Here is a 72,089-nt window from a genome sequence, read left to right on the forward strand (position 1 = left end):
CTAAACAGTAGGTGCTTACTATCTCAGTTTTGCAGACTTCTCCTCTCACATGTGAGGAAAAGAGGAAGATACGCGAGATCACGTAGCTTGCTTACAGGTGGTGGATTTTCACGCTCACCTTGCTGACATGGGTGTCTGCTCCCTTTCTCGTTGCATGGATACACTGGCCTGGCTAGCGAAGGTGCAGAGATGCTGCCGTAGTCTGCCACGTCAGCTGAATCCAGGGGCACACACCGTTCCTGGAGACTCCCCTTCACTCTCCACTGCTCCTCCGTGGGCCGCCTTGCTCCACCTTAGAGCACCGTGGAAGTCCGGAGTTGTAAGGCCCTCAGAGATAAGCTTAACTGGGACTGAAGCTCTGGAGGTGGTTCAAACTGCCCAGTGTCACTCAGCGAATCTGGGGCAGAACAGGACAAGAAGCCTGGTGTCCTGGCTCTCAGGGGTCAGGAGCTCTCTTTGTTATTCCTCAATTGTTCTGACGGTGAGAGGCCAGGCTCAGTCCTCAACACCTAGAGAAAACCCCAAACCAAAGCACAGAATAATTTCCTTCTGCCAAATCCAAGGTGACAGAGCCTTGGGCTGCCATTACTTAACATGGACGACAAAGGAAAACACCTTCATCGTGGCCGATTTCCCCTGCTCCAGTCTGCCTCCTATCCTCTCTCCCCCAAACCTACTATCTATTATTTCGACTGCAATCCCTCAAACAGAGGCTCTGCTTACTCCTCCTCCTGAAAGCTGGCTTTCCACGGCTGTCCCCAACCTCCTGGCCCATGAAATGAACATGCAGACCTTGTACCAAATACATTTGCTTCCTGTGCCTCTTCCTCTGGCCCACCTGTGCCCTGGCTGCTCGTGGTAGAGAGGATCAGGTGAGAAGGTGGGTCTCCGGGTGGGCCAGAAGTCCCCACCTGTCACCCTCCTCTCATGATCAGTTCATCTCACCCCCCATGGAGGCAAGACTAACAGAATGGCGTCTTCTGTTTGGAATATCAGAAATCCAGTAATGACTTGTACTCAGCTGTCCCTATGAATAAGACACATTTGCACATAAACACAAAGCCAGAACAAGATTACCAAGGGTTTTTTGGGGTTTGTTTTTGTTTTTTTTTTTCTTTTCTTTTCTTTCTATCCACAGTGCAATCCTGGAAAGAACAGAATATCTGATTTCCTCTTGTGTAAATTTCGTATCCTATCGCCCATTGTTGTGAGAAATCGACAAGGCTAAATAGCAAAATACACATGAAGCAGAAAGCAGTGTTATGGACACATATTAGATGTCCAGGGGCTGGTACTTCTTTCCCTCCCCTCCAAACTTCCTTCTAGAGGAAGCTCAATGCAGTTGCTTCCCCCAAGCCCTCACCAAGTGCCTTTTTCCACCCCAACCCAAATTATGAAGATGTTTCAATGAAACTCATAATTTCTTTTGACAATGGTCACATTCTGAGTGTCATTATTACTATTCATGGATCTTTAAGTCAGTGGCAGAGATCTTGTCTTATTCCCCTGGCTTGTGGCAGGTGAATGGAGTTGCACTGGATTGAAATGGAGAGGACTTGACATTGCCAACTCTGCCGTGAGCTTGCTGTGTGACCTCTCTTTGCACCTAGACTCACGTCCCTACAATAGAGGAGGGTAGGACTAGAAAAGAGGCTGCTGCCTGAGGATATCGGTCCTCCTCCAATCTGCATCACGGGCATGGCCTGGGAACTTGTTAGAAATGCAAAACTTCAGGCCCAACCCTAGACCTTCTGAAGCAGAAACCCTAGCGGTGGGTCCGAAAAATCTGTGTGTGACTGAGCCCTCCCAGTGATTCTGATGCCTGCTAATTGAAGTTTGAGACCCAATGACCTTGGAGCTTCTGAGGACACCAGAGCTGCATGCAAACTGTGTGTGTGTGTGTGTGTATTTTACACGTGGCGCTTCACGTCCAGACCACCGCAATAAAGTAAATATCGCAATAAAGAAAGTCAAACTTTTTGGTTTCCCAGTGCATATAAAAATTATGTTTACACTATACTATAGTCTCTTAAGTATTCAATAACATTGTGTCTAAAAAAAACCAATGTATATACCTTAATTAAAAAATGCTTTATTGTTAAAAACTTCTAACCATCCTCGGAGCTTTGAGCGACTCATCATCACTGATCACAGATCACCGTAACAACTATAATAATTATGGAGAAGTTGGAAATATTGTGAGAATTACCAAAGTATGACACAGAGACATTACGTGAGCAAATGCTGTTGGAAAAATGGTGCCCGTAGACTGGCTCAAAGCAGCGTTGCCACAAACCAACTAGTAAAAAACACAGTATCCGCCAAGTGCACTAAAGCAAAGTACAATGAGGTATGCTCGTATACTCATACTATGATTATATATTATATCACATGTACTATGTATTATATATTACAGAATAATTACATAAGTATGTATCTATACTTGCATGTCCTTTCCCTCAAGACACTTTGCATAAATTTCCTTGTATTCTCCAAGCTTTTGTGACCTTGAAAGGAGGTGAACATCCCTGAATGAGTCTCACCCTGCAGTTCCTTCCTGATAAGAAATGTCTTGAATCTTACTAGAAAGAAAAAGAACATGTGACAACGAACATAAACACTGCCTAACTCCCATGCTGATGGATTAGCTGAACACAAGGTAAGGGACCGGGGAAATGTGCCAACACAGAGTTCCAAATGGAATAGTATTTTATACACGGCTGCCAACTGCTCTGAAGATGAGTCTCACTCCTCTGTCCCTCCCAACATCCTGGGGCCCGTGCCCCTCCCCTCCCTCAAAAATCATAGCTTCCTAGAGTTAGAAGGGTCATCAGAGTTCATCTGAGCCCCGGTGATAGATTAAGACCTGCTAAGGCATTTTAGAAAGTGCCAGAGGCAGAGCCTACTCCCAGAGACACCTACATAATTGGTCTCTGATGGGGTCTGACCCATCTATTTTTATAGGTTCCCCAAATGATTCTAAGGCATCTAGGGGAGTGTTTCTCAAAAAATTACAATTACATTGGAACAAAACCAGGTCACTTGTATGCATATCAATCACTGACTCCCGCTATCAAATGGTAGGAGGGGGCAGCAGAGGCTCAGAGAGCAGGGCTGGAAATGAAGACTTGGAATTAGAATTCATTCCTGAGCCCAGATCCCGGCTCTGCTGGTTCCTGCTCTCAGAACCACCCAGAATCCCATGATCTTTGTAAACTGGATTTCCATGGCTGTAAAAAAACAGCATAGTTTATGTGCTGAGAAGAAAGGAGATGAAGCCAAAGGTGCTTTGTAAATGATGAGGCACATGGCCAGGTGTGGCGATCAATGGCTGCTCCAGGGACGGCATTGCGTGGGGGCGTGGAGGGCCTGGACTTTCTCAGCGGGACGCCGGTGACGTGCTTGCCCCCAAAGGGTCAGGCAGAGGTGCTAGGAGGGAAGGCGGTGGCAGAACCCACGCCCCCAGCAGCAGCCGTGGTGGAGACAGCCTGGTTGAGCTTGCTTCTTCCCCAACCTTTTGGAGTAAGGAGCACAGAAGGGTTAACCTATTCCAAAATTGATGCTATCTTTGCCGGTTGCTGGGAGGACTGTTTTTGTTCATGCTAATTAAAAACAGGTGCATTTGCCTGAGCCTCGCGCTGGGAGGCTTTCTCTGGCCTGGTTGTCCCGGAGACTACCATCTCCACAGGCAAGCCGTTTAGGGGGAAGAGTTCCGGCTTCATTTGCATGTGGGAACCTGGGCTTCACTTGAGGTGCATAAAAAGAACAGAAAAATGGTACGTGCTTAGCTGTTCTCCAAGAGAGAAAAGGGCTTGGTTATTGTTGCAAAGGCAAGACGTAGCAAAGAACGAAACACTCTGCTTTCCAGGGTGGGTCACGGGGTACCGTGAGCAGTGGCTGGAAAGCCAGCAGCCCGAACTCAGGGCCCAGAGCTGCCACAGAGCCTCTCTCTGATCTTACACAGCTCAACAAACATATACAACGTTGTACATGATCTCCTTTAAATCCGTATTTATTGCCATCTTAAAGACGTGACAGTGAGGTACCCCGGGGACCCGTTGCTCAAAGTCACGGGGTAAGCACGAGCCATAATTCAAACCCAGCGCTCCCATGCTTTTTTTCTGTCACCATGCTGCCTTTTCCTGCTCTGAGCCCCAAACTCCTTCATAAAGTGAGGACTTGGTGCCATCCTCAGCTTCCTTCCTGCGTCCCAACCCAGAATCCCCGCCCAGCTCGCTGTGGAGGAACCAGAGTGTCTTTCCTTTAGTCTAAACCTGTTTTGCCATCCAGGAACCAAGACTCCACAGCAGGTCCAAGCCTGGGTTTTTCTGACCGGGCTAAGGAGTACAGGGTTCGTTGAGAGACAATATGGAGGGAGAGATTGGCCCATGCAACGGAACAATAGCTCCAAAGCTTTGATTTGATTTTGAGCTTGTCGGTCGGGCAGATTTGGAGCTAACGCTCAGAGTGGACGTTTGGATGTCAAAATGAAGCCAAGGCCCGATTTATAGTGGCTAGGATCTGCATCCAAGGATTTACCATCAGATTATACCCCCCCACACACCTTTTAATTGATGGCTCTTGAGCCAATTTAATTGGATTTGTCTTGTGGGGCTGTTTATTGTCATTTGAGAAGGCAGCCTTTCAAAATTATAAGAGCCTTCAAAATTGTGTCGGGGATAGTGAAGAATCCGAAGATAAGAATTCCAATACTCCTTCCTAATTTCCCCGCACAGCGTGAAGCAGGGTGAGAGGAGTCTAAATTAGTGTATTACTGAGAATGACTTGGCTGCATTACAACTTCAGAAAAGTTTAGCAAAATCAACTCCTTTTCCACAAGTCAATCACTTGAGGATTGAAAACTTCTCTCTGTTCCTTCCTTTGAACAAAGAAGCTCAAAGTTACCCTTCTGAACCTTCCCCTCAAATTTAGCTCTCAAGATGTTGTCGAAAGCAAATTTTCAAACAATCTACCAGCTTTTCAAGATCACTCAACTCAGCTGTCACTCAACAGCTCCGAAGGAGCTATGAAAAAGCAGAAATTGCACTCGGCTTGAAGTCAGAAAATGTGCATTTGTTTTTATCTCCACCTTGTTTGACCTTGAACAAGTCACTTCCCTTTTTAATTCAAGGTTCTGCTCACCTATAAGACAGGAGAGCAAGACCTCCCCTTTCTGCCTCAGGAATCCATGAGGATCAGCCGGGATGGGATGGACACATGCCAGGCAAATCCAAAACACCACCATTGCTTACACAGACGTGCTGAAAGAAAGGAAGCGCTCTTCCTTGGCGCCAGAGGGCACAGGACAGTTGCACGGTGGCAACACAGGATAGCCACGGGTTTTAGAATAAGATACACCTGAGATCACAGCCCAGCTCAAACACTGAAGACCCTCTCCTATGACCTCTGAGCCATATTTTCTTCTCTAAGAGTAAGATGTCTCTCATGTGTTATCAAGATTAAAGAAAACGATTTAAATCCCAATAGCTAACGTAAAGTTTCCTTCCCTAGTATCTTGGTGAAGCACCTAGATTCTACAGCCAAACTATCTGGCTCAAACACCCTATGTAGCTTCTTAGCTGTGTGGCCTTGGACAAGCTATTCAACCTCTCTGTGTCTCAACATCCCCATCTGCAAAATAGGGAGGATTATAGTCATGAGGATGAGATGAGTAAATTATTTAAAATGTGCTGAGAAGGATCCTGCCCATAGTAAGTGCTACTTATCAAATCATTTTAACAAGAATGAACTCACATCTCTTCTTTATCCAAACTGCATGAGTAGATAGAACTAATCATAGAAAAGTCTAACCCTAACCCTGACCTTCATCACCTTACCTCAAAAAGACTAACTCTGCCAATCAGGAAAATCTGCCTCCCACAGACACATACCCCAAACAGAACAAACACAGAAAGAAGATTCCTATCAAGTCACCACCATGCCAAATGACCTGGTGGCTTAGAAAAGAAGAGAAAGGTGAGACACAGATGTGCATGACAGCCCTTTTCTTGCCTCTCTGGTTTAGATCTCTCCTTTCAAGGGCTTAGTCGTTGCAGAAACTGGGAATCCATCCTCGGCCAGTCTGAGTTTCTCTAGGTAACTTGTAACATTTCTCACCAGGTACTTATTTAAAAAAAAGAAATCCCTTTAACAAGTCAATTTAGAGGTCCTATGGTGTTCATTTGTTACAAGGTGATTTTTTTTTTCTCTGAAATAACGTTATAGGGCAAGATTTCATTTTGCCTCCTATTCTATATCCTGGTCTGGAGCTATTTTATTTTAAACAACACAAGGCATAGACTGAAATTTCCCAAGAGCATTTCAAAGAGCAATTTCTCATTTCCTACCCCTATGAATTTATGTTCTTAAAATAGAATTGTGCTAAACAGTTTTTTCTGAAATCAGGTTAATATGAACATGAAATGATAAAGAAAAAAACTTGAAAAGAAAGAACAAAACCCATTTATAAGAAGCTGCATCTCACACATGAGAATGAAAACAAGCTACTCATTGGCACTGGAACTTACTTATGTTCACTCATTAATTCACCATTATGCATTGAATGCCTTTTACATTCCAGAGGCTACCATCAGCAATGGAGGTTATAGTCCATCGGAAAGAAGGGCAAGTAAAGAGAGAAGTAGAACATAAGCATATACTGTAGAAGAAGTAAGCACAGGTGTGAGAGTTTAGAACTCAACACCTCAATCCCTGAAAAGTGATCAGGGAAGGCTTCCTGGAGGAGTATCCCAAGACCTGTGAGATTTCGGTAGAGAAGGAAAGAGTCTTGACCACAGGGAGGAGCTCGTGTCTGAAACCAAAGAGGCCTAAAGATCAGGAGAGAAAGCATGGGTAAAGCAGGTTAGGTAGTGGAGTTCTAGAATGTGAGGCCAGAGAGGAAAGCTGAGGCCAGACCAGGGAAAGCCATGGTCAACTAAGGAATTTCATTTCTACCCTGATAACTAGAGGAAGCCATTAATGGACTTTAAGCAAAGAAATAATGGCTTCAAGTTTGGATTTTAGAAGGATAACCCAGTTGCAGTGTGGAGAGTGAAGTGAAGGACCTTCAGGAAAGGGGACAAGTTAATAAGCTTCTGTAATGATCCAGTGAAAAGTGATGAGGGCCAGAAAAAAGGCAGTGACTGTATGAATGGAGAAAAAGGCACAGAGGTGAGAGGTCATTGGAGGAAAGACTCCAAAGGCCTGTGTTTTACCATCTCCCATTCACCCCATCACCGACAGAAGGATTTCTGCCCTGGTTGTAGGAATAACCAAACACACAACAGCCGACCCTGGACCGCAGATGAGACAGACAGCTGTTTATTAGTCACATATGTTTACAACCCGGGAGGAGGCCACCACGTGCCACAAAGGGTCACATGGAGGTCACCCTTGGGAACAGATTGCACCAGCAGAGGTTGAGGGAGGCGGATTTTCTCGTATCAGTAGGGTGAGGTGCCCCCCGAGTTCCCATGGGAGGATGTAATGGGCTTGTTTGAATAATTCCATGGGCTGGCAGAGAGATGAAACCTGTCACTCAGGGATAAGCAGGAACTGAGTCTGGTCCCATGATAAAGAGCATTGTTTAGTGAGGGGACCTTATCTGCGAGAACAGAATTGAGAGCAGAACAAATGGCTAAGCCCTCTGAGGCTCTCCTGATTCTACCAGATGTCAAGGCAGCACATAATAGCAAGTCTGAATTTTAGGTCCTCCACCCACACTTGTTACAGAAAGGACATAGAGATGAATGTGAGAGAAGAGTCCAACTCTTCCACTGAAGAGTTGAAGAGACAGAATAGGAAGTCTGTTGGAGATATAGATGTTTGGAAGTTGGAGGTATAGACGTTTGGAAGGTCTGGGGAAGCTCCCCTCTCCACCTTCTGGGATTCTTTCCCTTTACACACTCCCTACTCATGGTTTTTGGGTTAATCTGCCAAGTTTTGGAATATGTGCTATGGAGCAAAAGCTAATGGATACATGCAAATTGGAGAGTAAGAGTGAAAGTAAGAAAGTAAGTGCAGGTGGTGAGTTTAATTCCTTTCCTATTTTTCTAGACAACCAGCTTATTATCAAAGGTTTCTGGTGAGAAAAAAAAAAATATTATCTAGATATCAGCTGGGTCTTTGGAGAAGGGTATTTAACAAAATTTGGGAGCTCTGTGCCAGGAGATAGGATGGTTTAGTGGTTAAAGGCTAAGGCTCTGGGGTCAGGAAGAGTTGCATTTGAATACAAGCTCTGCTTCTCTCTTCTGAGCTGTGTGGCAAGGCACAAGCTACTTAACCTCCCTTAGACTTGTTTTTTTTTTTTTCTTATCTGTAAAATGGGGATAATGATAATACCTACTAGGTTGTCATAAGGATTAAATCAAGATGCTTGACAGCATGCCCCAACTGTTACTCGTCCCCCTCTCTGCATTAACCTGCTTTTGGATACAGAGAAAAGCCAGACCCCCACTCTCTAACCTTGGTTCCCCAACTATAAAATGAGAAGTTTCCATTAGAAAATCTTGAAGTCCCTTTACAACACTAATATTCTATGAAAGCAAAGTATAGGATAAATACTTTTTAGGATTCAATACTTATAAGGCAAAAACATTCTATGAATTTTTTTTTAAGATTTTATTTATTTATTTGACAGTGAGAGACACAGTGAGAGAGGGAACACAAGCAGGGGGAGTGGGAGAGGGAGAAGCAGGCTTCCCGCCGAGCAGGGAGCCCGATGCGGGGCTCGATCCCAGGACCCCGGGATCATGACCTGAGCCGAAGGCAGATGCTTAACGACTGAGCCACCCAGGCGCCCCTCTGTGAATCTTTTAAAGGCATTTAAATAAGTATACTGCAGCTGTACAGGAAATCTTCATTGTTTTCTTGATTTTTTTTCCTTAAAAAAATATCAGAGAGCTACTTATCAGTACCAAGATAAAGCATATCGCATCTAAGTTATATCCCGCTGACAGTCTGTTTTGTAGCATTGCTAAATATCATGCCTGGATTGCTTTCAGTAAAAAAAAATATATATATATATAAGAAAGATAGCATACATCAAGTCCAAAGAGTGATTTTTCTCACTGTAACTACTGTAACATGCCACAGCAATCTTGCCTAGCAGATGGACCACGGTGTGATGGTTAGCTGCTAAGCCCTGCTTGATAATTTATTGGCCCTTCCTGGTCTCAGCAGATGCCTCATGTATTCAGATATGGCTAAGCCCACAGTCTCAGAGTCAGGTTATTTTGTTTCTGGTCATCCCAGTAAATCAGACATGCATCACATGGACAATGTTTATGGTTCTGCTCCCAAGCCTATTCTCAACTCCCTGTCCATAAGGTGGGCCAGATTGTAACATCTTCCTTCTTTGTCACCCATGAATAATATTGGAAAACAGAAACAATACATGTGCTTTTTCATGTTCCTGCTGAAAACAAGCATGTGCTGGCTGGACCAAGTACAAGAAGACCGAAGGATCTGAGCTACATAGAAAGAGTCAGAAAGTTTAAAATGAATGTATTAGTTATCTATCGGTACATAACAAATTACCTTAAACTTAGCAGCTTGGAACAATGCATATTATTTCACAGTTGCTGTGGGTCAAAAATTGGGCATGACTTAGCCGGTTCCTCTGCTTTACAATCTCTCATGAGATTACAGTCACAATGTTTGGCCATGAGTGGGGTCTTACCTGAAGGCTTGACTGAGGAAGAATCTACTGCCAAATTCACTCACAAGGCTGTTGGTAGGATTCAGTTCCTGAGGGCCTTCATTTCTTGCTGGCTGCTGGCCAGATGCTACCTTCATTTCCTTTGCCAGATGACCAACATGGCAGCTTGCTTCATCCAAGCCAGAAGGGGGAGTGTCTACAGGAAGACAGAAGTTACCATCTTCTATAACCTAATCACCAAAGTGCCATCCCATTACCTTTGTCATACTCTATGGTTAGAAACAAATTGAGAGGAGGGAATTACACAAAGTGTCAATACCAGCAGGTAGAGATCATTAAAGGACGTCTTAGAGTCTGCCTGCCACAGTGGAAGTCAAAACTAGACTTCCATGCAGCGGTAGGTGATGGGGACAGTGGGGACTGGACATTGCTCTGCTCCCCCAGCCACCTGCCCTGAAGCAGCACCGTGGATAAGAAATACCCATTGTGCAATTTACCTGACATTTTACACAAAAGTACTATATGTACTTTTAAAAGTAGCCTCCAGTCAAAAATGCACATTCCTGGGGAGACGGGCAACTCCATAAGTAGGAAGAGGTGGGGTCTGTGATAAACTGGAAGAGTAATGCTCCAACCCAAAGGCATTCAAATTCTTTCTCCCCACTCCCTCCTGCCACAACTCCTGGGATATAGTCTCTTCTAAACAAATCACATGTGTGGGCTAAACACAGCCGAGACCTCCAAATAGGACCCTTTTTTACAGCTCGCTGCACCCAAGATTCGGCCCCTTCCTTCTGGGGGAGGTGAGGGTGCCACCATCCTTGCGAACTTGCTCTCACTTCCATGCTCAGCCCTGAGAGCTGGCCACAGAGTAATGGAGGAGGGGCTGCCCTCTTAAGAAGGCAGGTCCTGGTCTGCCAACCTCACTCTACCCTGGAATAATCTTGCCTCCCATCCTAGTTCTCCGTACTTTATCCATTCAGTGAGAGATTACTGAGCACCTGTGCTGTGGCAGGCACTGTGAGAGGCATTGATGTTAGGATAGAAACAAGATTCTTGCCTTGGAGAGGAAAGAAATCCATGTAAAGAAATCAACACAGGTGCCTGGGTGGCTCAGCCATTAGGCATCTGCCTTCCGCTCAGGTCATGATCCCAGGGTCCTGGGATCGAACCCACATCGGGCTCCCTGCCCTGCGGGGAGCCTGCTTCTCCCTCTCCCACTCCCCCTGCTTGTGTTCCCTCTCTCACTGTATCTCTGTCGAATAAATAAATAAATAAAATCTTTAAAAAGGAAAAAAAAAAAGAGATCACTGAAGTTTTCTCTGTGCATAATCTCATTCTGACCTGAGCAGGTCTGGGGCACAAAGAATGTCAGAATGATGTCAGAAAAGAGTTCAGAGATGAAAAGATGTTTGGTTTGAACTAAGACTTTTAAACTTAGTAGGTGTTAAGTGAAAACATACCGCTGGCCAAAGGAGAGCATAAAAAGGCAGGAGGGTCATCTTAGTGACTAGATCTGTAAGACAAATGCAAGAGCCTGAGACCCCCTGAGGACTGCAGCCCCATCCCTGAGGGCCACCTGGGCCATATTAACAAGTCTACACTAGGCCCCACAGGCAACGAAAAGCCCCTGAAGAGTTTCTGACAGAGGTCATAGGCATGATAAGACTGGCATTTTAGAGAGCTCACTATGGCCTCATTGGGGCCAGATTAGAGAGGGTCAAGCTTAAAGCTCTGGGCCAGTTGTGAAGCTTCCTCAGTGATCCAGTGGGGAGAGGGGTGAGGTATGGATGGAGAGATGTCAAGGGGCAGGGTTGACAGAAGGATGACTGGTGGGAAGTTGGCCTGCCCTGGGACAGGAGGAGTAGGGGTGTCACATAGGCAGCGGGAAAAGGAGTTACTGCCAAAATCTCAGAACCATTTAGAAGGAGGAAGGAAAGTATAGGGGGCAACTCAGTAGAGGGTAGCACCAGTTTCTGGAATAATTAGCATAGAACATGGGACAGCTTTGAACAGAAAGAACCTGAGGCTGCTTTGCACACACAGAGCATAATGTTCCTGTGGCTTATTCCAGTGGAGATGAACAGCAAACAGGTGTATGCACAGATCTGGAGCTCAGGGTGGAGGTCTTTGCAACTTTCCTAAAATCATAATCTTTTCTCCCAGAAAGGATGGTTTCAGTCCTCTTCATCTAAAAATCCATAGAATCTTAGTAAATAAACTTAAGAATGAATGTTTGAATTTTAGCTTTTTACTGTTGCAGAAAAAGGAAATGGGGCTTCTCTCATTGACTTGTGAGCCTAGAAAGTATGATGTCATTTCCAAGCCACTAGGAGGATGAAGTTGCTCCTGGAGCATGAGATGCCTGTCAAGTTCAAAACCAGAGAAAGAAATGACCTGGACTTAAAGAACCAACTTCATGTTCTGTATTGTGAGTGAACAAGTGAGTGAGTGAGTAAGAGTGTGAGTGTGTGTGTGTGTGAATAAGTGAGTGTGTGTGTGATTTATAAGCCTCAGAAATCATCCTTCCCAAGTACTATACTTGACTGGAATCCAAGGAAGGATAACACAGAGAATTGCAAAATACAATTTCTATTATACATTTTTTACAATTTATCTTTGCTATAATGACAAATATGGTTGCTAAAATCTTTCCCATATTCCCTACCAAAATCTACCCCTACCCACACACTCTTTTCCAAACCCAAACCTTCTAGTCTGCCATTATTCATATTTATTGACTATCTGCTATATGCCAGAATCCCAGGTAGGCACCTGTGTGTTCAGAAACAGGTCCCTATTAAAATGAAGATGTTACCTTGGAGATAAAGCATATTGAACTAAAGTCGTCTTTGGGTGTTTTACCAATTTGGGAAGCCTGGCCCCTTGCAGGACCTGAGTGACCAGACAGCAGTGACTTTTGGCAAGGTATAAGAAGAGGACCCAAGCTATGGGTGGCAGAAGGAGGGTCTGATCTGGGTCCTATTATTTCCCAGTGTGTACTTGAGTTAATCACTCTCCTTTGCTGGACATTAGTTTTCCCATCCATAAAATAAGGAGACAATGTTAGATTAGAGATCATTTAAGTTTTATTGATGGTAAAATGGAGGGATCAGGAAAAGTTCAGATTGGAGAGAAACCCTCTTGGTAAGACAGTAGGGTTTTTAAAAAATGGTTGGCAAAGGAACTGATTACTCACAGGAAGTAGGAAAATATCAACTGTAACTGGCTTTACTATTTTACCTACTACTCATTTTGGGTAAACAGTGTTCACTTATTCATTCATCATTACCCCAAGCCAACCTTGGGGTAAGCTCTACATGAGCACTGGAAATAGATACTTCCGTGTGTCCCTTCTTTGTAGGAGCTCAGAGTTCATGGGGAGCAGATCTTCAGTGGGTGGTAAGGGCTAATGGAGTTTGTACAAAGTGCAGTGGAAGCAAAGAGGGCTAACTGTGGCAGGTGGACCTACCAGAGGTGACACTTCATCCATCTAACACATGCTTCTCTAGTGTTTACCCCAAGACAGGTAGTAGCCCCGCCCTCTGCAGTCCCAGGGTGAACCAAACAAGGTCCGTACTCTGCAGTGAAAAAGCTTACATCAGAGCTTGAAAGAAAAGGTAGAGATTTATCTATTGAACAAGGGCAACAAAGACACTCCAGTACAGAGGAAATAGGACAGACCACATGGCTCACAGTGTGAAAGACATGGGGATGTTAAGGAGCCTGCAGGTGACCCACTCCCGCCCCCCCCCCCCCCCCCCGAGAAGCATGACTTCCAAGGAGTGAGAGGAGATGCAGTTTAGGGGCAAGGCAGGTGCCCTGTGCCCTGCAGTCCTGTGGACCACCCACGCTGAAGAAGGAGGGACACGGGAAGGCATCAAAATTCTCTAAGCTGGGGATGGGGTGGCCTATTCAGATTGACATTTTTTGGAAAAATCTTTCCTGCAGCTGGGTGGAGACTAGTTTGGAAGAAAAGAAGACTGGAGGCAAAGTTCTGCAGTCATTTAAGAAGGTGAATGTTGGAAGAGAACTGCTACTTGGCTCTCTTTAGTCTACTTTTACCTCCCTAGCCTGGACCTTTTCTTTGCATAAGCAATCATTTCAGCGTGCCCCATTCAGAAAACTCTATAAAACTCACACACAAAGCACTGCCACAGGCAGGACGCATCTCCTTTCTGATAGTCCCAAGAGTCTACACATAAATGTGGAGGGTGGAACACTCTTGAAATTTAAGGGATTTTGAATGATACAAACTAAGATCAATCCAAGAACAACACAATCAAATAGTTTTTCCAGGGGTTTTCTCCGAACTTTTCAGAGCACGCTAAATGCAGGTTACTGCCACGGAGAAGATATAAGAAATTTTAACATCTCCCAAAATATATTCAGGAATATATAATGGACTACTTGGTGCTCATTTAAAATTCTGCTTTGGAATAAATGGCCAGAAAGAAGCTGCTTTATATTCCTTTTACTACAAATGCCTCACAGCTGAATCCACAGAGCCACAGGCTGCCTGTTAAGTCTCCTCTCCAGATATATGCAAAAGGCTTCCAGCGTGCATTCATTTATCTGACGTTGACATTGAAAACTGAGCAAATTTAAGACAAATCTAAATGTTGTCCTCAGTGGAGCTGAGACACTCCAGTGGTATCCCCTCAGGTTCCTTGTTATTTCGTGTATAATAATGTCCCTAGTTATCCAAAAAGACCAAACTCAAGGTTTCCTTTTGACCAATTAGCCTTCTGTGAAATTCTGTTCTCCTTTTCCCATACAGAGCCAGAGTAATGCCAGGGGTAGTGGGACCTTTTAGGGAAGGGTGACAACGCCCTCACTTAATTTTTCTGCAGGTCAGAGAAGTGGAGGAATTGCTTTTTCTCAAAGCATTCCCTCCCCCATACAATTATTTCTCCAATGAAAGGCTCATTTAGATCCGTGCATGATACTTCTAAAATGCAAGCATATCCTACAAGACAGGTTTCTCTGCTCTTCCCACCTTCACCTGCATTATATTAATTGATGATTCTCTAGCACCTGATGGAAGGCTGCATTCTGGGACTGACAGTTTAGATTGGAAAGTCATGTGAGATTCAGACAAGCGTTAAGTAAGTTTCTACAGTGACTTTGATTTCCCCACGCCTTCATGAAATAGAAAGTATGTCCCCCCACCAAAGAATTTTTACAAAGATCAATGTTCAGGCTCAGTGCCTGGTGCCCCGGGGTCATGCAGATCAGGAAACACTACATGGTGCTCACAAAGCTTACTATAATTATGTGACGATAATAATTAATCACATTTTTACTCTTTTTCTCAATATGCAGAATTCTTACAAAGATGATCTCAGGGGCACTTCTCCAGGGAGATTTCTTGGCACCGTCCCTAGCTCTCCCCCCGCTCTTCTGAGAGGTATTATTCTAGAAGGTTCTCAACTAGAAATATTCACAAACCCTAGAACTCAGTTCTCCTCTTGGTATCTGCATGACCTAGCAAGACTGCCAACTCCCAATTTGCTAATTATTAACACAATCATCTACAGCAGCCTCATGTGTAATCTGTAAAATATGCTCATAAAACTGTAGGCTATGATCATGTAAAAGTTGAGAAAGTGTCCAGAAAAGCACTTTGTGAACTGTGACACCCTCTGCATCTTGGCTCATGTGTCTTCTCCTTTTGGAATGGAATTTTCCTCTTTTCCATATGACAAAATCATATTCATCTTCAAAGTCATTGTTTCAATGGAATATTTTCTGAATCCTTCAAAGTCACTGCTTCCGTGGAATATTTTGAGTCCCCACCCACATGGAATGGCTTGTTCAATCCCCCCTTAGTGATCCCCACATACCTCTAGTCTTGCTACAGTTCTCACATGGCTAATTGTATATTCTCTTGTCCTCTTAATAGACTGTGAACCACAAGAGGGCCAGAACTGTGTCTTACTCCACTTTGTGATACGTACAAGAGTTAAATGAAGCTACAGTAAATATGGCGAAATGGAATGAAATTTAGTCATCCAAATTTTCAACTGCCCCTTAGTTCATTCCCTCCATGAGAATACACCCCAAGCTTTAAAATAAAAGTCAATGAGAATGTGAGATCCCCAGGTAAGAATCCACTCATCCTTTAGCCTGTTTAATTGCTGCCCCCACACATGTTCTAGAAAGCATGCACTGCCTCCTAGAGTCTGAAACTTCAGTGTGCTTAAGAATCCCCCAGAAACTATTAAATTCCTATCTCTGGGAAGAGTGTGATTGGGCCAGAATTCTACATTTTAACAAATTCTTTAGTGGCCCTGTTATAAGAACTCATCAAATCTCACTTTGGGGAAACATGGTCCTGGTGAAATTAATAGAGATCTCACACCTAGTCCCATTGAGACTCAAGTGGCCTGAAACCCTGGAAGCTTCTCATCCAGCCAACACCTATCATACTTCAGGCTTCCCTAGAAAGTGCTGGCACACTGTAAGGCTTTTAAAACAGCAATGAGGTAAACTAAAGAGTTTTTACTGAAGGGAGAATGAACCTGGTTCCAATAGGCTCCACTAATGATTGGCTATTGACCTTGGCTCTTTCCTGGAGTATGAAAATTGGGGGCAATAACATTTTTCCAGTTGGTAGTGGTGCAGATAAGGAAAAATGCATATAATAGTTCCTGGTATATAATAGGTGCTCAGTAAGAAAGAGCTTTCTTCTTCCTTTTTTTAAAAATTGTTGTAAAGTACACATAGCATAAAATTTACCATTTTAACCAATTTTAAATATACAGGTCTGTGGCATTAAGTACATTCACACTGTTATGCAACCATTACCACCATCCATCTCCAGAACTTTTCATCTTCCCTGACTGAAACTCTGTATTCATTAAACACTGACTTCCCATTCCTTCCACCCCTCAATCCCTGGAAACCACCATTCGACCTTCTGCTCTACAAATTTGACTACTGTGAGGAATCTCATGTAAGTGTGTGATGATTAATTTTACATGTCAGTTTGACTGAGCCACACTGCCCATATATTTGGTCAAACAGTATTCTGGATGTTTCTGTCAGGGTATTTTTGAATGAAATTACCATTTAAATTGGTAGACTGAGTAAAGTAGATTGCCCTCTGTAATATGGATGGGCCTTATTTAATTAGTTGAAGACTTGAACAGAAGAAAAGATGATTCCCCCCGATCAAGAGGGAATTCTCCAGCAGACTGCCTTCAGACTTCATCTCCAACACTGGTTGTTGCTGGTTTACCAGAAGACTGCCTTTGGATTCAAACTGCAATTCTTTCCTGAATCTTCAGCTTCCCATATCAGATTTTGGATTTGCCAAACCTCCACAGTCACATGAGCCAATTCCTTAAAATAAATCTCTTCTTACACATGTGAACATATAGTGGTTCTATTTCTCTGGAGAACCCTGACTAATACAAAGTAGAAGCACACAATATTTGTTTTTTGTGACTGGTGTATTTAACTGAGCATACTGTATTCAAGTTTCATCCATGTGATAGCATGTGTCAACATTTCCTCCTTTTGAAGGCTAAATAGTATTCCATCATCTGTACATACCACATTTGCTAATCCATTCATCTGTCAATGGGCAGTTGAGTTGCTTCCATCTTTTGGCTATTGTGAATAATGCTGCTGTGAACACAGGTGTACAAATATCTGTTAGAGATCCTGCTTTCACTTCATTTGGGTATAAGCTCAGAAGTAGAATTGCTAGTTCATACAGTAATTCTATGTTTAATCTTTTTGAGGAATCACTCTGTCATTTTCCACAATGACTGCTCCAGTTTATATCCCCTCTAGCAATGCACAGGCTTCCAATTTCTCCATATCTTTGTCAAGATATTTGGTTATTTTCTGTTTTTTTTTTCTTTTTTTTTTGATAATAGCATCACAATGAGTTTGGAGTATTATTACACCATGGTTTTGATTTGCATTTCCCAAATGACTAACGATGTTAAGCATCTTTTCTTATGGCTTATTGGCCATTTATGTATCTTCTTTGGAGAAATATCTATTTAAGTGCTTTGTCTATTTTTCAATTGGGACATTTGTTTTTGTTGTTGTTGAATTATAGGAGTTATAGAGAGAATTTTATTATTAACAAGAGTTATTATGGATTTTTCCACAGAGCATTTTGTCTTTTATTCCTTTCTTTATCTTTTCATATTTACTGTTTTCCACTTTATTTTTCCCTTTGTCTTGTTAATTTTTCAAGACTTGTTAGCTTATTACTTGCTAGTTTTGTAGGTTATTAACACCTTCCTAATAATACTGTGCTATATCAGAAACATACAAATGAGTGTTTTCTTCCTCTGAGTATCCCCTTCTATTTTCTTCTTCTGACTTGAGAATCTCCCTAGTGTCATGTCATGAAGACCTAATTGCACAACCCTCTGCCTTTGATTCCAAATGCCACTCTCATGACTATATAATGACTGGAATCCTGGGGTGATTATTTTTATTTCTAAGCATATAGCTTCCCACAGCACAGAGGAGGCACACAAAATGCTTTTCCCAATAGAAAAAGAAAGTACAGGAGTTAGATATGCTTTTGTTTGTTATAAGCTTATGTCACACTGGGGAGAGTTTTGGGTAGAAAATAGAAAAAAAATAATGATTTTTTTATATAAGATATAGTTACATAATATAATAAAATAAATATGTAACTCAATTTGGCAATATTAGTACACTTCTCATTTTAGTATAAATAATAGGCAATCATTTTTATGAGTCACATTTTTGGCACTCAAATATTTCTTCATCAATTTTTACCTAAAAGAAAACTCAGTTTAGTTTAAGGAGTTAGCCAGATTGGTATTTTTTTTAAAGACCATGTATTTCACCATGACATTAATTGATACAATCCAAATCACAAAATTTTAGAAATCCTACTGTAGTTGGAAAGAACCAAAGGGAAACAATACCCTTTGCCAGAAATGAACAGAATTTTGGACGGGGATGAGCCAGGGCTGGAATCTTATCCCATAGGTACATCTGTGCTCTCCTAACCCACACTTACTACCATCTCAAATGGCAGAGATGCAGTCCCAGGTGAATGCGGGGTCAGCCCCCAGGCCCTATGCTCTGGACAGAACACTGGCATTCATTTGTAAGCAAGTTCTAGGTGACCTTAAAGCATCTGGAGCACAATAGATACCTGGCTAGGAGCCTGCTCCTAGGAGCAGAACTTTACAAGGGTCAGACTTGAACCAGACAGTCTTTTCACCTGGTCTGCCCTTTTGTCCTCAGTGTGAGATTAGAATAATGTGGACCTCTGCCTCCAGGATGGACTAGAGAGCACCACAATTGCCTGGAATGATGCTTTTCAAACTTGTGGTCCAGGACCATCTATTCCAGAATCAAGAAGGGGAGAGGGATGCTTATTTAACATGCAGATCCTGAGTCCTATCCTAGACCTACTGATTCAGAGTATCTGCAGATGGTCCTGAAGAGGATCCACTGTAACCAACTCCCTCAGTGATTCTAAGGCTTGAGAGCCACTGGCCAAGATCTGGATCTGCTAACATATCTCAGAGTTACATACCAAAGCGTTCACAGACATTCCCATGGTCAGCAGTTTTCCCCATGATGAGAAGGATTTAATGCTGAAATAAAATGTTGACTTTTTTTTTTACAATTATTTGTAAAACATATATTAAATAGGACTTTTCTTTGTTCTTGATTTTCTGTTGAAGTTCCAATGTTAAGAAAAAACCAACGCTCACACATTTTAAAGAGAAGGCCTGTGCCTGTAGGCTTTGCCAAGAGACAGCAAAACTGGTTCTACAACCCTCATCCCACCCTACAACTCCAGCTTATACAAAATAATAATAATAACAACAACAACAACAATGAGAAATTCAAAGGAGATTGATCAGAGTTAGAGTTTCTTTGAAGAGCATTGTCAACCTACAGAACTGGGGCACTATGCCTCTCTTTCCCATGGGAGCTTGCTCCCCACTCCAGTCTGAGGCTGTAAGAAGCAACACTTCAGTGGATTTACTTTTGGACATCAGGATCACCCCAGAGCTGGATGTTTTCAGGGCTGCAGAAATTCATAGCTTCATCCCAAGCTGCTACTGAAGAGGAACTTGGTAAAAAGAATTCTTGGGGCAGCTTGGCTTCTGACCCTTAAAGTCTGGTATGGTACAGAGGCTGGTGATTGGAGCTGCCCCCAAAACAGAGAGAGAAGTTCTTCAATAGGAGCAATCTGTAATTTTGCTGGAGGAGGGTCAAGGGAGCTGTTCCACTGCCCATGGTGCACCATCTTAAAAGGACCTCATCAAGACAACTGCAGGGAAGAGCAAGGAGCCCCCAGGAGGTGAAGGCTTTGCAGGCTAACCCACTGGAGCACAGCTGAGGAGGAGACATAAGTCTGTCTGTGAGCACGCTTCCTGGGTCAGGGAATACAGGATGGGGAGAATGGGAGTGGGTCTCTGAATATCCCCATGGAAAAGTCAGCATCTGGGAATCTATTACAGAAGGGGAAGTGACCCAGGGTTCAATAACATCAGTCATACAAGACGTTGCCTTTCTCCTTTCTCCTTGTTCTCAACTCTAATCCTGAAAAGCACGGAAGCCACTCAGGGGCAAGGAAGGAGGATCAGAAGAGTAGGATGGAGGAAGATGTAGGACAGACCACGCCGTGCTCACCACACCGTGTGTGCAATTTTATAGTCAGCCTGAGCTGAGAGACTGGAGAAGCATGGAATAGGATGAGCAAGGTATGTTTTGATTTAGATTGGATTGGACTTTTTAATACCTGCATCTGAGAATGACTGAAAGCTATGGGCTCTGCCAACAAAACTGTCCAAGGGCCAGGAAGTAATATCTGATAGAGCAGGATTGCGGGGGTGGGGAGGGTAAAATAAAGTAGTTTTCTGTTTGCACCTTCTGGAGTCTCACCTGTTCAATAAGCCAATTAAAACCCTGTTGTCACCAGAAGCCCATGTGTGGTTCTCGCCAATGACTCCTGAATGGACAATAAACCTGAATATTTTCTATGTTGTCAGCATAGGACAGCTGGGCAGGCTTTGACATTGGAGACTTAAAAGAAAGATTCCAAAGAGAAATGGATTACGTTATTGACCAATTGCCTGCAGAAATATTGCTTTTCTAATCCCAAACCTTTGTAGTAAACATCACTTTTTAAATTATTATTATCACAAAACAGCAGCTGGAGAAACTGGAGAAGAGGTAGGGAAATGAAGGTATTTAATTGCCTAAATCTCATGAGCTCCATTGCTAACTGAGTATCTACCTTTTTCCAACAGAGAGCAAGAAGTTGACTCAGCTCTGGAATGGAGTTTCTGTGAGCACAGTGGCTGATGCAGGGAGCTCTTCACCCAGGGAAATGATGTTGGGGTACTGAGACCAAAAGACCAAAAAATGAATGGATGGATGGATGGGTGGGTGGATGGATGGATGGATGGATGGATAGATGGTGGTTGGATGGATGGATGGATGGATGGATGGATAGAAGGATGGATGATGAATACCTAACAAGACTGTTAGGGAAACGATCCCCAACACCAGACTGGAAGAGTTGATGGCCTGGACCCAGAAAGATGCCAGCCTACTGAGGAAGCCAGGGGAACACACACTGGTGGCAGTCTCCAACAATTAATTGTCCAGGAAACTCTTGGAATTTGCAGTTCCTTTTTTGAAATTACGAGCACATGGTGTATAGGTGGGTTTGTTGGGTTTGAAGAACTAGAAGTAGACAGGCTCCTCTCGCTTATACATCATCAATTCTGGGGCAGGCCTACAGGAGACAGATGTACCCCTGTGGTCCTGGGTAATCTGCTGCAACACATGACGTGTAACACAAATTTGCTCATAAGTAATTGGTAAGTTGGGAACAATATAAAATAGTGCAGAAGCCACAATTCACAGCATTTTTTCCCAGCATGGCCTTATGCTACAAATAACAATAGCTGAATGCAAGGACACTACACAGCTGTGTGCAGCAAGCCTTGGAAGAATCCAGTCCTCAGTGCTGCTATGCCCATATCCACCCTCTTCTTCAGGTGCATTTGGCCACACGGTCCACTGTGCAAGGGCCCTCCACCCCATTCTGCCAGATCAACGTGCATGAGGCTCTTGTCTCCTGAAAGAGGCAGCCCAGCCATTCCTTACTCTCCCTTCTACCAAGATACTTCCATCCTTTTTCCAGTACAATCCTGTATATACTGTAGTATGTCCTTTTTTATTAGACATTAAACTTGGCTTTTATGTTTTTCACGGTGCTAGCATTTTTATGATGATTGGTATTATTTTTTCTGGTGGGATGGTAACAAGGTGGAGTGACCTGCCCATGATTTTCTAGTGCACAGTTTTGTAGCATGTGAGGTGTTTTCAGATTTTACGTATCACCTTACAGCAGGATCACTTTTCCTTCCTTCCTGCAGGAGCTTGGCAGAGTGAAGTCAGAAGAGCAAGAGTCCCTGGGTCCACCCCAGATGCACACTGGGGCTTTCAGGGTCAAGCCAAACAGCAACCTGGCCCTCCATCCTCACTGTTTTTACTCGATTCCCTGTGAATGCCTGTCTGGGGCTGGCATGGAAAATCTCTGAGCCCAAGATTTCACACTGGGCTCCTAGCTCTTCCAAAAGGCCTCAAGAGTCACTGATAGGCACCAGAAATGGCATGAGGATTATAGGCAGAAGTCCAGGGCTCCCCACTAATGATCCACCCACAGCAGCTCCACTGTTATCTGTTTCATATATTGGGGTTCCAAAAACAGTAGATTTGGGTCAAAAAAATTTTTTAAACCATGCTGTCATCTAACCTGCTTCACAGTTAAGGACATGGAGACACACAGCTGGCTGATGACTGAGCCAGGAGGAGGCTCCTGCTTTGCATCTTTGTTTTGCTTTGCCTTTACTTTCAAAGACCACACTGAAGAAGAGGGTTTCTATCATTTGCCCACGTTTGCATATTATTAAAGGCACCACCATGACCAGGGCATCAGTTAGTTTCCTGAATGCTATTCCCTGAACTGAATCCCTAATCTACATGGAAGAAACTGCAGGAACACTTGGTACTTTTGAATGACACGGACACTATGGTCAGACTGCTGAAAGTGAAGTCAGTAACAGCAAAAGCCATTGTTTATTCCCTCCTTCTTGTTGGCGTCTCCCAAAGCCCTAAAAATGTTAAAGCCTTCTTACAATAGATTCTATCGATGTGGTTTCTATAGTTACTTTTGATAATGAAAAAAGGCATGTTTAGTTGAGATTGGAGATACTGTAGACATTAGAACTAATATTTCACTGAATATTGCTAAGGCAGCTAGCTCCCAGCAAGCTTTTTTTTTTTTTTTTTTTTTTTTTTTGGTCAAAAGAAAGATGCTTCCAAAAAGAGCCCTTTATTCCTTGCTTATCATACACAGTTATAAAGTGTGAAAGCTGGAGCTGTTTCTTAAGGCCTTCTACTACAATCCCCTCATTTGACATAGGAGGAAACCGAGGGCCAGAGAAGTTACGTCACTTGCTGGATAACCCACATGGTGCCAACTGGCAAGTCTGATTTCCAAACCACGCGCTTGTCACTCCACCTTTCTTCTCGTAACTCCAGAAGGAACAAAAACATTTCCTGTGTAAATTTACTCCTCAAACATCAAGAGTTCTTTCAACGACCATCCAGGTAGGCTTCTTTTGTCCATAAGCAGCCATCTTCAAAGGTGGAGGAAAAAAACACAAAACAGAAACCCCACAAGTTCAATAAAATGATGGATGGTCCAGGGCAACAAGGTAACTAATTATTAACTGTAACATTAAACGAGCAGTTAACAAAGATTAATCTTCCAGTCTGTATGCAAAGTACACAGATAACTCATTAGTTTTGCTAATTCATCTTTTTTTTTTTCTGGCATCCTGAATAAATGACCCACTTTAAAAAAAATGAGTGATCTTGCCTATGTGGGAGGGCCTAGCAAACGCAGGGGTGAGCCTCTTTCCTGAAGGATGTCCAAAGTCAGCAAACTCGATGGGAATAGAGTAAGAGGGGACTGTGATACACGGCTGTTTTCCCAGCACTGCCACGTTTATGATAATCTCTTTAATTACATGGGGTTGCTTTGCAATTATTTTTATCGCAATATTAGAAATTCTATAACCAGCCTTTCATCTTGAATTTTAGCTACTAGAAATAAAAGCATTTCATTTCAAAAAGTCTTGTTTGTACAATATCCACATGTATCCATGTGGAAGGTAAATCATTCTAGGGTGAAGACTAACAAGCGAGGTTTACTCTTTATTGAGGGAAAAAAAAGAACAACAGTGGTTGGTTTCTGAGGGGTACACATATGGGAGAGTCATGTAAAGCACTTTGATTTGAAGTAATGAGGTACCCAGGGAAATTTAAACCTCAGGATTTAGCAGACCTCAATGGTCTGAGATTTTACAAAAAGCAAAGGAAAGATTGTTTTCTATCAAAATAAATTTTATGTTATCAGAGGCCTATGAAAAGTAAAATTGACTGCATTTTCTCAACCCCCAGTCCCACTCCCCATGGGCAGCCACTACTAACAGCTTGTTTTAAAACTCTTCCTGTGATGTTAAATAATGTAATTAAACTCCTCTTCCTTGCTTTGTCCGTTTTAGATAGAAACTTTTGATTTTCCAATATCAATTTGGGATATAAATAATGAAGACATTATACATTTCTACAAACTTCAACATCTCCCCCTTCTTCCTCTTGCTTCTCCTAGTGTTAAAATGTAAACTGAGGCACATTAAAATTTTGAAGAATTTCTCTGTTCAACTAACTATCCATTAGAATAGGGAAGCACCAAGCCAAAAGTGGTTGAGAATGCCCCAGCTACAGGAGAGTTGGGGAGAGGTTTTTGTAGAGAAGACACAGAAGGTAAGCAAGGAAAGTATTTGATTGGCCACAGCTTACTCAGTTACCTTATTCGGGAAAGCCTAGTTGGCTATTTGTGATTGGCTGTCCTTGGGTTTCACTTTCTGATTCCAGTGTTTTGACTCTGGCTTGGGTTTTAATTTGCTGACATAAGCTATCAAGGCATTAGGGCCACCCCAGTGTGATGGACTCCTTGCTCAATTACTTTAACACTAGTTAAGTATTATGTTCTGTCAAGGTTTATAATACTGAAACCCTCATCTGTAACTTCTGTTAAGTCTTCCATATTGAGTCTATAGGTTGATTCAAAGAGAGAACCAAGTAATATAACTGGACCCATAAAGAAAAAAAGAAGTCCTATGTTATACAAAAGAGAATTCCAAGCAACAAAGTCTAATGAAACTTCTTTTCATTTCTTTGTAGCTTTTTTCATTTGCTCAGGCCATGCAATAATGCCCTTTTTTGTACCCTACCATCTTCTTTTGTAGATTTCTTTTTTATTCTGCTAAAATAGCTCCTAAAGTAATTTTTTTCATCTAAGGTATGTGAAAGGTAAACTTTGAAATCATGTATTTTGGCTTTAACTTGACTGATGGTTCATCTGGATATAAAATTTTAGATGCAGACCATCTTCTCTTGGAATTGTAAAGACAATGCTCTATATCTATTCCCCCAAAGCTGCTAATGAAAACAGCCTATGTTGGTATAATGCTTGTTTCATTGTAAATGACATGTATTTTTCTCTCTTGGAGCCTATAAGATTTTCTCTCTATCCTGGGATTCCTGAAATATATATTTCTCATTAATCCAGGATCTATCTTTTTTGATTAATCCGGCTCAGCCTTCAATGTACCTTTCCATGTGAAGATTCAACTACTCAACTCAGAAAATGATCTTCCTTTTTTTTTTTTGAATGACTTCATTTCCTTTATTATTTTTGTTTTCTCTTTCTTTTTTTTTTAAGATCTTATTTATTTATTTGAGAGAGAGAATGAGACAGAGAGAGAGAGCATGAGATGGGGGAGGATGAGGGAGAAGCAGACTCCCTGCTGAGCAGGGAGCCGGATGCGGGACTCGATCCCGGGACTCCAGGATCATGACCTAAGCCGAAGGCAGTCGCTCAACCGACTGAGCCACCCAGGCGCCCTTGTTTTCTCTTTCTAGAGCTGCAGTTGGATGGATGTTGAACCCTTGGATCTGTCCTTCACATTCCTTCCTTTGCTCCTCCTGTTTTCCTCCTCTGTCTGTTTATCCTACATCCTAGACTTTGTCTTTGTGATCAGTTAATCATATCTATGTCCTTATTCAGGCCACCCACTGACATTTGGATTTCAGCATAATATTTTTTAATTTCCTATGTCTGATTATTTACTGACTACTCACTTTTTTACATTGGCCTTTTGGCATTATATTGACACAATATGCTCTCAAATCTAAAGATAATAAATAGGGTTTTGTTTTGTTTTGTTTTTTAAGTGTCTTATGCACCTTGAATTTGCTCTGTTTCTCACTTAGGTCCTTTTCATGCTGTTGGGTTTGGCTCAAATCTGGTGATTTTTAGTTTTCTAATTATACTTATGGATGAAGGACAATATGGACTCATTATCAGTACTGTCAAGGTTTTCCTCAGTAGTTGTGTGAGTCTGTGAGGCCAATAATCCTCTCCCTTTAAGCAGCCCATTATTAATGGGTCAAACCTCACACTGGTCTACTTGCTGGAAATTCGTCTCCGGGTTATTTCAGAGTTCTGCAGCAGAAAAGCTTGCCAGTGCCCAAGCACAGATCCTTATGGTCTGTCTGCTCCAGGCTCCTCATCATGCCCACACGTTCCTGCCTCTGCTGCTAGGCCTCCCTCTTGCCCACCTTGAATGCCAGTCTGCAGCAGGGGACCATGCAGGATCCTGTTATCAGTTAAACCCTGGCCCACTCAACCTCCTCCTGACATAAAACTACCAGAGAATGTGTGGGTGCAGCATCTCATCTCCCAAACCTTCTCCGGATAATGCCAGCCTGGAAGTATTTCTAGGTTGTTTCTACTGAAACACTCAGACAAATGAACATATCTGCATATAATGAAGTCAATATAACTGGACCCTAAACTGCATGAAAAATCAATGTGAGAGGGCCACACCCTCACCAAAATAACCACCGTGCAGTAAAAACCATAGCAGAGTTAGGGGATTTTTTAGGAGAGGGGTCCAATCTTTCTCTACTCTTCCTGCAAAGATAAGTAAACCTCCATTGGCACAAACTGACCCAATGTCAACCAAGATCTTATTCATATGTTTTTATTCTTTAGTTTTGGGGGAATGAGAATAGAGAAGTAAGGGCTTGGAAACTGATGTGGGAAATAAAGGCAGAAGAAAAATTATTAAATTTCCTTACTACCAACAGTGCATTGACAAGTCCTTGAAACGGGCAAAGTGACCTTCCTCTAGGGACTCAACTGCCTCGATGTTAATACTTTGCTAAGGATAAAGGCAGTCCTCGCCTAATCCCCCTCCCCACCCCCCAGGATCCTGTAAGTCTGCTTAAACATATAAAAATTCCTCTGGAAATTTCCTTTATCTCTAAACCCCCCAAGCATATGGCCCACCGATATACATCTGAAGGGTCTCATGACTAAGGTTTTATTAGACGGTAATAAAGGACCTTTCCCCAACAATAGCTAGCCCCCTCAAGGTCCTGGAAACCTTGCTTCCAAAATTCCCTAGAGACTTATGCTATCCATAACCCCCTCCTTGAAAGTACATAATGAGCCACTCCTCATGACCTCACTGCAGCTCCTTCTGCCCATGGGTCCTGTCCCTGTGCTTTAATAAAATCACCTTTTTGCATCAAAAGACGTCTCAAGAATTCTTTCTTGGTCATTGGCTTCAAACCCTAACATCTTTCCTACATCAGAAACCACAATTATGACTGGACTTATCAGTGAATTAGATATTGGAGTATCTTCATACCTAAGCTAGGTTTCTCTATTGCACCCCTAAGGGTAATCTGAGGCAGAACGAAGACGGACTCCGCTTCAGGCAAAATTCGAGTTTGTTCAAGGCAATGGCAGCATTCAAGGGGAAACAAGGTAGAGGAATGTGGACAGAGCAGGTCACCTCATCTCTAAAGCCACCTGTGACCATACCAGGAATCAAAGGCCACCAACCCGATAAGTCTTTGGTCTTTCTTTCTCTCTCATCTTTAGCCAATTTGGGGCTGATGCAAAGCTGTGATTTATTGGAGGAGCTCTGATGGTGGGAGGGAGGACAGACGGGAGGCAGAGTGACAAGCTGGAGAGAGATGGATGATGGACAGGACAAGAAGGAAATAGAGCACCAGAGTGGAACCTGCCACCAAGTAGCTGATCTTTTGATGAGAAATGGATCCCAGGGCACTGACAGGCCCCAAGGCCATGACCTGTCTCCAGGAAGTGAGAGAAGCCCTGCTGCTGAGGAAGGAGTGTTCTGCTAGTGAGAGTATCTTCTAGAGAAACCTAGGAATGCAATTCTAAGAGATTATTGGCAAAGGAGTCTTGATACTGTGGGCTGAGAACCATAACAGTATTATAAAACATGTGAATTGACCTCCTAGAAAAGGCTACCAGCTTAAGACAAATCCTGATATATAGCAGATTTCACATTAAAAAAAAAAAGAATGAAAGAAGTAACAAAACAACAAAGCAGGGAGGTGGAGGGAGGAGGAGGGAGACTGCTGAGCAAGCCCCCTTCTCTGAGGGTTAGTGTATTATATGAAGAGGGGAGGGGAAAGGAGGGGAAGGCATTTCTCTTTGAAGAAGAGATTTTTTATGCCCAGGAGGAAACTGTGATTTAAGGAAATTAAATGACATCCACCAGTTGCTCTGCTAATGAGAGTCAAAAATTGGAAACCTGATCAGTCTTATTCAAAATGAGATCTCAAAATCTCCACGCAATACCAGGTAGCATGCAGAGAAAGAACGGCAAAATATTTCTCTAGAAGCTCAACTATAATTTACATGAAAAGTATCCTGAACACCAAATTCTATCCTGCCTGGCCAATGCCTAGCCAACCCAACTTTAAAGACAAGGCAGAACTATGTTCCCTGCCCCCTTCTCTTGCCCAAAGCTTCCCAAACAACAAATAACCCAAATAATCTTTTTTAACATTTCAATACAACCCTCAAGCAATGCAATTGTGATTATCTGTATTATCCAAACAAAGAAATTAAGGTCCATAACATTTAAATGTGCTGCCCTGTTAGCTCAGAGCCCCCTTTCCAGGCAGTCCTCCACTCCTGTAGCCACTGGAGTGATACAGAGATTAAGAAACCATAGTTCACTAGAAGCCTCTCCACTCTCCTCTCTCTTCCTTGGCATAACCAAAGAAACAGAATGTAACTTCCACCCAGGGCAGCCTTTTTTGGTGGTACAAACCCTCGGGGTCTCCCCTTCCACTGCCAGTTGCTGGTATCGGGATTCCTACCCCATCAGGCTCACAATTGTACTGACACCACTCGCCCCTACTGAAGACACATCGTTTCATTTCCTCACCATTAGGTATAGACTGTCGCATAGTAACATGAGAGTGGAAGTATAGAAGTTCTGGAAGAGTTGGGTGTACCCGTTGGGTGCCTTCAGGACATGGCTCTGCCACGCTGCCCCAGCCTGGCCCTCAACTGGTGGTTCTGATACAGGCAGACCCTGACAGCTGGGTTTCTGTTCTATCCAAGTCGCTTCTACCTTCTACCCTCATCCAGCTTCTCATCCATCTAGTGTCTACATCTTGCTTGTTCTATCACTTGTTGTGCCCTATGTGTATTTCAGGAAGACTTGAAAAGGCATTCTTGTAAACTGTGTAGGACCATGGTATAAAACTACTGCTCTTCTCCAGTATTCCAATGAGCCTTAGTGCACATCTAGGAAAGGCAGATCATGGACTTGGATAAAGACCTTCTGGCTCCAGCTTCTGTGGATTTGCCTCCCCCGCTGCTGCCTACCGGCCTCCATTTCCCATCTGCAAAGTTTGGGTGGGACTAAACCAGAGAATCTTAGTGTGGCATCCATAGACTGTGGAAGGGTTCTTCAATGGGCTTCATGGTAAATGCAAACCCTCGGAACCTCCTTATAGACAACATTTGATGTGAGGATAAGTGTGTATTTTCCTGGAAAACAGCTTCCATGAAATTTTTTAATAGGTCAAAGACGCCAAAAGGTTAAGAATCACTTTTAGAGGTTATGTGAAAGGTCTCTCGCAGTCCTAACATTCTATAAACCTATGCGAAATGCTATCATTGTCTTGTTTGATGTTAGTCTCATCACGGGTCATAGAATTTAGAAGGAAACATGCAGATATCTGGCGCAACAAATAAAAACAAGAAATCAGGAGAATATTTGGCTCCATTGAAATCTTATTCAAAAAAAGGGGGGGTGCTCCTGGGTGGCTCAGTCAGTTAAGCCTCCAACTCTTGATTTCAGCTCAGGTCATGATCTTAGGGTCATGAGATCGAGCCCCACATCACGCTCTATGCTGGGAGTAGAACCTGCTTGAGATTTTCCCTTTCCCTCTGCCCCTGTCCCCTGCCACTCGTATCATTCAGGCTTGCTCTCTCTCTCTCTTCTAAAAAAAAAAAAGAAAGAAAGACATCTTATTTAACCCTAATACATGCTAGAGCACAGCCCAGCCCTACAGTCTTCGGCTTCACATGCTGTAGCCAGGTAGCACCCCCATAGAACTAGTACCCAGGGAACAGAGTCTGAAATCTCTGATCAGGTTCCATCTTCCTGAGTGCATGAATCCCTGCTATCGCATCTCCAGCTGCTGCTTGAACCTCCAGTAAAAGTAACTTGACACCTTAGACATCTGATTGCTAGAAAGTTCTCACTTACATTGAAAGGAAATGTACTTTCCTAATGCTTTCAAGAATTGCCCCAGGTTCTATGTACTGGAGCCACAGGACAGAATTGCTACCCTCCTCTACCTGACAACTGGGCAGGCTTGAGGTGGTTCTCATTTTTCCACTGGAGTCTTCCCTTCTCCTTCAACAATACAATACTCCCCGTGTCCCTCCAGAAACAGCATGCTCCCTAGGAACCTACTCTGGATTGTCAGGGCTGCTCCTGATGAATGGTCCCCAGATTTGAATGTAACGCTTGGGGAAAGTCTAGAACTCCTAGGAAAGACCAGAATCTTCACCTCTCCCACACACATACCTCCATTCTACCACCTACCACATTGCAAAAAGTGTCTGCCTGTATTCTGACTCCCTCACTATATAGCAAGCCCCTCAAGAGAGGGATCAATCCTTTCTTTATCTTAACACTTTCAGCTCTTTGTCTCGGTGCTTCTAAATATGTATAAAAGTCTACCATGTGCCAGGTATTTTTATAGACACTTGATATTCAGCCATGAACAAAACTGACAAAATATTTGCTCTTCTGGAACTTCTAAAAGGAATGGGGAGTGAGCTGAGGGAGGGTAGTATTTGTTATATATAGTAAGCATCTAATAGAACATTCATGAAGTCATGAGTCAATGACCAAGGGAAAGGTAGGGAAGACTCATAACCCTCTTAGTAAGTGCCTTCATTCTTCCTGTGACAATCCATGCATCTATGGAAATTCCAAATGTCCTGTGTCTGCATGAATGCCTCAGAGGGCTCTGGGAGAATGACAGGCCTCCTTCCCACCTAAAACAATGGGAAGGTGGACGAGTAGCTTACTTCAGCAGAACATTTACATGTATACTTCTGCAAGCTTTGAGAAGCATTTGCCCTTTTTTTCCAGGGCTACTCCCAGGAAGAACAAAAAGCTCTTTTTAGACATCGCTGACCCTCATCTAAGTGCAAAGGAACCTGGAAGCTTCGAGTGCACATCTCTCCTGGCCTTCAGCCCTTGGCTTTCTTGCAGATGCACTTTTCGGGAAGGAAGAAGGCAGAGCAGATGGACGGTTTGCTGACAGGCTCAAAATACTTCCTGGAGCACAGAAAGCAGGGTGATTGCTGTTCATGCTGCTGCTGTGTGTCACCCACTCCACGGAGTGCTGCGCTCAATTAGGAGTTTTGAAACTCAATTGTCATAGCGACAGATTATCTGATTGTCAAGATTTTCTGCTGATTTGTGCCTTGGGAATTGGTCTCCTATTTTCAGCCGCAGATTGTTATTGGACTGTGGATTTAGCGTCTCCAGTTCCTTCTGCATTCTTGTTTATTCTGGTCTCTGCTTTCTCCACTTACTTTTCAATGGCAAACATAATTCCTGCACAGAAAAGAGGAAAGACCCTCTACTGGTTTGAAGATGGGTTGCAATGGCCACTGCTTCTTTTATCCAACTGGACGTTCGCTATTTCTCTCAGGCAGCATCAAAGATAGTCCAGACCCCAAACCACTGAAAATTACACTGGGGCATGGTACTTCGAGAAATTCTCTTCCAAACTCCCTATTTTACCATATTGTAACTGGGGCCCAGAAAGATGAGGTGATTTTTTTTCCAAAAGTTCCTCAGAGAGTTGAAGCTAAAGCCAAGATGATTTTGCTGCTTCACTTAGGATTGTTTTTTCCCAGTGTTCAGGGGCTGCCAGCTTTCTTTTTTGGACCCTGAATCCCACTTCCCACAGGGAAATATGGACTGTCAGAGCTGGAGTCCAAGTCCTCTATTGACACATGAAGAGAGCAAGGCCTGGAGAAAGGAAGGATGACACGGTGTGGTCAGCCCTGGCCCAAACACCTAGGAGGGACTCAATTCATAGCATCTGAGTCTGAACCTAAAGTGGAAGGTGAATTTCGTTTAGGCTGAAAGTGTGGCTAGTGGTGTGGTTCTTTTCTCTGGAATCTCTTTTCTTCTTCTTCTTTTTTTTTTTTTTTTAAGATTTATTTATTCATTTGAGAGAGCGAGAATGAGAGAGAGTACATGAGAGGGGGGAGGGTCAGAGGGAGAAGCAGACTCCCCGCTGAGCAGGGAGCCCGATGTGGGACTCGATCCCGGGACTCCAGGATCATGACCTGAGCCGAAGGCAGTCGCCTAACCAACTGAGCCACCCAGGCGCCCTTCTCTGGAATCTCAAGCCCAATAAAGAATAGACCTGGCCTCTACTAGTGCAAAAGCATAGATACAGGGACCCCTCAGCAGAGCTGCCTTCTCTGGACATACCAACTTCAACAAAGGGTCTCTTCATGGTTTTATGATGGCTAATGAACACTGTGTTCCTTCTTTTTTTTTTTTTTTAAAGATTTTATTTACTTATTTGACAGAGAGAGAGATAGCGAGAGCAGGAACACAAGCAGGGGGAGTGGGAGAGGGAGAAGCAGGCTTCCCGCCGAGCAGGGAGCCTGACGCGGGGCTCGATCCCAGGACCCCGGGATCATGACCTGAGCTGAAGGCAGATGCTTAACGACTGAGCCACCCAGGCGCCCCCACTGTGTTCCTTCTTTACTCATTCTTGGCATGAGGCTATTAGCATATTTGCCAGGCTCTTGCCTTCCATACTTGGAAATGCTTGCGTAAGTCATCAAATGAAATGCTATAAAGCAGAGCTTCTAGTCATGTTCCTAATCACAGACTCTCAATGGCTCACCGAAACCTTCAGAATGAAGGGCCGCTAGATACACTCACAGCAAGCCTTCTATACCTGTATTAAATAGCCTCTCTATTCCCTCAATTCTACACATCAGCAGTGCTCAAAGGGCCACTAAGAGTATAATTTCTTAGCAACCTCATGTATATTTTCATAGTAGAACCCTACTTTATCCCAAAAGTTGGAAACATGTTTTAGTGGCAAATAATGAGTGTGTCTGCTATAAAATTAGTTACTGACTGTAGTTCCTAAAAGCTACATAATCACAGAATCTAATATTTGGAAGAAAATATTCAGGGTAATCTAGATTTATTAATGCATTTCCTCCTCTTCCAGTAATTAACACCGTTCCTTGCACATAGTAAACATTCAAGATATCTTTATGTAATTATTAATTAATTAATTAATAATCCTCAGTCCCACTTAACATCTGGAGACTGAGCCTCAGATAGGAGGTGTGATTTACCCAAGCTCACAGAATGTCAGATTTAGAATTTACACTTAGGTGTTGAGATGCTGTCATTTTTACATACTTTTCACTTTTCTTACTATATCTTTCATACAATCCCTTCCATTTTTATAAATTAGTTTTTCAAATATTCTAAAACTAACCTCAAAATAAACTGTTTTCTTTTCATTTTTAAAATTTTTTTCAGCTTTACTGAGATACAACTGACATGTAATGTTGTGCAAATGTAAGGTATACAACATGATGATTTGATATGCATATATATTGCAAAACAATCACCACAGAAAGGCTAGCTAACACATCCATCACCTCACCTAGCTACGTTGCAAGTATGTGTGTGGGTGTATGGGTGTGTGTGGTGAGAACACTGAAGATCTACCGTCTTTAGCAACTTTATGTACTCGGTGCATCATACGGATAACTATAATCCCCACACTGTACATTACATCCCCAGAATTCTTGACTTCATCCCCAATCTTAATAACCTCCCAAAGGCCCTACCTCCTAATACTATTACTTAGGGATAGGGTTTCAACATATGAGTGATGGGGGACACAAACATTCAGTCCATAACAGGATATCTATTTTTCCCCCCTCCTCTCTATTTGGCTCTTCGGAAATTTAATCATGTGAACTTGTTTGGCACCTTGGTTCTAGGCCCCATGCTAAGCAAGAGAAACCCAGGGATAATTTCAAGTCTGGTCAGAGAAAGAATATAAAATAGAACATTGAGGCTGATGGGATAAGAGCCTAAAGTACTGCCTAAAGTACTCTGGGTACATGGAGGAGAAGCTGATTCATCCAGCCTGCCAGGTTGGGGGCATTTCACAAGCCACACTGGTCTCCATGGTGCCAGTAATGCATGCTTTTAAGCAGAGAAATGACCTGGTCAATTGTGTTCCAGGGTAATCTTTCCAGCAGTGAGCATTTTTAAGGTCAGAAACACCGGGCGCTCAGCAGAGAACCCCACAGAGAGGTCAGTGATTCTGGTAACACTGACAGAGTTCCTACGCTATGCCAGGCTAAGGACACATAATGTGGAGCACTCAAGTCCCTGCCCTGAGAGAGTGAGACAGTCACGTAAACAGGCTATTAAGTGCTGGGAGATTGTGCACTCAGGAGAAGCAAATCACCCGGTCTAGAGAGTGTCAGCCCAGCTGCCCAGACAGGATATTTAGGCTGGATCCTGATGGAGAGGTAGCAGTTAACCAGAAAAATGAGGCACAAGTGGAAGGAGATGAGCAGCAAAGAATGCTCTGGGCAGAAGAAACAGCATACACAAATGCTAGAGGCGAGAGAAAGCGTGTCTCAGTCAGCGGCTGGCCTGGCTTAGTGTGGCTGGAGCTGAGAGGAAGCTGGGGCAATGGACAGGACATGTTTATTCACCTGAACTAAAATGGCTGCAGGAGAACAAAAAAAAAAAAACTGAAGAGGGAAGCACAGAGGCCGGGAGATCACACGCACCAGAGCAAGGCAAGTCTGATTGAGGGAAAAAGATGGAATCAGGACCAAGATGTTAAGAGTGGAGATGGAGAGACGGCATTGGGGAGGACCAGTTGACTGAAGATGGGGTCATCAGAAAGACACCAGCAGACAGAGGGGGAGGATGCACATCCATTTAAGTATAGGGTACAAGAACTACCTTACGGACACTATACAAGCGCCTCAGCAGGGGTCTCCACCTTAAAGGGCCAAACTCCCCCCTTGGGATTCCAGATCCCAACAATGGGATCTGCTGATGACAGCATTGCTGATTGAGATGAGAGCCCCCACCCCATTTCCCCATCCCATATCTGTTTTGGGACATCCCCAACTTTCCTAGAGACTTAGCTACTTCCCTGCCCCCCGGGTACAGAAAAACAGTGAGAACCCCTGCCCATTACTGAGATCAGTCTCCTAGGAGCTCCATCCCCCCAACATGTCCAGGTTTTAGACCTGCCTAAAATCCAGTCCCACAGAGAATGAGGAATGGAAGAGCACTGGAATGGCTCCCAACATGGATTGTGCTGTAAGCACTGAGATGGAAGGAGGAGCATGTTTTGTGGGACATGGTGGCAGTAGGCAGAGGGAGTTAGAGAAGACAGAGGATGAAAATTATAAAAAGGCAGATGCTTCAGAATATAGAACTATGGAAGGCGATACTTCACAGAAAGCAACATGGTGCCGTGAGGATAGGTTGGGCATAAACAGGTGCCTGAGCATCATGGATCGAACGCTAGGAGAGGATATTTTACTTCCCTAAAACTCAGTGCCCCCAGCAATAACATGGAGCCACAATCCCTACCCCGCTTTATTCCTCACATTGTCAGAAGGAACTACATCAAAAACTAATGATGTATTGTATGGTGACCAACATAATAAAAAAAAAAAGAAAGAAAAAAAAATTTCAAAGTGCTTTGTGCACAAACCTTGTGCTGATTGTTGTAAAGGTAGAAATTATCTCATGAACCTGTAATCACTATGAAAAGAGCTCCTGAGAAAGTAAACTGAATGTTAAGAGTGGAAAGGCCATGTGCCACGTATTTTACTAGAATGTACTACAATGAATTAATCAAGTCCCTGCTGTGTATGAGTGCATGCATGTGTGTTATGGGGGTGGCAAGGGATGCAGGATACAGGAACAAAGGCACCAAAGCAGGAGCACTCACCATGCATTTGCGGAAGAGTGAGCATCACCACCTCCATTTGGCAGCTCAGTAGCTTGTAAGCAGGCTGTTGACTGCCAGACTGCTGCGTACTTTTCTTGCCTTTCTCTATCTGGGAACACCCTTTTGGCCTTCTGTGGGGAATAAAGTCAATAAGTATTACAGACTGGAGTGTGTTCCCCTCAAAACTCATATATTGAAGCCCTAACTCCCAGTCCCTCAGAGTGTGACCTTATTTGGAGGTAGAGTCTTTATAGAGGTAATCAAGTGAAAGTGAGGTTGCTAGAGTAGACCCTTATCCAGTAGGACAGGTGTCCTTAGAAAAAGGGGAGGGGCGCCTGGGTGGCTCAGTTGGTTAAGTGACTGCCTTCGGCTCAGGTCATGATCCCAGGGTCCTGGGATCGAGCCCTGCATCGGGCTCTCTGCTCGGCGGGAAGCCTGCTTCTCCCTCTCTCACTCCCCCTGCTTGTGTTCCCTCTCTTGCTGTGTCTCTCTCTGTCAAATAAATAAATAAAATCTTAAAAAAAAAAAGAAAGAAAAAGGGGAAATTTGGACACAGAGACATGCAGAAAGGGAAGACGGTGCACAGAGACATAGAGAAGATAGCCATCTACAAGCGAAGGAGACCTAGAAAAATCCTCTCCTCTAACCCTGCCGCTGTCTTTATTGCAGACTTCCATCTTGCACAATTCTGAGACAATGGACTTCTGTTCTCAAAGCCACCCAGTCTGTGGTACTGATAGTAGTCCCTGAAATGAATATAATAAGGAACTAAGAAGATCCAGGAAGCGGGGACCCCAGATGAAATCTCTGGGAGCCCTGAGGGACAGACATCCCTTCCACACTGAGCAATTGTGGCCAAATAAGAGCTGGCCAAGCAGCTCAGACCGGCATTTCCATGGCCCCAGAGAGAGGGGAGCTAGCTATTCAGGAGGCACTGACCCTGTTTCTCTGGACAATACTCAAAATCTTATTGGTGTTTAGTTTAAAAAAAATAGTTTCGTGATCGAATAAGTTTTGGAAGTGCAATGTTCTTCTTTCTTTCTTGACAATTTATAATAGATATTAACTTTTCAAAAGAAGTTTTGAGTGAAGAACCTTGTTTAGCTATGTTTAACCTGGAAGTTCCCAAGCATATTTGATCCCGTAACACCTATTAACCTTGCATCAAACTCCAGTGTGACACAAAGCTCAGATGGGGGATCAGGGCATGAGGTTGTCTTTTGGGCACCTCCAGTTCTAACATTATATGAATTGATAGATTGGACTTCAAACTCTTGGGGAAGGTTCCAATCCTTCCCCAATCCTACCTATAGCCATCTTTGTGGCCTTGCTCCATGACTCCTCTTCTAAACCCTACTGTTCAATCAGGTTGGGCTCCTACCTTATCCCTCATTACACCCACATCTTCTCAGCCCCCATTGGTTCCAGGCCTTGGCCCTACCTGATGATTGTGTTCCTCTATCCTTCATGACTATATAGAATTTAGCCCTCTGTACCTCTTCCATCCTCCCCACAAAGGAAGCCTCCCCGGCTGCCATTTATTGAGTGCCAGTTAAGTCCCAGAATACCTGTTAGTTCTTGTCTTCAACACTACGAGCAACTTGAAACTCAGTGACATTCGGGGGCATGCCAAGTTCACTCATTTGGTAAGGGGCAGATCTAGATCCAAACCCATGTTATGCTGATCCTGGAGTCTGGGGTTGGCTCCTCTGAACCTGTCTAACCTTCACATTGGGTCTATTCTCTGACCCTTCACCAGGTTCTCAAAAATGTAAAATTGGCCTTGTCCTTTAACTTGCCACATTTTAAACTTGTCACCAAGCCAGACTGTGAATTCAGGAACTATAGCTTCCACTTCTTTGTGATTGCCCTCCAGCCACATAAGTTAACATTTTCTTTGTAGAGCAGAGGGCAGGGTGAAACAGTGGGAAAAGTCCAGACTGAGAGCAGCAGACCTGGGACACAGCTCTTCCCAATAACCAACTGCCATGTGTCCTTGGAGGCTCACTTTCTCTCTTGGAGTCTTTGTTTTCCCATCTGTAAAGCTTTGGGTTTAATGATAGCCAACTTTCCTTTTGGTATTTGACAACTAAATCAGCAACACCTCTGAGAGCAAATGCTATGGGTCATCAGAGCTGATCTGTTCACAGACGAGGGGGCTCTGAGGAACCAGCTGAGTAGTGTAACAAGAGAAGGGAAGGAGCCAAGGGGGCCTGAGTGGCAATAATTGTGCAAATTTATCACTTGGCTACTGAGATTATATTAGAGGAATGAAAAATGAAGGGCAGAGACCCAAAAGAGGAAAAAATCTTTTAGGAGCGATGGGACATAAATACCTGTTATAAATCTTCCACCTTTAATTACCCTTAAAGGTGGTTACTAATTTAATACTTTTATAGGGCTTGGCTTTCTAAAACGTAGACAATTATGGAAAGAAGGATGGCTGATACACAGAGAGTGACTTCAAAAAGTAATCAAAGGAATACACAGGCTGTATGCCTTGACCATAAAATTAAGATGGAACACCATACTGAGGATATAATGGGTCCTACTAGGTTGGAAATTTTAGGAGCTTTGAGATCACAGAGTAGAAGACCTAGAGTATTGGAACCTGAAGAGTAAATCCCAAGGTTTATAAAAGGGATCAGGAAAAAAGGAAGACTGGGAATGACAGGGGACATGGAGGAAAGGCAAAGTGACATGAAAAGGTTTGAGTGTCCAAATTCAGGATTGTAGGTTCATGTCTTTTAGGATGCTGAAGGAAGGAAGGAACTGTGAAGAACTTTATGCACATGTGGCAAAAGGCCCTGGAGTGGGGCTCCAGATACTCATTCCCATCTTTCCTCTGCCACGACCACGACTGCTTGGCTCTGTGACCTTGAACAAGTCCCTTTACCTGAAAGAAGCTGTTTCTTCCTCTGGAAAAAAAAAAGAGATGCAATGCCTACCTGCTCTAACAGAGCTTCACCAGCAGCAGGTAAAGTCTCTAATGGACAAGGAAGCTGAGATGTGCCATACAAATCCACAGTGTCTTAAAACAGCAGAGAGACCCTGTTCACTCTCTGGTAGCATCAGACCCAGCAATTCACCAGCACCTGCCCTTCTCTAGACCTCACGATCCTTACTTTGACCATCGCAACTACCTCCCATTTTGTGATTTCAATCCATCATTGACCAGAAGAATCTTCCCAAATTTCAAATGTGATCAAGCCTCTCCCTTTCTTACAACCCTTCTCATTCTAGACTGCACCTCGAGCTCCTTAAGGATGCATATGAGACCCTTCATGAACTGTCTTCAACCCTCCATTTCCAAACATTGCTAACCACTTGCTGTCACAATCCCTCTCCTTCAGCCATGTTGACCTATTTGGAATTCCCTCAAGACACCTTGATCTCCCCCAACTCTAAGCCATAGTATAGGCTTGCTCCTCCTCCTGGAGTTGCCCTTCCCATCTGATATGTTCCAATTCACCCTTCAAGACCTGGTTCAAACAATCTTCTGTGAGACACTTTCTCCAACTTCCCAGGCACTTAATATTTCTGTGACCTTTGATTTTTACCAAAACACTTATATGTTGAGACTGGAATTTCTACCATTTCCCTTAGGAAAAAAAATGTTCCATAAACTGCTTTTTGAGTTTGATTCTCTACTTTTTCCTTCATAGCCCTGAATTCTACCTTATTGACACGTCCAAGGTCAGTATTCTAGAAATACTGTTTTCTTTTCTTTTACACTACTTGGTAGGGCTAAGTGGAGTTGGGAAAAAAATGGATACGATTGTTAGGTCATCATCTGCTATATGGAACATTTCTGTAAATCTAAGAGATTAACAGAGGGGTACTCACCTGCTTTTGTTAATTCTGGAGAGGCACTACCTGATTGCAGATTCCCTTCTGTGCTTTCCCAGTGCACTGTGCACAGCTTTAGCAGAATCTTCACCCCAGTATTTATTGCTATCCACTTCTTAGCCTCCCATAGAAGACCCTAAATGTTTTGTGGCCTAGAACTATGTCTTATCTCCATACTCCCTAGTAGCTAGCCTAGTTTATGAGACATGGTTGGCATTCAATTTAGAAATGTCCATTGAATGGATAATAATACCTAACATCTATAGAGTGCATACTGTGTGCCAGGCACTCCTGTGTATTAACTCATTTAATTCTCACAACAACCCTATGAGATAGGCATTATAATTATCCCCATTTTAAAGATGAGAAAACCGAGGCCCCAAGTAGGTGTAGAAGCCTGATGTAGAACTGCAACACTCTGGCAAGAGAGCCCATATCTCCACCACTACCCCACCCTGCCTCTCCTGTGGAATAAATAAACCCCTTAGGAGTCCTATTCTAACAGAGTTCCTTAGCCTTTTATCAGTTTTGAGAAAGAAGTAAGACAGGTAGGTCCAAATGCTGAGTTGTTTCATTTAGTCAATATTCAATGAGTGATCACTTTGTGCCAAATATCTGTCCCAGGTTCAGGGGGATCTGAGAGGAGATCACGTTGTTTCTTAAAAAATGAACAAAATCTGCCTTCCTTCCAATCCATCACCCAAAGCAACATTCCTGGATCATATTTCTGTGTCTGAGGTAGGGAGAGGTTCCCATCCAGAGGCCCACCTCCCAGAACCAGCAGATCATCTTGACAGCATCAGACTTAAAGACTCACATAAGGAGGCCATTGATATCCAGGGAAACAAAATGGACAGAACATTATTCTCCCAACCACTGGTCCAGAATTCCCCTCAGGTAGACAGTTTTCTTCAGAGGAGCTGAGTCTCCTTGTGATGTGGGTGTCAGCTGCCCCCAAGCTTCTACAAAGGAGAACTAAAGAGAAGAATAAAAACTCACTGCTCCCAAGAAAGCAATCTTAGAGGAATGGGGGTGAGGAAGGAAGGTGAGAGGGGAAAGAAGAGAACCAGGATAATACTAGAAATTATGATTTAGTCCTTGTAACAACCCTCTGACATAGGCACTATTATTATTCCCATTTTATAAATGAATAAACTGAGGCACAGCAAGGTTGAGTTGGCAGAAGCATGTGCGATTTCCTGTCCCTGTGATTTCCTAAGACTTCCCAAATTTTTAATCAACATTTCTCAAAATTATAGGTGAGTATCATACTGTGGATATTTTTGTTGAAAGCAAGTTATCAGTGCTAAGTTTCAGACGTTGGTTGAATTAGTCTGAAGAGGAGGCTGTAGCATCTGTAGGTACAAGTCTTTGGGGACATGTGGGAATTGAGATGACAACACACATTATGAATGCAAGAATAACCACCACCAAGCAAATTCATAAGAGAGAGGGTTACACGTGTGTGCTGTAATTGACTGAATTGCTGGGAAACAGAAAGGATGTTCCCTAAATCTAAAGGAATTCAAACTCAAGTACCCCTGGAGTCATGGAAGAGTCATCAATGGGTATGTGAAATTTAAAGGAATCACTCCGGATTCTGCTTCACCTTCCAATGTGTTCTTTGTTAAAGTGACGTGCATGAGACCAAGGTTGTGATGGAGAGTTGGGTTCTTTCCCTTTTCATACTCAACTGCCCTTCTCACGCTTTATCAAAGTAAGCGTATTTCTCACTCTTTCCCAAACTCAAAATGGTGCTTTGCTAATGTATAAAAATCACCAGGGCACCAAATAACCTATTCAAAATACAGTGAACAGTCTCCATGACAGTGAAAAAAATCAGATAGCAGGTGATTAGTCATTGACTCCTACCTCTCCAGCAGACACAGCCCATCTTTTCATTAATGTCACAATAGGCCATCATTACATGCCACTGAATCTTGTGGGCTGGCTTTTCTAGCCAGCTTGTAATAAATTGGTGTTGCTGTTGCAAAAGGAAACAGATTCTAAAATGGTATGACATAGGGGTTGGCTAACTAGAGTGTGTAGGCAAACCCGACCTTGTACTTATTACAACACAGCCACACTCATTTATGTATATATTTTCCATGGCAGCTTTCATGCCAGAACAATAGAGCTGAGTAGCTGAAACAAAGATGGTCTGGTGCACAAGACCTATAATATTCACTCTGTGGCCTTTTACAGAAAAAGATTGCCAACCTCTGATGTAACACATTCCTTTTTCAAGCCAGGTAATTTCAAATTCTTTTTTTTTTTTAATGAAAAAAAAAAAAAGAAGGGGAGGACTAAACTGGTTTCTACTGAAAACCTGTTTTCCTTCTGGGAATCTGGAATTGTGATGTGTGCTAGAAAGAGGGTGCCTATACAACCAGACCACAATTAAAACCTTGGGCATTGAGTCCCTAATGAGCTTCCCTGGTTGACAACACTTCACACGCATTGCCACAACTCATTGCTGAAAGAATTAAGTACACCCAGTGTGATTCCACTGAGAGAAGACTCTTGGAAACTGGCTCCCTATTTCTTCTGGACTTCACATGTGTTTTTCCCTTTGGTGATTTTGCCTTGTAGGCTCTCACTGAAATAAATCCTCCTTGTGGGTATGACAATAGGCTGGGTCCTGTGAGCCTTCCCAGCAAATCATCAAACCTGGGGGCAGTCTGGCAGACTTCAGACACAGTAGAGTAATAAAAAGACTCTCAAGCATCAAATATATCACATTAGGATAACATTATATGAGAGCAAGGGAATGGGAAGATAAATTCTAAGAGCAAAAAGAGTATGGTGAAATTTTCAACTGTTGAAGAAAATCTTGCTCACCATTTTTAAACTGGAGAATCATAGGTAACAATTTGCTATGATATTTAAAACCCACTGGATACATTTAAAAGAGTGATACAAAGGATTTATTTTTAATATGTCACTATTTATAATTTGTTGAAAATTTAAATTTATAAAAATTTAGAAATACGTGAAGGAATGTACAGATTTATAAAAATAGAGAAATAAATAAAATTTAAGGCTATAATGAGCATTGGATGTTATATGTAATTGATGAATCACTGAACTCTACCTCTGAAACTAATAATATACTGTATGCTAAGTAAATTTAAATAAAATAATATTTTAAAAAATATATAATAAAATAAAAATATATACTGACTACTGTAAATAAGTGTTTCTTGCTCTTATAGAGGGTTACATACCCTTTAGAAAATCTGATGAAAGCTATAAAGACTCTGTCCAGAAAAAAAATGCACATATACATACATATACAAAATTTTGCTTATGGGAACTTCTGCTTCCAACCAAAATGAACAGAGACCAGATTTACCATATTGACTAAAATAACAAAAAAAGACAAAATACATAAAACAACAGTTTCAAGACACTGGATATTAGGCAACAAAGGACAGTAGTCCATAAGAGATAGGAAACAAAGGAGGTGAACCCTATAATTGCCCCAGTTTACTACCTGGAGAAAGTTTCTAGCTGTGGTGCAGAAAGGGAAAAATCAGAACTTCACTGACTTGCTGAGTTGAGGAGGTGGAGCTGAGAGTTCAGGTTGACCTGAGTAGCTAGCATTCACAAAATACAATCCCAGAGAGGAGAGATCTGGAGAGTTCTCTGCACAGTGAGATCTGAAAATCTGCAGAGCTCTTTCTCAAGTATTCAGCAAATTGGTGCATCTGTATGAGGAAATCACCTCAAGGAATGAACTAGCAAAAAGGAGAGAGGACATAGTGCTCAGTCCTCACAAGGACAAAAATAATGCCCATTCCCACCAACAAGACTGAAACAGCTCATAATTCATGGAACATTAGATAGAGTATTCAGAAGAGTCTTGGCTCAGTATTGGAGAATAATTACCCCCAGACTACACACTGCTCTGTTCTACCAAACAAATCTTAAAAGCATGACCTGAAAAGGATCAAACTGTTTCCAAGTAACTTAGCTGATTCCCACAGCAAAAATCAAGAATATTTATGGGTATACAATATCCAACACCCAAGAAGGAAAGATTCATGATGCTGGCCTCCAATCAAAAATTACCAGGCATGCAAAGAAGCAGGCAAATAGGACCCACAAGATAAAATAAACCAATAAACTGAAACCATCCATAACTGATACAGATGTTAGAATTAGCAGACAAGGACATTAGTATAATTATTATTATAAGCATTCCATATGTCTGAAGTTTAATAGAGACATGGATAATATTAATGAAATCCAGATCACACTTCTAGAAATGAAAATTATGCCTGAGCTTTAAAAAAAAAATACACTGAATGGGATTAATAGCAGATTAGGCATTAAAGAAGAAATTGCAGTGACATAGCAGCAGTAACTACTTGAGATGAAACACCGAGGAAAAAGAAAATCAATTCATCAAGAGTACATAATGATCCTAAATATTTATGTACTTGACAACAGAAAAGTCAAAATACATGAAGGGAAAACTGATAGAACTACAAGGAAAAATAGACAAATCCACATTTATAGTTGGATGTTTTAATACTCTATGTGGATGATTGATAAAAAAATAAATAAACAGAAAATCAGGAAGGATATAGATAACTTGAAAATAACACCAAACAACTTTACCTAATTAACATTTATGGAACGTGCTACCCAGCAATAGGGCAGTACACATACTTTTTAAGTGCACCTGAAAGACTGACCAGGATAGACCACATTCTGAGCAACAAAACAAATCTTAATACAGGTTAAAGGATTCAAGTCATAAAAGCACATTCTTCCAACAAATGGGATGAAATTAGACCAATAACTGAAATATCTCTTTAAAAATCCCAAAATATTTGGAAATTTTACAACGTATTTCTAAATACCCTCTACATCAAAGAAGAAATCAAAAGACAAATTAGAAAGTATTTTTAATTGAATAAAAATAGAAACACAAACTATCAAAATGTATGGTATGTTATGCTGATAAAGCAGTACTGAGAGGGAAATCTATAGCACTAAACATCCGTATTAGAAAAGAATAAGGTATCAAATCAATGACCTCAGCCTCCAATTTAAGAAAATAAATAAACAAACAAATAAATACAAAGAAAGGAGAGAAAAACAAACAATAATGATCATAATGGAATTGATGAAATTGAAAACAGAAAAACAATAGAGCCAATCAATGCAACCAAAATATAGTCCTTTAAAGAGACTAATAAAATTGATACCTTTAACCAGATTAGTCAGTAGTAAAAAAGAAAAACAAGGCTTAAATCACCAATAGTGAGAATCACTATGGATTCCATAGACATTAAAAAGATAATAAGAAAATGCTAAAAGTAATCTTATGCCAATAAATTTAACAATTAAGATGAAACGGACAAAGTCCTTGGAAGACGCAAACAACCAAGTCCACTCAAGAAGACATAGGTAAACTAAATGGCCCAATATCTCAAAACCAACTGAATTTGTAGTTTAAAAACCTTTATAAGAAGAAAATTTCATGGCCAAATGGCTTCACTGAAGCATTCTGCCAAATACTGAAGGAAGAAATATTACCAATGCCACACAATTTATTGCAGTAATTAGAAAAGGAGGGAATATTCCACAACTCATTCTATGAGTCTAGCATTGTCTTGAGAGCAAAACAACAACAACAACAATATTTAAAAAGAACAGTGAATAGGGCACCTGGGTGGCTCAGTCGATTAAACCTCTGCCTTTAGCTCAGGTCATGATCCCGGGATCATGAGATCGAGCCTCATGTCGGGCTCCCTGCTCAGTGGGGAGTCTGCTTCTCCCTCTCCCTCTGCCTCTCTCCTCTGTTTGTGCTCTTGCTCTCTCTCTCTCAAATGAATAAATAAAAAATCTTTTAAAAAAGCAATAATATCATAAAGACAAATGCAAAATTCTACACAAAATTTTAGCAAATTGATTCCAATAACATCTTTTTTAAAAAATAGCACATCATGAGCTCAATAAGTAGAATTGTGTCCCCTGAAAAGATATGTTCAAGTTCTAACCCACATTACCTGTGAATGTGACATAAGGTCTATGCAGATGTAACCAAGTTGAGATGAGGTCATGATGGATTAGGGTGGCTTAAACCAATGACTGGTGCCTGTATAAAAAAATGGAAAGTTGAACACAGAGACAGAAAACACACAGGGATAACTCCTTGTGACAATGGAGGCAAGACTGAAGTGATGCATCAATAAGCCAAGGATTGTCTACAATCACAAGAAGCTAGGAGGAAGCAAGGAAAGATACTCTCTAGAAGATTCAGAGACAGCATGTCCCTGGACATCTTGCTTTCAGACTCATAGCTTCCAGGACTGTGGAGAGAATACAGTTCTGTTGTTTCAAGTCTCCCAGTTTGTGGCACCTTGTAATGACCCCTATGAAACCAATATAATGATAAAAGGGTTTTATCCCATGATTTCAAATGTGGGTTAACATTCAAGGATAGGTTAATGTAATTTATCATATTAACATACTAAAAAAAATGATGATCTCAATAGACACTGAAAAAAGCACTTGACAAAATTCTACATCTATTCCTGATTAAAAAATCTCAGCAAAGTAGGAATAGAAGGGAATGCCTTCAACCCCATTTCAAAAACCTATAGCTAATATAATACATAATCATGACAGACTGAATATTTTCTCCCTAAGATCAGTAGCAAGACAATGTTTACTCTCACCACTTTTTTAAAAAAGATTTTATTTATTTATTTATTTATTTATTTATTTATTTATTTATTTGAGAGCGAGAGCACAAGCAGGTGGTTAGGGGTGGATAGAAGGAGAGGAAGAAGCAGACTCCCCACTAAGTAGAAAGCCTGATGTAGAACTTGATCCCAGGACTCTGGCATCATGACTTGAGCTGAAGGCAGATGCTTAACCGACTGAGCCACCCAGGTGCCCCTACTCTTACCACTTCTATTCAACATCATACTGGAAGACAATGTCAGTACATTATGTTAAGAAAAAGAAAAGCCATACATATCAGAAAGAAAGAAGTATAATTATCTTTGTTCACAAATAACATGATCATCTATGCAGAAAAAAAATCTAATGGAATCTACAACAAAGCTACTAGAACTAACAAGTGAGTTTAGCAAGGTTATGGGATAGAAAATCAGTATATAAAAATCAATTGTGTTTTTATATTCCAGCAATGAACACTTGGAAATTAAAAAAATACTATTTACAATAGCATAAAAAAATATCAACTACTTAATAATAAATCTGCCCCCAGTGAACTTGACCTATACAGTGAAAATTATAAAACACTGCTGAGATAAATTAAAGACTTAAAAACTAGAGAAATACACTGTGTACGTGGGTTGGAATACTGAATATTGTTAAGGTGCAGATTCTCCCCAAAACTGATCTATGAATTCATGCAATTCCAGTCAAACTACCAGTAACACATTTTTTTTTGTAGAAATTAACAAGCCAATTTCAAAATTCACATAAAATGCTAAGGACCTAGAATAGATAAAACAACTTTGAAAAAGAACAAAGTTGTAGGGTTGATACTATATAATATCAAGACTTTTTCTAAAGCTACAGTAACCAAAACAAGGTGATATTTCCATATAGACAAATAGATCAAGGAAATAGAATAGAAAATCAAAAAAAAAAAAAAAAGAACCTATATAAACTACCAAGTCCTGACAAAGGTACAATATCATCTAAGTGAGAAATATCCTCATGAAAAAAATAACTTAAAATTGGTCACATACCTAAGGGTAAAAGCTAAAACTATAAATTTCTCAGAAGGAAAAAATAAGAATAAATCTAAGGCAATAATTTCTTAGAATCACATAAGAAAGCACAGCTGCAAAAGAAGAAAAGCTGGACTTCATCAAAATTAAAAACTTCTCTGCTTTGGGGCGCCTGAGTGGCTCAGTCGTTAGGCGTCTGCCTTCAGCTCCGGTCATGATCCCAGGGTCCTGGGATAGAGCCCAGAATGGAGATCCCTGCTCAGCTGGAAGCCTGCTTCTCACTCTCCCACTCCCTCTGCTTGTGTTCCCTCTCTCGCTGTGTCTCTCTCTGTCAAATAAATAAATAAAATCTTAAAAAAAAAAATTCTCTGCTTCAGATAACATCATCAAAAAACTGAAAAGACAACCCACAGAATGGGAGAAAATACCTGTAAATCATTTATTCAATAAGGGACTTGTATACGTAAGGTTAAAAAGAGTGATTCCATGTTTGATGTTGGACAGTGCTCAAGCCCCGCCATTCCTCTTTCCCTTTCTGCTACACATTTGGCATGCTGATAAAAAAGCCGGGTGCTCCCTCCTTTGGCACTGTCAAGAGTTCAAGCAATAAAAGCCTTGACATGTTCATAGGAACCTCCCCCCTGGCTGCACCCCAACTACAATAGAAGACAAGTCAATCCCTTTCCCTACTCTCCCAAACCAGATGTAGACTTGCTTGGTCAGGGAGGGAAGGGGCTTCATTCTTCCCTACTAAAAAGACTAATTATGTGAGTAATAAAGCTTTCCATACCCTCTTGGTGCAAGTAGTGTTACTAGTATTGACATCCAAATCAAATTTTGGGTGAGAGGTCCATTCCCTTCTGTAGGCTCACCACAACACAGAATATGTAAAGAAATCTTAAAACTCAATAATAAAAAGACGAATAACCCAATTTGAAAATTGGCAAGAGATCTAAATAGACATTTCCCCAAAAGAACACATACAAATGGCAAATAAGTACATGGAAAGATGTTCAATATCTTTAGTCAGGAGGGAATTGCAAATCAAAACCACAATGAAATACCACTTCACACCCTCCAGGATGACATAATAAAAAAGACAGACAATAACAAGTCTTGGCAAAGATGAGAAAAAATTGGAAGTCTCATACCTTGCCAATGGGAATGTAAAATGGTGCAGCTGCTTTGGAAAACAGTTCTTCAAATTATTTCAACATAAAATTACAAATGACCCAGCAATTCCACTCCTAGACATGTATCCAATAAAAATGAAAACATACACTCATGCAAAAACTTGTGTAAAAAAATGTTCATAACAGTATTATTCAAAATAGTCAAAATGTAGAGACTCAAATGTCCATTAACTAATGAATGGATAAAGAAATATGGTAGGGGCGCCTGGGTAGCTCAGTTGGTTGAGTGACTGACTTGATTTCAGCTCAGGTCATGATCTCAGGGTCGTGGAATTGAGCCCCACATGAGGCTCTGCACTTAGCAGGGAGTCTGCTTGAGATTCTCTCTCTCTCCCTCTCCTTCTGCCCCTTCCCTGTTTATTGCCCTCTCTCTCTAAAATAAATAAATAAATCTAAAAAGAAAAAAGAAAAAAAGAAATGTGGTCTATCCACACGATGAAATATCATTTGGCTATGAAAAGGAATAAAGTACAGATGCATGGTACTACCTGGATGAACCTTGAAAACATTATGGTCAATGAAAGAAACCAGTCACAAAAGAAATCACATGTGTATATGTGAAATCACATTTTTATATGAAATGTGTAGAATATGCAAATCTATAGAGACAGAGAGATTAGTGTTTGCCTATGGTTGAGGGAAGTAGGTACCATGACGTGACTGCTTAATGGGAAGGAAATTTCTTTTTGGATTAACAAAAATGTTCTAAAATTGATTGTGGTGATAGCTGGGTAACTGTAAATACACTAAAACTATGGAAACATATACTTTAAATGGGTGAACTGTATAGTGTGTAAATTATATCTCAATAAAATAAAGCTTTCTAACAAAATAAAAAGCAATTTAGTGGAGGAAGGATAGTTGTATCAATAAATGGTGCTGGGGAAATTAGATATCCAAAAGCAAAAAGATGAAATTCAATCTACAGTTCCTTGTACCAAATACAAAAGTTAACTCAAAATGGGTCCCAGCAACAAAGGATCAGGAGAAAAGAAAAGTCAAGCTTCTGGGAGAAGGCAACAGCTGTTGAGAAAGTACAGGCATCAGAAGGGCTCCTAATACAATAAGAACCAGGGATTAGTGGAAATTCTGAAACTTGCCCAAAGACAAGAATCATCCGGAGTGACCCCTTAAAATGAACTCTTAAGAAATCGGTAACTCAGGTCCCTACTGAATCAGATTCTCCATGAGACAATTTAATTTGCATCCCACATGAGCCTTGTTGTTCAGGGAAGTTTAGGAAATACTGCCCCAGTGCATATATTTTTGGTTGTAAATGAATACAAAATATAACTAAAAAAATTTAAATGACCTATTTGGATCCTTAGTGATTCCAGTGTACAGTATGAAATTCATTTATATATGAAAGGCCATACAGTAAGATGTTTAGCTGAAAAAGCTAGACTGCTGGAATTCACACTCACACTCTACCACTGGACAAGTTAAATCTATCTTCATCAACAAGATGGGAATAATAAAAGCATCTAACATACTTGTGAGCAATGACTGGAAAAACATCTCCATGAAATGCATTTAATAGAGTGCCTACCAAGTAGTAAACTTTCCATAAACTGGAGTTCATATCATGATCATAGAACACAAAACCTTCCCCCCAAATTCTGTTTTAACTGCCCATTGCCTTCTAAGAATGATGGAACCCCATCTGCTTTGCAAACCCTTTGATCAGTTCAGGTATGCTAATGATAAATTCTTCATAATAAAGGGGTGAGAAATTATAAAGAGAGGAGCCAGGCTGAACAAGGCTGAAAAGGGGCAAAGGGAATCCTACCCCCCATTTTCCTCATCCCCAGAGAACAGTCCATCTAAGAAGGGTCTCTGAGAAACAGAAATGTCTAGTGTATAATTGTACACTTTTCTGGGGAATTATGACTTAAACTCACTCCTCTGTCTCTCTCATAAAAATTCTAAATTGATCACTAAAGTTTTTCTGAACATCTAGTCTTTAAGGGGAGCATGAAAGTAGTGCTATGTTGACAGACACAGTAGGAAGCTCCAGATGTGGGCACAGGCTCCAAGGAGTGGGTGACAAGAGGCACTGGGTCATAATAAAAATAATGAAATAAGTTTGCCAGTATTCAAAAAAAAAAAAAAACCCCTACGTTAATATGACAACATTATAATGAAATTTGTCCCATCAACAAAGCCCTATTCCTGAAGGTAAAGGTAAGGCTCTCCCCTGAAGAGAACAGGTATTCCTGGCTTAAAACACCAAGAAAGAGAAAGATTCTCTAATAGAAAACTAGAGTAGGCAAACCTTAGATGTGCAAAAACAGAAATCCTTTCTGGACCTCTGTCTCCTGGGCCAGGATTTGAAGAATCTAACTCTCTTGGGGGCATTCCAAGTGGAGTGGAAAGATAAACTGGGCCAGATTAAGGTGGTTTGAGAGCCAGAGTGGAAGACCTCTGCTAGGTAGCCCCAAACTCGAAGACAAGTCAGCTATCCCTTGTGAGATCAGATAGAGAGCCAGGCATCATTCATTTCCAATCTGCCATCATCAATCCTTTAATAAAGCTTCATCCAGCTTCAACCTAGCACTGCTACGGGGGGTATTAAAGCAACGTTCTGTTGCCCACTATTCAGTATCATCATTTAAGAGGGAGCAATGACCCCTGAGGGCTAACAGGGTGGTGACAGTAACCGGGACAACATTCCAAGGAAAAGTGAATCTCTAGGAAGAATTGCAGCAAGAAGATCAACTAGCCCCTTCCTGTTCTCTCTTCATTGTCTAAAATGTGAGTTTAAATTTTATTTGTTTCTCTCACAGCTACAAATTCTAGCTCTTGCTGAACCAATGTCTTGAGTTGTTTCATTTCTACATAAAATTTGGTTCAACTCATTAATATAATAGATCAAAACTACCACCAAATTCATTATTTGGTTGTTTTACTGATCAAAAACTGCCAGAGCGATCATTTGTTAAATCCCTTCATTTTCTCTTTTCTTCCACCACCACTAGCCACCTCTTGGCCTTCTTTCTGGTACATGCCACAAAGAACATCCCACCCCATCAAAACTTGACTGCTCACTAACAATGAGTGTGAAACAGCAATGCCACACTGAGATGCGGATGCTGAGCTGCCAGCCAAGGTTACTCGCCACTTCATGGATTCATGAAATTCATATTTGCATCTCAGCTAGATTATAAATGACTGATACAGATCCTGGGATTTACGTAGGTCATGGATCGTCAAAACGATGAATGCCAAAATCCTCAAATACAAAGACTCCCCTGAATAAAATCTCATGGTGATAAGTTAAGTGTCCATTCTTATGGCTCTTGCATCTCAATCAACCAGACATATCAATCACCAGAGCTCATAATGATGCCTGCGACAAAGTATCTAAAGAAGCATAGGGACATTTCTAGTTCAACTCTGCAATTCTCACAATGCCCTAACACAGAGATCTGTACACAGAAAAAATGTCAATCAATGCTTGTCAAATGCTGTGCTCTGTTAAAGAAGGCAGATAAAAAAATAGAGCCTTCTAAAATTAATATTCATTCACCATGCTAATGAAATTAATCCAAACACTACTGAATATCTAATAAGAACCAAACCTTCACACACATGATGATATCTAATTTATCTTCACGGGCTAAAAGTTAGGTGATTTCCTTAGGTCACACAGCCAGTAAGCTGTGGAACCAGATACATGTCCAGGTCTCCAGAATTCTAAAGGCAGGGCTGCCAACTGATATGGAAAGAACCCTCAAAGATGAGAGAAACAGGAGATGGCAGAGGGGGCTATATTTCTAGCATCCCAAGTGATAAGAAGCCAAAGTAAAAGACCACTCTAGCTGTCATCTGACTCCTCAGCTGTCCCCAGGGTTGGCATATGCTGAATCACCCAGTGTTTTTTAACTAAGAAGTTATGTCTGACAAATGATTATTGTAAATAATACTTGGCTATAACCAATGAATCCATAATGGGGAAGGGGTCTTTCCCTAAGATAGTGCCTTTCCCCACACTCTTCGATAGGGCTCAGTCTACCCTTTTGGTATTCTCATGAAACTCTTTCTTAACCCACTCTCAGGTATTGCGGTCACACTGAGATGTCAGTGGCTAATCCCAGCATAAAGGTTTTAGGTATAATGCATCTCAGGCCTTGATGTGTGAATTTCAGAAGCATCAGTGACCCTTGGAGTCTGCATGTTAAGATCAAGGATGAGCTAAAACCTTCCCAGGGGACATGAAATGGCCACCCATTGATGGACACCTAGTCCCGAAAAGTTATAAGCCCTGCTGCATCAAATAGACCTGAAACCTATGCTTTTGAATTATGGTATATAAAATTCTTATATAAAATAAGCCTCTACAAAGGGATGACAGCTTGGGAATACCTTAAGAAGTAAAATTGATTTGATTTTATTTTAAGAACGAATTTAAAAACTGGCTTTGAATGTACGCATTCATCTGATTCAAAATATGTTTTAGACAGACATAGGTAAAGAAGCTGAGGAAAAAAAAAAAAAAAGAATTTCAAATGTATCCAGGGCTTTCAAAGCATCATATGAGCTTCATTGACACACACAAAAAAGAAGCTTCAAACCACAAAACAGGAACAATGAGAATCAAAGGCAAAGGAAAATGAACAAAGAGGATAAAGCTAGGTGTTCTTTCTTCCCCAGGAATATTTTTAGTTTATTACTTGTTGTTAAAGTTTACTGTGTGCTATTAAAATCCTGGGCATGTGTTCTTTATGAATATTTGAATTGCTTTGTTTCAGTAAAGTTTGTTGGGAAGAGGTGATCGTCATTACTATATGCATTTAATACAATGCTCGCTGTTGCCTACTGAATCAAACTAAACTCCTCAGCCTCATTCGAGACCCTACAAAATGATCCTAGCCAATTTCTCTAGCCTTTTACCACAAATCCCTCTGCCTGAAGTGCCATTCCCCCTTCTCTTTGTTCCCCAATCCTTCCCTGCCTTCAATACTCAGATTAAAAGCCAACTCACCCCAGCATGCTTCTCAGATTCTCCCAGGGGAAAGGATCTCTCTTCTTCCTTTTGATTTCCATAGGACTTAACCATACCCTCTCACAACGAATTTACAAAAACACTACATTTTGTCCTAAATAATTTATTATTATTTATTTCCTCACTGCACACTGAGCTTCCTAAGGGAAGATATCATGTCACCCATACTTTTGGAACCCTGAAATTACCTATGAAATAACTTGTCACATAGAAGGAGTTCAAAAAATCCAATGGATGAATGAAAGCTATAGTGTCTATAAGCATACTTGATGCATAGAAAGGGAGAACAAGTACACAACAGGACCCTTTGGTGTAGCAAGGAAGAAGCAGTCACGGGGTGGGGCCAGGAGAAATTACTTTGCTTGTGAGGGAAACTAGAGGAATATTGTGAACCCAGAAATATAATCAAGAAAATGTGCTGCAGTGCAAGTTGATTAGCCAATATTAGGGCAGCAATGAATTACGTTTATTATTCCACGTGAACGGTTTCCCCCAATATGTCCCTATTTGCAGTCCTCATTTTCAATAAATGTTTTATTATGAACCCTACTTAAATAAAATACTCATAAAATCTCAAGACTGAAAAGGACCTTAAAGTTCATCTAGTCTTGAGGTCCAGTCTATGTTTTAGAAGACTGGATGACATCCCTGTTGAGTGGTCATCTATTCTCTGCTGAGATATCTCCTATGGCAGGCAGAATTCTAAAAATAACCTCCAAGATTACATATCCCATATCCCTGACCCCCGTATCTTATGTGGGAGTATATGGCACAGTTGATCTCAAAAAGGGAAGACTGTCTGAGTGGATCTAATCTAATCACATGAGCCCTTAAAAGCTGAGAACTCTCTCCAGCTGGTGGCAGAAGGAGGAGTCAGAGATTCATAGCATGAGACGTACTCAGTGCTGGCTTTCAAGATGGCAGGGACCACAAATCAAGGAATGTAGGTAGCTTTTAGAAACTAAGAACAATCCCTACCTGACAAGCCACCACAGAATGAGGACCTGCCCTACAACCTCATGGAACTGAATTCTGCCAACAACCTGAGTGAACCTAAAGCAGATTCTCCCCACAGAGCCTCTAGCTAAAAGCCCAGGCTGGCCACATCTTGATGTCCAACCTTGTGAGACTCTACATAGAGTAACCTGCTAAGCCTGCCTGGACTTCCAACCCACATAACTGAGATATAAGTGGGTATTGTTTTAAGTTGCTAAATTTTTGGTAATCTGTGGTAATGTGGCAGAAGTAGAAAACAAATACACTTCCACTGACATGAAGTGATTACTAAACTTCTCCAGTGGCAGCCTCTTCTATCTTTGGAGCACTCTGATTAGTAGAAAGTTCTTTTTCAATTCAACAAATTATTCCTTCGTATAACATGCATTGATCCTACCCTTATCATTTGGTTCACTTGGTGCAAATTCAATCTTTCCACATGACAGCCTTTCAAAAATTAAAGACGTTTGTCATGTCACATCCTTAGTCTCTTACAGCCTGCTTTATATTATATGGTTTTGAGTGTGTTTGCCATCCTGTTCATCACCCTATGCGCATGGCCTCATTTATCCAAGTGACCAAGGAAGTGAGGCACTCTTGAAGAATATGGTATCAATGCACCCTTTGTTTGTTGGCACTACACCACCTCTGAATGTCTTAGGTCAGCACCACCAACTTTCTCCAGCTTGAAGCCTAGGTCCAATGTGCATGGATATCTGGTATTGCAAGATGAATTACCTTTTAGCTTTCAAAGAGAAAGTGCCTTGATATCTTTGGGTCAGCCACTGTTTTATCATGACTGGTAGAAAAAAAATGGTCCAGAAGGAGTCTGATTTTTCAGGCTCTTACTTGGCAGCCACCTAAATATATGTGCAGTTTATGAAGGAACATCCCTTCTGACAATGATGGAGTAACTGCTACCGAAGTAGCCCTCCCACTGTCAACAACCATAAAACCGGGAAATGAAATATATTAAGCAACTTTCTTCAGACACTGAACAACAGACAGCACTGGACTGTGAATGATCCTTGAGAGAAAGAAATACAGGGGGTGTACAGTCAGGGCCCTAGCAATTAAGGAGGTAGATTTGGAAGAAGCAATAACTGGTAACTGGAACACAGGCTGAACCTCCTGCTTGCCCAAGCTTTCAGCCTGAAGGCATTTTTCAGACTGCAATGCAGGAAGATGGAGACCAAGCAGAAGCATAGCAGTCTGGCTGAGCTGAGGAGGTAGGGATCAGAGTTTGGAGCTGGTGGGCTAGCCAGAATTCAGAGGGCAGGGTACCACAGAGGAGGGAGCAGCACAGAAAAAGAGGGCCATGATTCTGTATTAGGGGTTCCCTTAAGCATTTGGCTGAATATTGAGCTGGGCATGTGCAGAGAAAGAATCCACAAGGTCTACTCAGAATGGTTCTGAAAGACATAAGGAGCTCCAACTAACCAGAGTGGATTGAGCTTACTGCAAATTCATTTGAGCTGCTAGAAAGTCCATACCTTAGGAGTAGTACTACTCTATCTCTAGAGGGAGGTCTATTTTAGACCCACTTGTAGTGGGTTGAATGGTGGTCTCAAGAAAGATCAGTTTATTTCCTAACCATTAGAACTTGTGAATGTGACCTTATTTGGAAAAAGACTTTTTGCAGATGTAATGGAGTTCAAGATCTTGAGATGAGATTATCCTGGAATATCTGGGTGGGCCCTAAATCCAATGACAGTATTCTTATAAGAGAGAGAAGAGAAGACACAGAAACAGAGGAGAAGGCCAAGAGAAGATAAAGATGGAGACTGGAGTTATGCATCCACAAGCCAAGGGATGCCTAGAGCCACCAGAAGCTAGAAGAGACAAGGAAGTTTCTCCCCTAAAGTCTCCTAAGGGAGTGCAACCCTGCTAACAGCTTGATTTCAGACTCTGGGCTCCAGAATTGTGAGAGAATACATTTCTGTTGTTTTCAGTCACCAAATTTGTTGTAATTTGTTCAAGCAGACCTAGGAAAATAATATATCACCCTAACAAAACTGAAAACCAAACATCAAGAGGGTCAAGCTGACCCACTAGTAATATGCCACCTGAAACTCAACATTCTTTAAAAGAAGACAATAATATTCAGACTTTCAACCATGTAACATTTATCATATCCAGCATATGATAAAAAATTAGACATGCAAAGGAGCAAGAAAATGTGACCCATCACAAGAAGAAGAAGGGGGGGGAGGAGGAAGAGAAGGAGGAGAAGAGAAGGTGAAGAAGGAGGAGAAAGAGGGAGGAAGGAAGGAAGGAAGGAAGGAAGGAAGGAAGGAAGGAAGGAAGGAAGGAAAGAAGGAAGGAAGGAAGGAAGGAAGGAAGGAAGGAAGGAAGGAAGGAAGGAAGGAAGGAAAGAAGGAAGGAAAGTGGGGGAGGGAGGGAGCGAGAATGGAAGGGAGAAAGAAAGAAAGGCATGTTGGATTTTGCAGACAAGACTACAAAACAGTGGTTTTAAATATGTTTAAGGATTTAAAGAAAAGGATACACACAATAATTGAACAAAGAATCTCAGTAGTGAAATGAAAGTAATAATAAAGAACCCAATGGAAATTCTATAACTAAAAAATACAGTGTTTTATTTTATTTTTAAAGATTTTATTTATTTGAGAGAGAAAGAGAGTGAGTGAGAGAGTACAAGCCAGGGGGAGGGGCAGAGGGAGAAGCAGACTCCCCGCTGAGCAGGGAGCCCTACGCAGGACTGGATCCCAGGATCCTGGGATCATGACCTGAGCTGAAGGCAGACACTAAACCAACTGAGCCACCCAGGAGCCCAAGAAATACAGTATTTTAGAAGAAGTTTAGAAATTGCTAAATTTTATGTACATTATCTCATTTAAGAAGCACCATGACACACTGGAAACATCATAAGGCTTGGCACTCAACTTCTAGCTTCACAACTTACTAGCCACGGAATTTTGAAGAACTTACCATGGTAGATAATGTATGTTTTTTCTGACCTGAACAGCATCCCACTTTCTCACACCTTTCTCATGGCTTTGCTTCTTGTCCCCTTTATAAACAAGGGTTCAAGTGAAAGTAGCCATCTCACATTCTTTACCACAGTACTTGGTCTGGAGAATGGTGACATTTGACCCAAACTGAGACAATTAGTGTCCTTCTCTTGGAATTTTTAAGCAAAATAAAAGAATAGGGTCAAGTTTCTCTTGGTCAGAAACTCCCCTATCTCTAATTCAGTAATGCTCTTCTCCCAGGTGCCTGATTGGCCTTACTCCTATTCTTCAATAGGCATTTTTTAAGTTGATCTACTTCTATTTATTAAAGCAGAAAGTGGCATAGTTTGAAGAGGTCTTGGTATAAATGTTCTTATGTTCCCTCTTTTGCAGTTAGGGATAGTAAAAACTCCAAGAGAAAGCTGTTTTTTTCAATTGTCTCCTGCTCTCATTCTGCCATACACATTATACTGTCACTCATTATTTTCCCAAAGGTCCATATTCTGTCATGCTTCTACACCTTTGCTTATGCTAAGGTCCACATAGAACTCCTTTCTTCCTCTTCTCCTCTTATCAAAATTCTATCTATTGCTTTAACATTCAGCCTAAAGATCATCTCCTCTGTGAAACCTTCCTGGGTCCTTCCAAGGCAGAGTGATTCTCTTCATCTCTCTACTCTAGAACTTTGAATGTATTACCATGTGCCTTGAATTAAAGCTCCTTCTGTTGATGTCTACCTGTCTTGCTTGGAGTCTGGGCTTTGGGGGTGGGGAAAGGGGGCAAAAATTGTGTCTTTATTCATCTTTGAAACACTCACTGATCCTGCCTAGTGAAACCATGCACATATAATGATTAATCAATATTTATTTAATTCAATCAAATTTTGTATTAGTAAAGACTTATCTCAAATAATTTTATTTATGCACATATTAAAACTGTAAAGAAAGTTTGAAAGAACTGGGATTGATTTTCTGGGTATAGTACTGGCTTTGAGTGTAGCTGGCACATAGTGGGTAGACAATGTACACTTGTTAAATTGAATAGCATGACCTGGACCACAGCTGGTAATCAGAAGAATCAAGTCTCTGGATGCCCTTTCTTCATATTGGATACACTCCTTCTCATTTATACTCTTTTCTTTGTACTCCAGTAAAACCCAGTCTTTGTAATATCGCATTTCAATGATGCTCCCTCCAGCCCCTTCCCCTTTTCTCCCCGACTCCAACCCCAGTATAACACCTAGTATCTGTATGAGAAGACTCCCCTTTAATATTACTTTTCAGACAACTCTCAGGGTGCATAGTGGGGGATTCAGATTGCAAAACTTGAATATGAGAGGCATGGAAGTTCATGGAGAGCTATTTTCTGCTGAATTCCATTAGTCATAGCCAAGGTTGGGGGAGAAAGTTTTCATTTTTGTGAGTCACTGTTTATCTGTCTATAAATTTAGTAATGAAATGCTTATGCCACAGGGATATGAAGAAATTTCATTTTGGCTTATAAAATCCTCAGGGCATGTTTGGATACAAAGTGCAATAACACTATAAAATATTGCCCTGATATTGCTATCTCCAGGCCTGAAACTCATTTCTGCAATATGAGAAGCAAAGAAGATTTATGGGAAAGATAAGGAGTTAGCTTTTCTCAAGTATTTAAATGAGGTTTTCTTTAAATAGTCATTGTCTGCTAGTGTCCTGTTGTTTGGGACTGAGAAAGAATATTTGTCAGTAGCTCTAGCAACTTATCTATTGGTAGTCAGGATAATACTTTAGTAGGAGTAAAAACAGTGACAATTTATTAAGCATCACTACAAGACCACTTTCTACCACCATTATCCTAAATCTTCACAACATCTTTGTAGAGTAGGTGTTATTAGTACTTCATAGATAAGGAAATTGAGGTTCAGAGAAGTTGATCAAATTTCCTCAAGTCACATAGCAAGTAGTGGAAGAGCTGGAATTCATCACCAGATCCTCCTGACCCCAAAATTTTTTGCTTTCTCCATTACTAATCTATAAAAGACCAAGTAAAATAGATCCCTAACCTACTATTCACAATCTGATTTCCAGTTCCAATCCTCAGAAACATCTGGCAACTCCTCATTGTCTTTAGAGAAAAAAAAGTTTAAAGTTAAATACAGATGGGAGAAAGATGATCCCAGCACATGGTGTAGATATGTTGGAAGCCACTTTGGGCCTAGGTTTGCGTGCTTTGGGGAAAAGTCTAGGCCTGTAATTTTAATGCGAAGTGACAGTATTAGGAAGTAAGTGTGGTTCTCCTTTGTTTATATAAAACCCTACCGATAATGGGATCACCCTTTCTCCTGTGCCTCTCAAAACCTTGCTAAATGAGAGTAAAGGCACAAAAGAGCTATAAATCTACAAGGGCAAACTGAATAGAAAAGGAAATATCAACATGTAAAATACTTCAAAAAATTGGGAGGCACAAAGCAAATGGAGGAGTGGCGACTGCCTTAGCAGAATGAAGGAACCCAGTAAATTCTGCAGAAAAGAATGCTGACGAGAGGCCAGCCTTTGGAGGAAGCAGTCCTGGAGTAGGCAAGGGTGAGACACATGGATGTAAATATCAAAACCTGGCAGAAGACTCCTGCTCAATCCCCAGGTACCTCTTCTCATCTCTGAGCATCCAGGCAACAACCACCCCATCCCACACAAGCCCCCCAAGGAGGTTGGAAATTTGTCTTCTGAAGAAATAAAACCATGAAGATTCCATATTTGAAGACAACAGACAGAGCTAAAGCAAGGATGAAGCACAAGGGCTGAAAATAGAAGCATTAAGAGATAGCCACCACTCAGCCCTCTTGTCCTGCCCTGCTACCTAAACATTAGCAGCCTGACCTGCGCACCACCCCCAAGCGCAGAGATTACTGTGAGGAGGAAACTGGATGCTCCCTCAGAAGAGACTTGTGGGTCCTGACTTGAGGAGATTTCCCAAAAAAAGGGACAACTTGTCACCAAACTACTTTATAGGGAAGCTTATTAGAGGGAGTTATGCCCACTCAGAGATCTAGATTGTGTTTTTAATCATGTAATTCTTAATTTTTTGATTCATAGATGTGAATAGTCAGGGTGGGGGGAATACTAGATATGTGAAAATGGCCTCTATGTGAAAGACAGAGATCCCCCACCCCCCAAAAAAAGGTAGGAATCTAGAAGACATAGAAGAAGGAATAAAAAATATATTTTTTGAGAAAATATGATTAATATCTTCAGAGAAAGAAGAGAACACATCCTATTGAACAAGATGCTATAGAAAGGTAAAATCCAGAAAGCAAGAAAATTGCTTTTTAAATTTTTTGATAGCCAGAATTTTTTAATTCAATAAAAGTGTTGAAAGATAGGAAATCTCTCTGCAAGTAGATATAAAAGAAAGAGAGGAAGCAAGTAAATTAGATAATGAATCCAAGACATCCAACACCTAATCAAAGTGAGAGGGAAAAAAAAGAAAAACAAGTAAAATAGAAGAGAAAAATATATCAAAGAAATAATGCAAGAAATTTTCCCATAAATGAAATACATGTACACAAGTCTCCACCAAGTGCCCAGCAAATGCCCAGCACAATGAATGAAAACACCATTTTAAATTATAGCAAACTGATACTCAGAACCCCAGGGATTACTATATGATCTTCAGGGCTTGCAGAAAAAAAAGCAATTTACACTCAAGGAACAAGAAGTAAAATGGCATCAGCTTTATAAATCTAGCCTACAGTGAAACAATGCTTTCAAAAATAAGAGGGAAAATTATTTTAAACTAAAAATCTCTACTTAGTCAATTAATCAAGTGGAAGGCTAGATTAAATATATTTCTTGATTTGCAAAGATCAAAGTATTTTTCTCCCAAGAATTTTTTTCCCAAGAAGGTATTAGAAGTTGTGCTCATACAATCAAACATGGCACAGACAATGAGCTATCCACCGGAAATCAGAATCTCCCTACCATCCATAGGCTTTTTCCCGGAAACCTGCTATCCAGTCAGAAACTACATTTCTCAGCCCCCTTGGTGTCTGGATTTGGCCATGGAACTAGTTCTCAACAATAGAATGGGGGCTGAAATGAAGTATGTTATTTCTGGGCCAAAGTGGTTAAGAAGTAGAGGTTTCTTCTGTGTCCTCTCTTTCCCCATTCTCCAGCTAAAAGCAGAGAACACCAAAGCTCTAGGGTAATGTGGAGCCATAAGATGGAAGAGAAGATAAGTGTAAGTGGAAAATAAAATGTCATTAAGTCACTGAAATGCTGGCGTTTACTTATGACAGCAGCATTACCCTACGTGGTAGCTAGTCTCAACGATGGCTGCCAACGAGTCCTTCCACATCTCTAAACACATGCTGCTCCTCATTATCAAGAGAGGATGTCTGATTCTTCTTCCTGGAATCTGTGCTTGCCTTAGTGACTTCTTTGAATGCAGCAAAAGTGCTGTTCTAGGACCTCTAAAGCAAGATAATAAGACTTGCAGTTTCCCTGTGGGCATCTAGAAAAAGCTCATTCTTGGGATGTGTCCTCACAAAACCCAGCCACCATGCTGTGAAAAGCCCAAGTCACATGGAGAAGCCATGCACAGGTGCTCTGGTTAACTGCTCAAGCTGAGCTCTCAGCCAACAGGCAGCATCAACTGCCAGCTAGTGAAGGAAACAGAACAACCCAGTCCTAAGATGACTTCCAATAACCCAGCTCCCTAGTCACTACCACATGGAGCAGACCCTGCTAACCCTCTGAACAGTGGTGGATAACACACTGTTTCAAGCCAGTGAGGTTTGTCATGCAGCAATAGGTAACTGGAACACTTACATAACATGGCAAGGAGGTGAACCAAGAAGAGGAAGACATGGAGTCCAGGAAGTAAGAATAACTGCTATCGATGGTTCTAGGCTGAGAGCAGTGCAGCAGAGCTGGAGAACAACTGGTCACCTCCAGAATGGGAGAGTGAGGACTTCAGGACAGAGAGCTTGAGGCAAAACAGATTTGATGAGTCTTCTGATATAATTGAACACTTGGAAAAAAATATTAGACAGCCTATGATGTTGGATTGAATGCATGAGGAAAAAATACGAAAAGATATGTAGACAACCAAGCAAATGAAAAATGAGGCAATTACTTGTCCAAGGAAAATAAAAATTAAATGAGAAAGAAAATACGATCATCATAAATAATGGAACCCTAGGTTAGAAGTCAGATCTCCATTCTATTTCTAGGCTACCACAAACTCTGTCTCTCTATATGGTTTTTCCCCCATGCTCCCCATCCTGTCTCCATCCCTCACTCCCGACGGCTTGACTTGATCACTGAATTGGCCAGTTTCCATCCAGGATGCTGACTAGTCATGGACACCATGCTAAAGGTCATGTGCATCCATATGGACACTTCGTTTTGTGCCTCTTTCCAAGTGGCTGCGTGGGTGAAAGACCCAGACTGTGAGGTAGCAGGAAACAGATAAGCAGGGTTCCTTTAATATTAGGGCTGTGTCATCTTTGGAATTTATGATGGCAGAAAAATTTCATTAATTTTTTTTAAATTAAGATATAAGACTGTAATCTAAAAGCCCTATAGTCTGGAATATAATGATTCAAAAAATGAGTTTTGTCAAAGGCAGAGGTAAAACTATGGTGAGAGGCTGGCAAAGCTTCAGAATGAGTATATTTGCAGAAAACTATTATTTAGAGAGGGAACAGCAGAAACAGAAAAAAATAGCTCCAGTTTTGAAAACAGATTTTTGTTCTATAGTCAAAGAAGGAAAGATGGGATGAAACGCTCTCCTCCAGGAAACACTACCAGTCCTACCCATGATAAAGGAAACATGAGGACAATTTCAGGAGTGTGTCAAAATTTTTAAACAGATTTGGGACAGCCTGCACAAAGTAGGGTACCGAAAGAGACATGGAGCACTAGAAACACACCCCACCACTGGCGACATAGAAGGGGTAAAAAGGAAAGCTAAGTTGCATTACAGTGGAGTAAGATAGACAAAGTCTGTACAACTAAAAAGCTGAGATAAGGCAAGATTTTGGAGAAGGGTAGATAACAAGGATAAATTGTTTCTCTCTGAGCCCCTGGAGCATAGACAATAGAACAACTGCAGTTTCAATTCAGAAATCTATTGAGGACAGGAGTCTTCTCTATATAACTGCCTTAGAGGGTGTGGAACTGTAATTGTCGGTGTCCACATCTAGAAGCTGGCCAGGTACCTAACTAACTAAAGCTAGTCATGCGCTCAATGTATATTTCCTATATGAATAAGTAATATATGAATGGCTGCCATTTTGACTTCCGAATCTCATGATTCATTTGAGACCACTTGAATACAAAAAAAAAAAAAAAAAAATCAAAGGCAGTCAAGAACTGCAGGATTAATTCTGCAGTAGTGTGTGGAAGTTAGTGTGTTCACTACCATATAGCCCGGCACACTTAGACATCTCAAGTCTACTGATGATCTAAAGCCAGTTTCTGGCATTAACCACACAATCTTCTATGAAATTCTCAGGGTAGGTAACTGAAAATGTTAGCCACAGCCCCGTGAGTAGTTGAACTAATTAAAGATCCTTTTAAACATCATACAATAGGGTAGAATTTACATGTAAATTGTAGATGTTAATCACCTTATTAATAGGATACTATTTTGAGTGTGTGTTTTGCTAGGAGTTATCTTACAAATATCCCAGAGCAGAATAAAATTGCTCATTTTCAGAGGTTTAAATTTCTCACAGGTAGATCTCTGGGGAGCATAACTGGTGTGGGAGGGATAAAAGCTATTTTCAACTCTCTAACGAAAAAGATATGGATTGGAATGTTCCATTATAATTCCCATATTAATATCTCCTACCAACATATAGAATGGCCCATACATTTAATACCACCAAGTAGAATGTTGTTACAAAATTAGTCTAACACATTGAGCCTCCTCCCCTGAGCATACACTGCATAAACTCTGGTTTGCACTATAATACCTTCATCCAGTGGAAAGAAAAGGTTTTCATACATCACACATTTCATTAGTCTCTTTAATTCCTCTTAATTTCCTGATTTTTAAAAAATCTAACAGAAGTGTTTCCTATTAAGACTTTTCTTATATTTTACAGTAACAGTTTTCATGCCTTTTAAAAGAAATTGATAATAAACTGCTTCATTTACAGAAAATACACCAAAATTTTGTAAAGTCAAACTTATTTCCTTGAACTTGGTGATAAATTTGGGGATCACTCCTCTGGACATTAATCCCAAAGAGATAATCCTAAATTAAGAAAAACAAGTCCTTATCATGAGTTATTGCTACAACATCATTTAACCTGGGCAAAAATGGAATACAACCCAAATGTCTAACAGCTGCGTAATGCACAAGTAAATCATGGTGCACATGCTTCAAAAAAATATTACACAGTCACGAAAAGAAACGCTTGTATAAGTAGTAATAATAGGAGGGAATGAATATGCTACAATTTCAATGGAAAAAGAAAGGTATAAAATGGTTCACAAACAGCATCATGACAACTCTTTTCAAAAACATTGTGTGCAATAAAACAGACTGGAAAGAGATATACTGCAATTTTAAAGTGTCTACTTGGGTGATAAGATTATGGGTAACTTTTCTTTTTTCTCTCTTCCTTTTTTTATTCCCTTTCTTCTGATTGATTTTAAATGACCTTTTTTCGCACTGCAATTCTTACATTGTTAAACTAGCAAGAACACTTGTTAGTCCACTGAAAATGTCGGGCACAAAATGCATGAGCAGTTTTGCATCTTGGAAGGCTAAAATAAAATTGATAACCACGATATTACTATTAACAATAATGGGGTATCTCACACTGAGTATCATGCTTTTAACTTTCCAAAGTATTTTTTTAATCTTTCAATTCCTTATAGTCTTACAACATCTCTCTAAAGCAGATTAAGTTGTTTTACCACTGTTTTTATTCAGCGTAAACTTACCGAGCACATCATGTATCAGTCCCTGTGTTGTGTGTAGGGAATAAAAGAAAATAAGTCATGGTTCATGAATTTGAAATGCTCGCCGGCAAGAAGAAGCAAACGGAGAAACAGACATTCCTGGCGGTGGGGGAGGTGGACATGGAAGGGATGAAACCCGCCCAAGGGAAGCAGGGGCATCTGAGCCTGGTCTCCAGGTGGGAGTGGGAGTTTGACAGCTGGAGGATGAGGACACAGGAGTGCATTCATCCTCAACCTGGACGTGACCCAGAGGAGATGACAGACCACACTGCCCGGGAGGGCGACCTACAAGTGGTGTGTGTGTGGAAAGCAGTGGGGACACAGAAGAAACGGGAGGTCCAAAGTCAAGTGACACCCAGCTCAACGGTCAGGGCTGGGATCTGACCAACAACCTTGGGCTTTCTCTATTGATCTCAAGGGAAAAAAAAAAAATTTGGAATAAAAAAAAAAAGCCTGATTCATGACTCTGCTCTATAAGGATCACCTTGCAAAGTCTGCTTTCATGTTCACATAAAAGTGTTCCTCACAGGTTGTATGGAACTAATGGAATAACAGGTATGATCTTAAAGTCCTTTGTGAACTCCAAAAATGTAAGGTGCCATTAACACTCTTCTTCCTAGTTTGACAGGGAACCACAACTTTCCTTTTAAAAGTTGCATAGCCATGGCAAATTTCCCAGCAGTACTATGGTTCTTAAGCTTTCCTGGATACTAGAAACACCTGATGCCCAGCTGCACCCTTATTTTTTAACAGAAACTCCAGAGATGTGGTCCAGGTGTGGATCAATTTAAAACTTACCCAAGGGATTCCAATCTACAGTCAAGTTTAAGTTCTAGCGTTTGAGTACCTGGCCACTCAGAGTGTGGTCCAAGAACTAGCAGCATCAACATCACTCAAGTGCTTGTAGAGATGCAGACTCTCAGTCCCCACCCAGACCTGCCATGTGAGAACCTTCCTTTTAACAAGCTCTCCAGCTGATTGGCGTACACTGAAGTTTGAGAAGCACTGTTCTAGCCAGATTCATTCATTCAGCAAATATTCTGTTTCTACTCTCAGTTGGCTGTCAGAATTCAAAAGAGAATTTGTCCCAGTCCCTCTCTCAAAGAGGCTCACTAGTAAGCAAGGTAGGCAAGCACATGGGCTACTGAGGGGCACCTTTCTCCGAGAGGATGGGGATAGTGAGCTGCAATCGGGGAAGGCTTCTTGGAAGAGGGAATGTAGGTATGGAACAGCCAGATACTGCAGAGCTCCGTGGAGACCATGTTAGAGGCGGAGGCTTGCAGTTTGCAGGTTTGAAGTTTAGGGAGGAGGTCCAGATTGGTGACATAATGTGTGTGAAAATGCTCTGTAAACTGTAAATCATTATGCAAACGAGAGCATGTTATTTCTCACAGGTTCTAGTGGTCTTTCACATAATAAAGTTTTCGGGGAATTAAACTAAACTGAACTGTAGCCAAAGGAAATCATTAAATCAAAACGGATATTCAGCTATGTACTGAAGTCCACTGAAAATAATTCCCAGTGCTGCTGATAGAAACCACACTCTGCTCAGACTACCCGATAAGGGTAACCATCCTGTTCTGCCCAGGACAGTCTTAGTTACACCTGTCATCCCAGCATGACCTTTATTTATCATACCTGCACTCATTCTCAAAAGTGTCCTGCTTTGGATGATTAATATATATGGTCCTCCTGTGTCGGACCCATTAGGGCATCAAAAAAAAATAAATGAGATTTATTCATTTTTCATTTCAGAGCTACTCCAGCAGGGTCAGTATCCAGATTTGTGTCGACTCAGCCCCAAATCTGAGTAGTCTCTTGGCTCCAACCAGCCCCAGGAGCCCCAGACATTATGCATGTCTCGCTCCAGTGTCCTTAATCCAACAGGCCCGAGTGAGAAGCAGCAAAGCCTTCCAGGTGAGCAAAATTTGCAGGTGGCGAAGGTCATTGATTTGGCCACTAGTTCTTGCAAGGTGAGGGAAGGGACAATACGAATCACAACAATGCCCTGTTCAGACAAGCCTCCACGTGTACCCAGGATCCTTGCCATGTCTGTCCCCTTCACCAGAGACCCCAGCTGCCACCATCCAGCACGTGGTCAGTTCCACAGTCATGTCTACAAACTCGGTTTCCAAGGAAGCCAATGATAGTGCTCATGGGGTCATCAAAAGGAATAATTTCCTAATGTTTGTGAGAACTTATTTCTGATGTCTGAACTGCCAGTAACCTCCCCACAGTTATCTCTGGGAAGGGACCTGGGAAGGGGGTGGCCATTTATTGAGCACATCCTACACACAAGGTATCCTGCAGGGCATTTCACATTCATTATCTCAATGGACATGTGTCCAATGGACCAGGCTTGCCATCTTACATGCGAGGATAATGACACCGGGGAAGGTTAAATTGCCCAAGGTCACAATTTAGTGTACTGTGACCTACTCTTGAACTGAGATCTGCCCCACGCTTTTTTATTTATGCCACATGGAAGACAGGTTATTCTATGACATCTGTAGGGGACAAAGGAGCAAAATCCGAAGGGTGCCCCTTTCACCCCGTGTTTTCACTCCCTTTATCCTGCCCTCCAAACCTCCATGTTTCCTAAGACAATCTCTAGCCACTCCTCTCTCACTGGGCATGTGGACACAGTACTTCTTTCTAGAATGACACTTTGCCCTAAGGAAAATCATCCCATTCAATTGTATCAATCCTCTAATTGGCTCAAATAATTGTGTGTCACCATCTGCCCTTTCAAGGTGCTGGCAGATTCTTCTAATGCAGACTTGTCTAAAAATGTTCGAACTATATTTTATCTTTCCTCCTTGAAGTCAGTGTGTTTACTCAAAGCCCAGGCACTGCCAGAAGTAAAACAAAATCCATCTTCAGCTTTCCTAAATCTGTGTTCCCAATAGCCTGGCAGAATATAAAATATTCCTAAACATCTTTCAAATGTAACCAAATTATCATATAGAATGTAGAATTCAATTCAAACCAGTTCAGTGACAAACCATGTTCCACCCACTGTTTCAGAGGGTGGGAATCAAAAATGAATGAGCCAGGGCACCTGGGTGGCTCAGTCGGGTAAGCGTCTGCCTTCAGCTCAGGTCATGATGTCAGGGTCCTGGGATGGAGCCCTGCATTGGGCTCCCTGCTCGGGGGGGGAAGTCTGCTTCTCCCTCTGCCTACCACTCCCCCTGCTTATGCTTGCTCTCTCACTCTGTCAAATAAATAAATAAAAATCTTTAAAAAAATGAATGAGCCATGTCCCTGGCCATCTATACAAATTAGATAGAGGAGATTAAAACATGCACAGAACTAAATATTGTATAGGCCTTTCTGGAAATTGGAATTGACCCTTATCATAGTACCTGACACGCTAAATGACATTTGTTTACCTGCATTTTTCTTTCCCTGCACTGAGCTTCCTAAGAACTGGGAACGTGTCCTAATTTTTCTTTTACATTCCAGTACCAGACTGCAGGATTGATTCATAACGTTGACTCAATAAGGATGTGTTTAGCTGGATTGAATCACCTTAAACTTGAAGTTGATGGCAATAAAAAATTGGCAACCTATGAGAGGTCACCATTTTAAGTAAACCTTGAAGGAAAGTGGAGGTTTCAACTATTGAGAGATGGTAAAGTGATTATTCCCGAGAGTGGGAATAGAGAGAGAAAAGATAAGGAGGTGGGGTTATGTTCATTGCTGGAGCTCAGCCCTGCTGAAACTCTCTGACACCCTCAAGGCCCAGCGAGGTTTTCAGCCTGAAGGAGCTCATGGGTCAGAGAGCCCACCCTGCAGATGCCAGGATGGAGTCTGGTGGGGGCAGGAGGGAGAGGACATACAGAATTCTGTCTGCAAGGGACCTTGGAGGCGGCTGATGCTCCTCAGGTCCCTTCTAACAAGGTTCCTGGAGAGTCACAGCCTGGGAGGAGCCTAAGGGACACTTGCCCCCACTCCGGGGAGGTCTACCTGCCAGGCACCCTCGGTAGCTATAGTCCTGAGGCCAATATCCACTCCTTGGTCTGTCTGGTCTTCCCCACCTTCCCCTGCTGCCGGTCCCACCAGGAGGCAGGCTCTACCAGGAACGAAGCTTCCTTCCTTGTCTCCCCTAACCTGCCCTCAGCACAGGCTGAAGTCCCTTCAGCCCTGAGAGCCTGGCGTTATCACACCTGGCATCAGGTAGCCTCTCAGCAGAGAGCTGCTCTATCCCTAGCTTATTCCCTGATGGACTACACCAGTGATAACTAAATCCCCGTCCTTGGAGCCCAGGGAGGGCTCACTGCACAATGCCAGGGACTATACGGTTCCAGTTCCTACCCCCAGAAATTCTGATTAAGTGGTGCAGATGTGTTGCAAAGGAATCTGCATTTGTAACAAGCTCTCAGGAGAAACAGCCCGGTTTGGAAGCCACCATTCCTGCCACAGCTACTGCATTTGTTCCAAGCCCCTTGACTGGGTAGGAAACACCACCCTTGGGACAGCTCAGCATCCTACAACATCATGTTGGAGAGATGCTCCCCCCGCCCCCACTGTACTGGGCACCCCGGCCTCATTGCTCAGCAAATGCAGAACCCCTGCCCCAGCCTGACTTACCATTAGCCTGGACGCATCATTCTCTGGCATTCTGCTCTTCTTCAACTGCTCAGGGCTAAGCTCTGTCCCCCATGGAACTTCCCTTTTATCTTCTGATGACCAGCCTGGCAGCCCAAAGCCCACCGCATCATGCTGCCCTCTTCCCCTCCTCCCTGCAAAAGTACACAGCATCATCCCAATTGTGCCCCCCCAGATCCCCCAAGAAGTCAGCTCAGATTCATCTGACGGTGACATTCTTGGGTGTCTTCTTCTGAGGCTGAGAACAGATAAAATGAAAGTCACTGCCTATCTGTCACAGTGCTTGGTACACAGCAGATCTCCACCACACATCATGTGCATCTGCATCGAGGGAAGGCAGAAGAGCCCCCAGCAGGTCTCCGGGATGGCTAGAATCACTGGGACACTAATAATGACAGTAGCCACTCATATTTATGTTGATGTACTATGTGCCAAGCATTGTTTGAAGACTTTTATGTGTATTAGCTTGTTTAATCCTAATGACTATCTCGGCTGAGTACCACTGTGATTCCAATTTACAAATGAAGAAACCGAGGCCCAGAGGGGGGAAGTAACTTATTCAGGATCACTGAGCAGATGTGTGGCCAAGTCCGGATTTCAATACAGAGAGTCTCAGGGCCAGACTGCCTGAGTCACCACCCTGCAGTGCTGCCCTCCAAGGTCACAGGCCCCCTCCAAATCAGGGGACATCTGCTCTGGCCTTGTCCACCTGCCCATGTCACAGCCCAGAGGGAAATACTTCTAAAATAATTGCTCTGGGCTGTCGGAAGATTTTGTTGCTTCTTCAAGATGACAGACGCCCTCGGGTGCTGGGAATAATGTTCACAACCTTGAATTGACAGGGCTGAATTTAATATTGTGAGAAGGAACAATCTGCCAGGGACCCTGGAGCTCCTTTCTGCTTTCCAAGAGGCAGAGAAGCAGATGCTGATATTATAAGAAAATCACTCCTTAAGACAAACCAAGTATGAAATGTTTCAAGGGCTCAGAAGAAAAAGTCTGCCACCACCCCCTTGATTTTCTCTCCAGCAAAGCGGTGTGCAAAGTTAAGGCCCCTCCTCTCCATCCCAAGGAAACTGGTGGAGACACACTGGAATTTTCAGAAAGATTCTTGTCCAAAAAAACAGGGAAAATAACAACAGATTTAAAAAAAAAAAAAAAAGCCTCTGCTTGAATACACAAAGTCCAAGTTTCTAACCCTATAACTTTCATTCTTTTGTTTAGAAAAATAACATGATGCCGAATACTTTAATAAATTATAAACTGTTTCTCTTCTCTCTCTAGCTGGACCCACAAACTTGCTCTTCTGCCAAATAAACTAGGACAGATTCAGCTCAGTTCCACATTTTCCCAGTATCTGTCCAGGTGCCAGCCCCCAAGCCTGGTCTATGGTCTATGAGATAAGTCAGAAGTTTCTGGGCACAAAAGGGATGTTCCTCTCACTTTCATTCATTCATTTCGTATTTCTCCCTATTCCTTTCTCCTCATTTCTCCTAGTCCGAAAGCTGCCTCTCTGATGGACGAACTATTCTTTACACACTACCTATAATCAGCAAACATTACAACCTTCCAGTGCATGACTTTGAATTACAATAGTCCT

The sequence above is a fragment of the Mirounga leonina genome, unplaced genomic scaffold (assembly GCF_011800145.1).
Source record: "Mirounga leonina isolate KUSES-001 unplaced genomic scaffold, KU_Mleo_1.0 Mir_125, whole genome shotgun sequence".
Taxonomy (NCBI): domain Eukaryota; kingdom Metazoa; phylum Chordata; class Mammalia; order Carnivora; family Phocidae; genus Mirounga; species Mirounga leonina.